Raw genomic sequence first — 57,032 nt, forward strand, 5'->3', positions numbered from 1 at the left:
TTTTTGTTTATTCCGATGAAAAAAATAGGGAATAATTAGCTAAAATGATTTATATTGAACATTTATCTTTTAGTTTTGGTGAAAAAATAGGATTTGTTAATTATTGTCAAAATGTTTTAAATTCTTTTGCTAGACGTGTGCCTAGAACCACTCTTACACATACACTTCATTCACTTTAAAAAAAGAAAAAAAAGAGTTACAATTTTTTTAAAAAAAATTTAAATGGTAAAGTTTCTATTTGTAGTGTTATTTGGAGTGATATTGGCAAATGCATTCATATTTGGGCATTACATGTCATTGCATTGATGATAGTTGGAACATTCAAAAACATATTATTGCATTTAGAGTTTCTAGTAAAAAAAAAACATATCGCTGAAAAAATTTACAAAATTATTAGTTCTATTTTACAAGAATATTATCTAGTGAATAAAATTTTTTCTATTTGTTTTGACATTGCTTCTACTAATACTGCTTTTATTAGATAATTGGAAAATATTTATAAACCAAGTTTTGGTGGTAAATTTTTTAATATAAGTTGTTTATGTCATGTATTAAATTTATGTGTTCAAGATGGATTGAGGTCTCTTGAAATTTATCTTTACCCCTATTAAAAAAGCTATTTTGTATTTGTGGTATGAAAAATGGGCTACATTTTGTAAGAAAAATGGAATGAGACCTAAAAACTTTTCTACAGATATTCCAACATTTGGGAACTCAATTTATGAATTATTTTCTTATAGACAATTGTTACGTGCTTTTATTGCAAATAATGTTGGCTCTATTGTTTTATATCCCCAACAATGGAATATTTGTGAAAAAAATTTAAATTTATTAAAAGTATTTAATGATGTTACATATACATTGTCTTGTATTTATTATGCTACATTTTGATTATTTTTAATGGTGTGCATTAATATTGTAAATGTTATGCAAGAGTATGAAAATGATGAAGAGTTAAAAGAAATAATTAGGTTGATGAAAATAAAATGGTGCAATTATTTTGATGAAATTTCTAAAATTTATCTTGTTGTTATTGTTTTTTTATGTCCTAGATGTAAATTAGATGGTTTGTTTGACTATTTGAATTTGTATGTTAAATGTTTAGGAAAAACTGATTATGATGTTGCCCGTAAATTACATTAGAAAGTTATTTTTTGATATGTATATTGAATTTAGTGTTAATTTTAATAATGTTGCTTAAGAATCTTCTCAATCTTTAAATATGGAGGAATTTTCTAAAATGAGTAAGACGGAACAATTATTATTTCAATGGTAAAAAAAAAAAAAATCTAAGAATTTATCAAGTTCTACATTTGAAATTGATCTATATCAAACAATTTCTTTTGAGTTTAATATATGTTTATCGTTGAAAGATTTTTTGATTTTAGTGGTGGAATGAACATTCAAGTAATTTTCCTATTTTATCACAAATTGTTAAACAAATTTTAGTAACTCTTGTCTTAATGGTGGCAGTTGAACAATCATTTAGTGATAGAGAGGGTATTTTGTATGAGAAGTGATCAAGTATGACTCCCGAATCGATTGGCACGAGCTTGTGTGGATGATTGGATTAAAGCAAAATTTAGATAATAAAAGATCATCGGCAATAATAGTAAAAATTTATATGAGATTACAACTGAAGTTACAATAACACCAGTACTTTCAAAAATAATTCCGATTAAGGTAAGGGTTAATTCAAACGATAAGTGAACTACGTAGACTTTGATTCTGATAAACCCCAAAATGATATGTAGGCAATTTGATTTATATAAATTAAGTCCAAACCTTTTTTTTTTCTTTTTATTAAATCGGTTTGAATCGGAACTAGCATTGTTGGGAACTAGAATCGAACCATTAGGGAACCAAAATAGGAACATGAATAGTCTATAGATAGTTCGATTCTAGAAACTGAAACTGCAGATTCTAGAACCGTGGTCAGGCCTACTCTCAATCTCACTTTGACCTTAAAACATATTATCCATTTTCTTTTCCTACATTAAATCCCCTATTTCTTATTTATCCAAACCTATACGGGTTTTTGGCTCCTTATGGCAACTTCTTGAGGGTTCTTGCTAAAACTATTATGTGTTTTCCTTGATAAAAATAATGGTGTTTTTGTTGGGGATCTCATACGAGTGTGTAAGATTTTTAAAACTTTTTCACATCTCATGTGTGCAACATAAATAAACACAAAACTCGTATGAAGTTTACGTAAAGGTTAATGTAGGAGGAGCATCATAAGCTAACCTTATCCTTCTTAAGTATGCTAGTTGGCCCACACCAAGCTAGTTTTCAAAATCCCTTGAAGCTCCTTTAGTGCTAGTTGAAAACTACAAGGGTATGTTTACTTGCAACTGACCTTGGTTTCAAAAATCAAAATTCAACTCTTGAGTAAATTGAGAGAAAGAAGAAGAAGAACAAGATGGAAGAGTTGTTGATAAAAAGAAAGCAATATGCAAAAATTAGCCAAGACCTTCTTTTTCTTTAATCTCTTTATTTATATGCATTAATGGAAGGAAATTAGTTGATTTTAGGATAAATCCACTCTTAACCCATGCAACTTAAGAGGGTGACAAGTGGATTAGACATTCCACCGACTCTTGAATATTCTATGCACAATCTGCCAAATAGAAATTATCAACAGTATTCATCAAGCTGTCAATAGTTTTTAACTTTTGAAAATTGTCAACAATTCTTGAAAGTAGCTAGTCGACAGTTTGATGTTTGTTGTTGGAAGACCCTTACACAATTGCATACAAATTTGTCATTAAATTTTAATGACAATTAGACCTTCCATTAACTGTTAATGGTATCTAGAACATACACAAGCCCCACAATTCTTATTTTAGTCGATTTGTTTTTGGAATGTGTGATTTTTTAAATTCACTATCCAATAGCAATTAGGAAATATCAAACTCATTTGATATCAATCGAACTCTTCAATCTAGTATGAAAATATCTCTATTTTCAAAGCCCGTTAGTGATTTTGAATGACATCTAGCAACATATGTAGATAATATAAATAGCAATGGAGTTAATTCATAGTGAACGTATTTCGTTGACGATTACCATCCAATTTAATCCTTTCATTCAAGGGCGTATCCATGTGTGAGCTGTCCTGAGTTGCAACCCAAAATTAAAATTAATTTTTATATTAAAAAAAAATTATTTTTTTAATGTAAACAAATTAATTTTTAATAATAAATCAGTCAAAACAAAAATTTAGCCCATCCCAAAATCTTTGATGTACAGTTCTACATCTCAAAAAATAAATTTCAGCCTCTCCTTACATAAATTTCTAGATTTGTCATGCTTCCATTACTATTACATCCCAACTTAGTAAGAATTATGAACTAATCAAACTCACTAATTCAGTACTATGCGATAAATCTCAATTTGTGTGATGAGATAACATATTAAAAACTCATTTTCAATCATTTATGCCTTGACCAAAGACTTCTTTCATCACAAACTTACAAAAGATCGTATATGACATTTGCCTCACATTAGAGATAATATATATTATCTGATATTTTACTCTTGGTAATAAAATAGTTTTGATAATGACTATATGAAAATCAATCTCTATGGATTATATGAATGAGAAAACAAATTTGTAATATATGATTTTTGAAGCAAGGTATGAAATCCTATGGAAGAAATATTGAGTATAGTTGAGTGAGGTTTTGTTTCAAAATATACTTTTGATAATCTCAACTTGCTTTCAAAAGATCAAAATGAGGATATATTAAGTTTTCAATGCTTTCAAAAGGATAGTCGACTATGTGATTTAATGCTGTTGACTATGCCTGAAAATAGTCGACTATGTTATAAGGATAGTCGACTATGCATAAGGATAGTCGACTATGCTGGTTTAATCTGTCGATTATTTTTGTATCTGTCGACTATCAAGTAAGGATAGTCGACTATGGCTTTTCATCTGTCGACTATTTTTGTTCATAAAATTTAAAATTTTCTTCACATTTTTGCAATAGTCAACTGTGCATATATATCTGTCGACTATGGGATTTTTGTGTTATAAGATTGTCGACTATACGTTTTTGCCTGTCGACTATGTTTTGTTTTATTTGTAAAAATAGTCAACTATGCATTTTCTTCTGTCGACTATGTGTTTTGCAGAAAGCTTCCAACGGCTAGTTTTTCAACTCCAACGGTCACAAACGGCTACATTTCTCTTCAATCTCTTGGGAAGCTTATAAATAGAAATCATGGATGATCAAGAGAAGGCTAATGGATGGGAACGAGTTGATCTAAAGAGTTCAAGTCATTTTTACTCGAGCTTATAATATTTGCGCCTTCACTGTTGTATTTTCTCTCCAAGGCTTTGTTGTTCTATCATTGTAAATTTATTATTAAGTCTTGTTTTTATTGTGAGAGAACTTTTAACTAAGAGTGTTAACTCTTAGCTTATCTCGTTCATTTGTATCATTGTTATTTTCCTAGCTTGTGTAGCTAGAGGGCCCATTTGAGTGGGAGGTTGTATTTCCTAGTCTCGGACTAGAGGACCTACTTGGATTGAGTATGGGGTTGATAGTGAATGGTTTGAAAAATCCTTAGTGAAGAGCTAAGGTAGTGGATTAGGCTTGAGTTAAGCCGAACCACTATAAATCTTTGTGTTCTCTCTTGCTTATGTTTTTTGATTTGTTTATCATTGCTAGCTTTTCATTATCCTCACTTGCATTGAATTTTTATTTTCAATCAAAAGGATTTCAAAGTTTTAAATCAAGTTTTTAAAATAACCAATTCACCCCCCTCTTGGTGTGTGCCATAGCACTTCCTGGTCTAACATTATCTAGCAAACACTTGCTTCCATACACCAGTTGAATGAGACCACAATAAATATTCTCACCTCCACATCACCAACAAATCACATACCAATACACAAGATAATTGTGTTGCTTTAAATTAAAGAGGATCGGTTACACAATCGTAATTAATAACAAATTATTAATCCTTTTAGTCATGTGATTTGTTATCAATATCACATTCGGTGTGTTATTTAACCAATAATTAACCACCCACACTTTTACTATAAGCATCTCATATTTTGAGACTTATAACTCACGTTCTTTTATCATTAGTATTTCATATTAATAAAAGTAATAAACACCTGTGCTAATCCGTACTCGCTTGATCAAAATCCCTATTTAAGAAAGATTATAAGAGTAGGAACAATTTAAGATTTCTTATACTAAAGAATCTCATCCACATATACTTAACAACTTAAGAATTAGATTTTTAATAAGAAATCTTTTTAATAATATAATTTTCCCTTGTTTTACTCTTTATATAACAATTTAAGATTTCTTCCTTTTCTTGTTTTACTCTTAGGGCCTATTTGATTGCACTTAAAAATTAATAATATAATTTTTTAATGTAAACAATTTAATCTTTTCTTGTTTTACTCACCGCGCGCACAGTACATTCACTTCTGTCCACCTCGATTTCTCTAGTTCCTCTCCCATTCGAGCCGGCTTCGTCCCCTTCCTCTTCGTCGCCATCTCTGACTTCTTGTGAGTCGCCATTCACTGTCGAAGACGAGCTCCATATTGGGCTTCGTCGCCATCTCCACAGAAGAGAGAGAGAGAGAGGGAGAAAGAGAGAGAGACTCACAGTGACAGTGGCAACATTGCGGCTGACCCAGATGGCGATGATGGGGTTAGAGGAGCCGATGGCGATGATCTGGTTGTTGGCCATGGTCGCGGGAGATTGACGCTGACCCAGAAGATTGACGATGGGGTTGTCAGCCCAATCTTCTACACCTTTAGAAACGCCTAGTAATGGTGGTGGCGGGAGGGAGACATGGAAGAGAGACAAAGAAGGTGAGAAAGTGGGTTTGAGGGTGAGAGAAGGTGAGATCATGGGTTTTGTAATTTTTGGGTTTATTTTTATTTTATTTTATTACTATATTTCATCACAAATTAATAAATAAATAGTGTTTATTATTATTTTTAATTTTTTGTGATAACTAAAATATATAGAAATGAAAAATAAAAATTATCAAATTCTATAAAAATAACATCATTTTCTAGGTAGAAAATTATACCAATCAAACAATTTAAACTCCTAATTTTCAGGAATTCATTTTCCCTATAATTCAATTCTCTGAAATTCATTTTCTTTCCATCCAAATTCCACCATTGCAATTAAATCCACCCTTAGTATAATATAATTTTCCCTTACCTTTATTTTTTCTTAAACGTATGTTAGAATCTTCTTAATAATATCATTAATAATTCTTTTATTTAAATTTATAAACCTTATATGTGGCACATATATATGAAACCATTAAAACATATATCAGTGAAAGTAAGAATTAATCACACAATCCCACGATAGACCTCAGGGGATCGAGCTTTCCCCTCCGGTAGTGGTATTTGATCATTTGTAGATAGATATTATATTTTGCCTTAATAGGGCCATTAGTTCCAACTTGTTTTATTTGTTTGTTTATACATATATATATAATATATATATATATATATCTTTCATCCAAATTGATGAGAAAACAAGGCACTTTATATAGTAATGACCTAAACAAAGCAATTTTGGATTAATATAAATTCATGGGAAGATAGTGGATTTAACTGTAAACAAGTTAATCAATAATTATTCTTAAAAAAATCGTTTTACGTTCTGAACTTTTGGAAGTGGGCTGTCTTCTTCTGCATGCAAAACAAGTTTCCCTCAAAAGTTCGTCTTCTCTGTTGCTATATATATATATATATATATATATATATATGAATGCATGTCAATACACACACACACACACTAAAAGTTATATGTGGTGTTGCACTGATTGATGTGCAAGACTCGGATTTTGATTGGATGGTTGATAATGATGTTAGCTACGTACTCCATGCAACACGTATATATATATACATGCATGCATGCATGCATATATAGGTGCTGGGAATTGGATGGTTGCGTGGCCAAGCACTGATCATAAATAATCCTACATAAATAATTAGTATTTATATATATATATATTTTTTGATTATAGACTAATCTGATAAATTTTCTACTTCTTTATTCATAGACTAATAAGAATTTTTATTTTTATTCTCAGTCTCAAATTTAAATAAAGAAACAAAAAACTCGTTGAAGCAAGTAAAATAAATATGAATTGAAAAGATATAGATATATAAGAAAAAAAATGAGAAAGGGTCATGAATCATGATATATATATATATATATAGTGTGTGTGTGTGTGTGTGTGTGTGTGTATTTATATTGTGTGTGGAGAATTCGTTTGACCAATGTTGAGAAAGGGAAGGAATTAGATTAAATTATGATGGGGAATGGGAACTTAAAGATTAAGGAAAATGAGGAGGCAGTGACATGCACTTTGACACATTTTATTATTATCATTATTATTCTTGTGATGATAATGATAGGAAAAGTTAGGGACAAGTGGAAGAAACAACTCCACTGTCGTCCCCGCCGGAGAACGCTCCCCGTCACCTGGGCCCCTCCCCCGCCATCCATCTCCTTTCCCCCCCCCCCCCCCCACCTGCAGATTTCACCACTAATAAATTAATGTATCTTCCAATTCAATTTATATATATATATATATGAAATTCTTATTAATATCCAATGAATTATTTGGCTGGGTATCGGTAGCTGATTAATTTGCAACTGAAACGCCACATTTTCAGAGTTGTTAGTGGTTTAAACATTTTGGGAGTAACTGAACTGAATATAAATTAATGTTTATTATGTGTTTATCTGAACGAATAATCTTGCCCAATCATCTAAGATACAATATTGAGCCCATTTGACCAGCTAAGAAAGAGAGAGATGGAGTTCCTTGTTGGACTTGATCTTATCTGATGGAATATTCAGAATATATATGAGATGATGTTGGAGAACATTTTGTATTTGATCACCAAGGCAGGGGATGCGTAATGTAATAGTGACTGGAGGATTGACGGGTCGAGCGAGTAAGCTTGGGTGATTCCAATTTCGATTCGATTCGATTCGATGGAGGTCGCAATTGAGGCAAAGCCACTTTTCCAAACGATGGTGATCACCACCACCGTTCTCCTATAATTGATCTTTCCTTTTGTCCCCTCTCTCTCTCTCTCTCTCTCTGTGGATTTAATGTAATGGAACAAGGCATCTTCCTTTCCTTGATTACGACTATTATTTCCTTAGCAGCCAAGCAGCCTCCGCAATTTTAACCCACCCTCTAAGTTCTTGGTAATCAAAAAGTACCTGTTTCTACGTGCTACTCAAAGTAAATTCATACCAAATTTACAAAAGGAAAAACTAGTCTGCCTGCAGTTTCAGAACGAATGGTGTGGCGTACTGTCCCTTTTATGATTAGTAGAGACTAATTGGATACTATACATATTATATACGTACTATCACAACCCAATCCCATATCTGTCGTTTACTCCAAAAATCTTGTATGCGTTTACTTGATCCTATAAACTCACGAAAACTCATCTTTAACCAGTAGTTTTGAGCGATGACTCAAGATGTTATGCACACAGACAACATATATGTTATGGAAGAGTTGCTTGGTGATAGGCTGATCCAAGAAAAGCCATGAGAAGCCAAGGAAGGAGGTTTTCAGCTAGCATCCACACTGGCTATGACCGTAAACTGCAAGGACCAGGTGGGAACCTCGGTCTGGGCCTGGGTCTGTCCGTCGATCTGAGCCCGAGCTTGTTCGAGCTGCTGCTCTGTCCTGTTGCTCAGAATCTGAAGCAATTGTGCAGCTTTCCGCCTACCCCTGTCCGTGCCATTCTCAGACAAGTCGCGCAGTAGATTAACCACGTCTAGGCCTTGAGCCTCTGACAGATGGCGGTGATCAGCACAAAGGTACACCAGCACTGCGGTTGCATTCTCTTTGCTCTTGGGAGATCCACTTCGAATCAGCTCCACGAATAGTGGCACAGCCTCAAAACTTCCTATCGCTGCCTTCCCCTCAGAATGGCTGGCTAGCATCGCCACAATGGCCAACGCCTCATCTACCATTTCACTATGGGGTTCTGTCAGCAGTGACATTAGCAGAGGAACCAATCCAGACCTAATAGCCCTTACTTTGTTGCCCTGGAATATGCACAAGCTGAAAAGAGCTGCTGCAGCGTCCTTCTTCCCCCTTTGGCTGCCTTCTCTCAGAAGTGTCACCAATACTGGGATTGCACCCATGGCACCAATTGTTACCTTGTACTCATCCAATACGGCCAGGCTGAATATGGTGGCTGCTGCATTTTCCCGTGCTTCCATACTCCCATTCTTCAGTACCTGAAGGATTTCAGGAACTGCCTGACAAGATACGATGTTTCGTTTGTTATCCTCTTCACAAATAGACAGGTTCAGGAGAGCAGTAATGGCATGTTCTTGGGTGATGGTGTCTGGAGTTGAGAGGAGTCCAACGAGGAGAGGGATTGCACCAGCCTCAGCGATGAACATGCGATTATTGCCATTATTCCTTGCTAGAAGCCGCAACTCTCCTGCAATGAATCATCACATGAAGCATAAATTTATAAGTTCCAACCAAGAGCCTGTGAAATCTCTTCTTAAGAAAATCCTGCGAATGCACATTTCAAAGATAATGCACAAAAAAGAAAATAATATTTAGCAAGCTAATCTTATTAACAGTAAGTTCAACAGACCAAAAACACTGATAACTACTTGCCATATGGATAAAGAAAGAAGAGCCTCGTTTAGATGGAGTAACTGAGATGAAATGCAATGTAACAAGGTCTTATAGCGAGCTAAATATTTACAGTATGATTTCTAAGCTGTGCAATCATCTCTCTATTTATATCAATACAGTTAAATTGTATAAAACTCTTCTGAAAATACAGAACAAGAAATCCAAAAGGTATAGTTAATTAAAAATTTTGCATAAAGAGATGCATCAAAATTTTGGCTAATTTCAAGATAGCTTTGCTTGCATTTAACAATCAAAAGCAAAACAATTCTGATTCTTCAAAATGATTTCTCTCTCCCAAAATTTCTTTAATCCAAAGCCAGACAGGACGATAGATCCTAAAAAGCCTCATAATGTTTTCAGTGCTAAGAGAAGTTCATAACAATACAAACCTGCAGAAGCTCGCTGTTCTTCAATGTTGCCAGATGTGAGCTTGCTTAGGAGAGAATCAATGTCCACACCTTCAACAGAGCAGGCAGAGGGCCGAGATATGCCAAATCTTTTGGGTGGTTCTAGCCCATTGGTCTCACACCAATGTGTTATTACACTAGATAAGGCATAGTTGGGTGTAAGGGAGGTGCTAAAAAGTTTCTGCTGTGTCTTTGGACAAGTTCCATGTCCAGCCTCAATCCATCTCTTTATTGAAGCTCGTTCATAGGTCTATCAGAGAAAAGATAACTCGTAAGAAACTCTAAAAACGGCAGGCTAAGTTGGCAGACATTTAGCACAACCACATTTAAGTATACATCATCAATTTCCTAGATAGGGGCCTAGTTGATATAGAACTGATGATACCTATTAGCACATGTACCAGTATATAGGAAAACCTTGATGATTTATCCAATGTAAACTTAGTGCAAACAAAAGCAATAAAGAGGTTATAACTTTTTTTACGTAAAGGAACTGTATACCTGTCCTGTGCATATGATTACAGGATCTTTCATTAACTCCAGGGATATTGGGCAACGGAAATCATCTGGCATAACTGGGGCACATGCTTGATCGCCACCAGAACAATTCTCACAGATATGAATGCTGATGTTTGGATTTTTGGCTCTCAAACAAGCTTCTAACTTTTTCATTAGCACTGACAATTTCTCTTGGCTTTGTTCCAGATTGGAACCACTGGATGCAATCATCTCATCCAGGGAAAGCGATTCATCTTTAAAGTGTCCAATATTCATTAACTCTAATTTTTCACATAATACATGTAAGAGACCTGGTTCCGTATTCACATCACTGCTCTGGTTGTATAGGGAGAGCAGATCCTCATACAGCTGCAAGTCAGGTGCTTCAATTCTGTCCTTGGCTTTCCTAAATTGATCATGAATAAGCTCAACCTGGCAACATCAAGGGTCAACTACTAATAAGAAACAAAGCAAGGACCAGAATCACACAGGAGATAGACTTCAACTTGCCTCAATTCAGGAGAGGAAGGGGTTTTAAGGAAAGGGTAAATTGACTGGACACCCCCTGAACTTTGGTTATTTGGCCCGGCACTCCCTGAATTTTAAAATTCACCCAAGCAACTTTGACTCTTTGAGGGGGTGTCAAGGCTAATTGTGTAAGTTGGGACTGCTTGGGCAAATTTTAAAGTTCAGGGGGAGTCCAGGCCAAAGTTAATTGTAAAGGGGTGCACTGTCAATTTACTCTTTAACAAACAGTAAACTCGATGAATTTTTAGTCATAACACAATAAATACAGTTATTCTATAAAGTGAGGCCCAAGTCTAATTAATTAAATAAATAAAATTTGAATAAAGGGACCTAGGGAAGGTGATATTCTGGATGGAAATATGGGTATTCGGAAAGGGGGGGTTACTGTTGTGTGTATGGCATATACTGAAAATTTCCACAGTGATACTCACCTGCTCCTTAAGCTCATCTGGAATATCAACTTTTTCATAGGAAATAGAACTTAGAGCTTCTTCAAACTGACCAGTCAGTTCTAGGAATTTGTTCCTTGTTTTTTCTGATTGCAGAACCTGCAACAACATAAAACAAGTTGGCTCCAGAATTGCCACCACAGGTCCACAACATAAAACTAAAACAGAGAATTGTAATATTAAAAACCAGTGTTTTCAACTCAGCATTCATTCAAATGGGTATATGCATTTTAGTGTGTAGATAGATATGTTGCAGAAGGGCCCCATCATGACCATATGCAAAATCCATACGAGGATGCCTTTTGCTTTGATTCTCAACCTTGGTTGTGGAACTTTTTGGCTGTTTTAAACAACCAGAAGAATTAAAAAAAATGAAATCAATTCAGATGCATATTCTTTGCTTTATTCCATGTTGTTTTTTGCAAAATTAACCTTGATACCATCAGTTGAACAGCATTAAATATTATATATGAAGAGAAAACTGACTGGAAGTTTCATGAATGAAATAACTTCCATAAAATTCATTGAACCATGGGATGCAAATATATACAAAGAGGTTCCTATGGAAACTCCTAAAATTTAATTTAGGACTATATTACACTCTCAATATTTAGGTATAGATTACAACAATCATTCTTTAGATCAAGATCAATTTAAATCAGGATTTCCTTATCTGATTTTAAGGAATATCCTTATCTTTGCAGCTGGATCTCTCTTTCATCTCTATCTTTAATATCTCCTCTTCTTATCCTCTTGGTCATAGCTTAGATTTTTCCTTTATCTTCTCCAACACTCCCCCTCAAACTAGTGAATAGATATTTATCATTCCCAGCTTGCCTCGAATAGATTTAAATCATTTCTTATGCATTAATTAAGGATGATTACCTCTTGAAACTAGGTAGGGATATAGGTTAGACTTATATCTCCTCTTTCTATTTCTTGCTTGACAAAGTACTGGTCAATTTTCACATGTTTCATCCGGTCATGTTGTACCGGATTATTCACAATACTAATGGCCGACTTGCTATCACAATAAAGAACTTTTAGTAAGGATATTGAAAGTTGTAAGTCTTCTATAATTTTCTCCACCCAAATAACCTCACATATCCCTTGTGCAATAACTCTAAACTCTGCTTCTGCACTACTCCTTGTTGTTACGTTAGTAAACTGATTAGTGGGTTGTTTGGCCTAGTTAGATATTGTTGCATTTGTTAGAAAATAAGCTGCATTTGGGCATAGCTAGAGGAATGTTCCAGCATGCACATGACGGGTGTGAAGGGTGTAAAGGCCAAGTGGACTAAGGGCTAACTATTTTTGGCACCCAAATTTGGACATAGATCAGTATATATTACATTGATCTACGCCTAAGTCTACATGATGATTGAATTGGAAATTAGTTTCCTTCTGTTAGAATTATTAGTATAATTGTATATATTGTAATTATTGTATTTGTGTGTTTTATTTGTAATTATTTGTAATTAGATTAAGCCCATAAGTTAAGCCTATAGGTGTTTAAGGCTCATTATGTCTATTATAAATAACAAACTAAGGGAGACTAATCTCTTAGATTTTTCTCTCATAATTATTTTCTCACATGGTATCAAAGCCACCGGTGAAAAAAACCCTAATCGTCGCTGTGTATTTTTTTCCAATGACCTTCAAACCCTAGTTGTCACCATCACTGTCCATGCCAGAACACCACTATTCGGCCAACACTTACTAACACCGCCACCACCCTAGGTTTGCCGCCATCAAATTGGTCAACCGCAGAAGACCGGTCGTCGACAGACCACCCACGCGTTGCCTCCGCCTCCACGCGCCAACGCGTGACAACGCAGCCGTCGGTCTCTTCTCTTCGGCTTCTCCAGATCTGATCTCTGATGACCCCTCAAGTTATTTCCGGTATCAAAGTCCTCCCCATGTCTGATATCAGTGACGCGATTTCTGCCAATGCTACTCCCGCTCTAGCATTGGTTGCCCCTATTGCCTCTCAATCCTTTACTGTCTCCAATCCTGGGACAACCAATATTACCACTATCAAGTTGATAGGGTCTGCCAATTATCTCTCATGGGCAATCTCTGTCAAAATGTGGTTCAAAGGACAAGGTCAAGCAGATCATCTTACCACAAAGGCTGAAAGTGTGCCAAAAGCTAATCGAGCTAGATGGGAACAAGTTGATGCCCAATTAAGTAGCCTCCTATGGCAGTCTATTGATCCGTCCATCATGCAGCTCTTTCCCCCTTTTGAAACTTGTGTTGATGTGTGGAAGGAAGTTGAAGAGTGTTATACAAATGACATCCAACGTTTGTACACTGTGGTCTCTAATATCAAGAATCTCAAGCAGGAGTCATCTACGGAATCTTATATGGGGCAAGTTCGGGCTCTCATGCAAGAATTTGATGCTCTTTTTCCTCTTACTACGACCTGCATCAAACAGATTGCTCAATGAGAGAAGTTTTTTATGATTATCGCTCTCTCCAGCCTGAAACCAGAGTTTGACGCCATCAGACATCAAATCTTGACCAGCTCCACTAGTCCTACCATGAAGAACTCTTTTAAAAGGTTGTTGAATATGATAGGTGTGCATGGTATGTCCTTTTCTTCTCATGTTGTTCCTCCAACCAAATCTTCAGCTCTTGTGTCTTAGGCTTCCACCTTAGGAGGAAGCTCTTGTGTCTTAGGCTTCCACCTTAGGAGGAAATAAGGAACGAAATAATAGTCACCCACGTCCACAGTGTACATTTTGTAAAAAAAATGGGTCATCTTAAGGACAAATGCAGGAAGAGGTATACATAGAGCAACCACCTAGTTTTGTTGCTTATGAGAAGTCCAATGTAGTCTGCAAACTTAAGAAGTCTCTCTATGATCTGAAACAATCTCCACGGGTGGTTTGACAGGTTCAACATTGTGGTTCAACCCTTTGGTCTCACTCGAAGTGAAGCTAATCATTCAATTTTGTATCGCCATTCTTTTTCCTTATGTATCTACCTTATTGTTTATGTAGATGACATTGTTATCACAGGGACTGATCAAGTTGGAATATAGAATCTAAAGGAACATCTACATTAGCACTTTCAAACCAAAGACCTAGGTCGACTTCGGTATTTCTTGGGTTATGAAGTTGCTTAATCAGGAGATGGTATCTCAATTTCTCAGAGGAAGTATGCCCTTGACATCTTAGAAGAAACTAGTATGGTGAACTGCAAACCAGTTGACACCCTAATAGATCCGAATGTTTGACTTTTGCTGGGACAGGGGGAGCTTTATTCAAATCCTGGAAGGTATAGGAGACTAGTAGGCAAGTTGAACTATCTCACTGTCACTCATCCCGACATTGCTTTTGCTGTGAGTGTAGTTAGTCAGTTCCTCAGTTCTCCATGTGATTCTCATTGGGATGTAGTTATCTGGATTCTGAGATATATCAAAAGAGCGCTAGATAAAGGGCTACTCTATGAGGATAAGGGACACATAGATATTTGTTGTTATGCAAATGCAAATTGAGCAGGATCTCCTTTTGATTGTCGGTCAACCTCTGGGTATTGTGTTCTTGTGAGAGGAAATCTAGTTTCTTGGAAAAGTAACAAACAAAATGTAGTAGCTAGATTTAGTGCAGAGGCAGAGTATCAAGCTATGGCTAATACAACTTGTGAGCTCATTTGGCATAAACAACTCCTACAGGAACTCAAGTTTTGTGAAGTATCCCCTATAAAGTTTGTTTGTAATAATCAAGTTGCCTTACACATTGCTTCCAATCTAGTGTTCCATGAGCGGACTAAGCATATTGAAATCGACTGTCACTTTATTAAAGAAAGATGGTTAAAGGTATTATTGCTGCAGAGTTTGTTAACTCCAATAATCAACTTGCAGATATCTTCACCAAGTCTCTAAAGGGTCCTTGAGTGGAATATATTTGTAACAAGCTTGATGCATATAATATCTATGCTCCACCTTAAAGGGGAGTGTTAGAATTATTAGTATAATTGTATATATTGTAATTATTGTATATGCATGTTTTATTTGTAATTAGATTAAGCCCATAGGTTAAGCCTGTAGGTGTTTAAGACCCATTATGTCTATTATAAATAACAAGCTAAGAGACGCTAATCTCTTAAGTTTTCTCTCATAATTATTCTCACACCCTCCAAACTCTCTTCCTTCTCATTTCTTAATTCTCTCTTACCCCTTTCTTGCCCCTAAATTCTCTATTCTTTCTTCTCAGAACACCAAGGATTCTCCCTTGTCAGATTGGAAGTCTGACAATTTGGTATCAGAGCAAAGTCTTGGTCGACCAATTCCGGTGATCTTGAGCAATGGTCGATGGCACACGGATGAGATAAATGGAGATGTAGTTACAACAAGTAACTATGGCGATGACGGGGGTACAAACTCAGGTGGGATCGATGGAAGATATAATCAGAGTTGTCGTTGATAGGAAGTTAGAAGCCGTCTCAGATCAACTCTGAGGGGAGATGTGAGACCAGATCAGGGAGGAGATGCGATAGCATAGCAACATGGTGCAAGACCAGATGCAACAATTTGCGATGATGTTCGCTAACTAGGCACCAACAAGGCTATCCCTTGGTTTTCCACCTCGCGAAATATTGGACCCCATACTACCAAGTATTGGTATGAGTCATGGAGGAGTTGGATCAATAGAATTGGGAACAGATCCAGTAGCTACCGGAGAAAATGTGACGGGTAGGAGGGCTGAGGCTCTGATGAATTCCAGTCATATGAATTTTCCAGTGCCTAAGTTAGAATTACCAGTGTTTGATGAGACGAAGCCCCGATGGTGGATTAGGAGGTGCGAGAAACTGTTCAATATTCACCAAGTGGCTGAGGACCAAAAGGTTACTCTGTTAACAACATATCTAAATGACGTAGGCGATGTCTGGTTCTAAGGATGGGTAGGAGTGAGGGATAATTGTAGTTGGGAGGAGTTTGCTAAGGGAATGTGTGAGAAATTTGGAGAGCAGAGAACGGTAGACATTGTAGAGGAGTTCAATAAGTTGAGACAAATGGGGATTGTACATGAGTACCGGCTTCAATTTGAGGAGTTGAAATCACTCATGCTTAACAGGAATCCCTATATGAATGAGGAGTACTTTGTATTGAGCTTCATCAGCGAATTGAACGATAATCTCAGATCCATGGTAAAAATGATAAGGCCTAGATCGGTGCAAGAAGCAGTAGAGGACGCTTTGCTACAAGAATTAACGGTAGAAGCATTGATGAAGAAACAGAGGGACCAAATGAAAGGGGTTAACCTAGGAATGGCACCATCAGGAGGGAGGATACAAAACAAGGAGAATTTCAGAGGAGGAATTGGGGTGAGGTATATGGCCAATTCAGTCCCTAATTCGAGTTTACCACAGAGGGACAAGCTCATTGAGCAAAGGAGGGCTGCTAGATTATGTTTTAAATGTGGGGATAGATACACCATCGGGCACTAGTGCAAGAAACAGTTGCTTCTACTGGAAGGAGAAGAAGAGGAGATGGTCGTGATGGAAGAAGAGGAAGAAGAAAGGAAGGGGGTTATTTCCTTACATGCAATCAAAGGAATGGCTAGTAGTAAAATTATCGAAGTAGGGGGGAAGGTGCGGACAACATTCTCATGGTCTTGATAGAAAGTGGAAGTACCCACAGTTTCATCGACGAGGGTACAACCAAAAGGATGGAGTGGCCATTGGCCAACACACATCCACTGTCAGTAACAGTAGCCAATGGAAGCAGAATGATCAGCAAATCCGCATGTTTGGGATTTTGCTTGGAAATGCAAGGGGAAGAGTACTAGGCGAATTTGAGGCTACTGAAGTTGAGAGGGTGTCACATTGTGCTTAGGGTTGATTGGATGAGGGGAGTCAATCCAATCAGTTTCGATTTCAACAAAATGGAGGTGACCCTTGAAACAAGCCAGAAATAATCTAAAGGCTTGATTAATTTCTATGAAATCTATGAAAAAATATATACAAGTTATTTCCTAAATGTTCTCCTATAATTTAGGAGAAGATTAGGATTATCAAACTCCTAGAAAATAGATAATCTATCTCTAAAACTTAGGAGATAAATATAAACTCCACAACAAATTTTACAACTTAAAATTACAAACTTTAAATATCAACATTATCAGATTCTTCTTATTATGCGCATCCATTGACTTGATCTTTTCCTTTGAATTTTAAATCTCTTTCGGAACTCCTCATCCAACAACCCTAGATAAGGAAGGAAGGAGAGTGGTACTGCAGGGGAATATGAAATTGGGAACATGTAAGATGATCAAGGGGAAGAAATTATAGCAACTAATCAGAAGGAAGGTGTCCAAAGTAGCTCAACTATTTTCCATTAAAGCAACTAAGTAGATGGACAAAGGGAGTGAAGGAGGTCTTACACCTGGGAATCCACCATCTACTATCACCTGGCAGGTACATGAATTGGCTTGTCTTGATGCATTATTGGTTGAATACCAAGACCTCTTCGTAGAACCTAAGAACCTACCCCCCAAAAGATCCCTAGACCACACAATACCCCTTCAACCTAATGTTGAACCAATAAATATTATATCCTACTGTTACCCTCCTAAGCTCAATCTGAGATTGAAAACCTTGGGGAAATGTTGAACCAAGATATCATTAGACCTAGCCATAATCCATTTGCTTCACCCGTCCTTTTGGTGAAAAAGAAAGATGGTATATGGCGTTTTTGTATCGATTATCGACAACTCAATACCATTACCATCAAGGACAAATTCCCAATACCAATCATTGAGGACCTTTTAGATGAGCTCAAGAATGCATCTATATTCTCTAAAATGGACCTAAGATCGAAATACCATCAAATTAGGATGGATCCAAAAGATATATCCAAAATAGCTTTCAAGACCCACCATGGCCATTTTGAATTCACCATTATGCCATTTGGCCTAACCAACGCCCCAGTCACATTCCAAGCTCTCATGAACCAAATTTTTTAACCCTACCTTAGAAAATTTGTGTTGGTCTTCTTTGACGACATCCTAGTCTATAGCCCTTCCTTTGATTAACACATAAACCATCTTTGGGCTACATTTGAGATCTTGAGATTCAACCAATTGTGCATCAAGCAGTCAAAGTGTGCTTTTGCACAAAAATAGGTGGAATATCTTGGACATGTGATTTTAGGAGCTGGAGTGGGCACTGATCCCAAGAAAATTGAAGTTGTGGTAGCGTGGCCTAAACCCACCTACATCAAGGCGTTAAGAGGGTTCCTAAGGCTCACTAATTATGACCGGAGGTTTGTGAAGAGCTATGGCTTGATCAGCAAGCCCTTAACAGAGTTATTGAAGAAAGAAGGCTTCAAGTGGAACCCCAAGGCTAAGGAGGCCTTTGAGCAGCTAAAGAAAGCACTTAGTGAAGTACCCATACTAGGTCTACCTGACTTCAACAAACCATTCGTGCTAGAGACTGATGCTAGCAACTATGGTATAGGGGCAATTTTTTCACATGAAGGCAAGCCTCTAGCTTTCCTAAGCCAATCCCTAGCCCCAAGGCACCAAGGCCTCAGTATTTATGAGAAAGAATTAATGGCAATCCTCATGGCAGTAGAGCAGTGGCGACACTACTTGGAAGGAGGAAGGTTTATTATCCGGACAGATCATGAAAGATTGAAGTTCTTAATGCAGTAGAGATTACACACCCAACTGCAAAAAAAAGGTATAGCCAAATTCATGGGAATGGACTACGTAAGTCAATTCAGGAGTAGAAAGGAAAATGCAGTAGCTGACGCCTTGTCGCGCTACCAGGAGGAAGGGAAAAGTGCAACCATACCAGCAGTGGTGCCCAATTAGCTCCAGGAAGTTACAAATGGTTACCAACAAGGAGAGTGGATCAAGGAATTTTTGGAATAGCTAAGCATAGATGCTAAGAGCAGGTCGAATTACTCATTCAACAATGAGGTGATAAGGTACAAAGGTCGGCTGGTGATCGAGGATAATGAGGAGTTGAAAGGCAAAATATTACAGACACTACATGAGCCCTATTGAGTCCCCTATAGGAGGCCATTCAGGGATTCAAAATACTTACTGCAAGGTGCAACAGGTATTCTTCTGGCCTAAACTTAAAAAATATGTATGGGATTACGTGTCGGGTTGTGATGTGTGTAGGAGATGCAAACACGAAACAATAGCCCATCTGGGTTTACTTCAACCCTTGGTTGTTCCAGACCAAGCATGGGCCCATCTAACCATGGATTTCATAGAAGGACTTCCAAGGCCAAAAGGAAATGACTGCATAATGATGGTGGTTGACAGGTTCTCCAAGTTCGTCCATTTCATTGGCCTATCTCACCCATTTACAGCACAAGAAGTAGCTAGAGCTTTCATGGATAATGTAGTGAAGCTGCATGGAACCCCTCAGTCTATAGTCTTAGATAGGGACAAGATATTCACCAACATATTTTGGAGAGAATAGATGAAATTCCTAGGCATCAAGCTATTCATGTCTACCGTATATCACACTGAAACTAACGGTCAATCAGAAAGGGTGAATTAATGTTTGGAAGCTTACTTAAGGTGCTTTAGCTTTCTACAACCCCGAGGGTAGCATAAGTGGTTAGCAGTAGCTCAGTGGTGGTATAATTCAAGCTTCCATAGCTCAATCCAAATGACTCCCTTTGAGGCTCTCTATGGCTACAAACCACGATTGTTACTGGCCATTGGGGGGCAATCTATAGTAGCTACAGTGGAGATCTATTTGCCAAAGAGACAAGACGCAATCAGGATGGTAAAATGGGAGTTGGCTAAAGCTCAAAACAAGATGAAACAGATGGCTGATCGAAGAAGAAGTGAGCGAAACTTTTCAATTAGGGAGAATGTCTACTTAAAGCTGAGCCCATAACATCTCAAGTCATTGAGCCACCAACCTTTATCTAAGCTAAGTCTTAAAGACTATGGGCCATTCACCATATTGGAGAAGATAAGTGTTGTGGCATACAAGTTGCAACTGTCGGAAGAAGCACGTATTCATCCCGTGTTCCACGTTTCCCTTCTCAAGAAGGCCATTGGAGCACAAAGATCCTTGCCTACACTTCCCCAGATGAGAGGAGAAAAGACAGAAGAAGCAGTCCTTATGGCTATCTTAGACAAACGGGTGATACGCAAATAAGGCGCTCCACTCACCCAAGTGCTGGTTAAATAGTCCTCACTCCATAAGGACAACAACACATGGGAATATCTGCTAGATCTCCTTCAACAATTTCCCAATTCAGCTAGCTTGCTTTCTTAGGGACAAGAAATGCTCTAAGGTGAGGAGATTGTTACGTTAGTAGGCTGATTAGTAGGTTGTTTGGCCTAGTTAGATATTGTTGCCTTTGTTAGAAAATAAGTTGCGTTCGGGCATAGCTGGAGGAATGTTCCAGCATGCATGTGACAAGTGTGAAGGGTGTAAAGGCCAAGTGGACTAAGGGCTAACCATTTTTGGCACCCAAATTTGGACATAGATCAGTATATATTACATTGATTTACGCCTAAGTCCACATGATGATTGAATTGGAAATTAGTTTCCCTCCAAACTCTCTTCCCTCTCATTTCTGAATTCTCTCTTCCCCCCTAAATTCTCTATTCTTTCTTCTCGGAACGCTAAGGATTCTCCCTTATCAGATCGGAGGTCTGACACTTGCCACCACTAATTGCTTATTGCTTCTCCAAGTTACCAAATTCCTCCATAATTTTGTACAAAAATCAGATATAGACCTGTTGTTTTCAATAGAACCAGCCCAATCAACATCCACAAAACCATTGATTCCTCTATCCTAGCTCTTCTTAAACAAGAGACCTTTCCCGGGTGTTCCTTTTAAGTACCTAAAAATATGATAGGCTGCCTCAAGATGCTTTTTTTTTGGAGAATGCACGAACTAACTTACTATGGTTACAACATATGTAATGTCAGGTTTTGTAAGTGATAAAAGATCAACTTGCCTACCAAATGCTGATATCTTCCTTTGTCGACTTGATACTCCTGTTTGCTATCCTCTTTATTCTTCCAATTAGGTTCTAAGGGAGTATTAGCAAATTTGCATCCAAGCTTACCAGTTTTTTTTAGCAAATCAATAGTATATTTCCTTTGAGATATGCAGATCCCTTCCTTGCTTCTAGCTACTTCCATCCCCAAAAAATATTTTAATTCTCCCAAGTCTTTTACTTCAAATAAAGCCCTTAGCTTTCCTTTTAGATTTTCAATTTACAATGTATTGTCTCCTGTGATGATAATGTCATCCATATAGACAATAAGAACTATCTTCTTACCATCTACTTCAATTTTTGTAAAGAGGGTATGGTCTACCTACCCTTGTTTGTATCCCAACTGAATAATGGTGTCACTAAATCGTTTGAACCAAACCCTTAGAGACTGTTTTAAACCATATAGTGACTTATTTAGCTTGCATACCTTTTCTCATGTGTTTTCTGTCTCAAAACCCAAGGGATCCTTATATAAATTTCCTCTTCTAGCTCCCCATTCAATAATGCATTCTTGATGTCTAGCTGATATAGCTTCCAATCTAACTTAACAGACCCTGAAAGTAACACTCGAATAGAATTAAGTTTGGCAATTAGAGCAAAAGTCTCCTCAAAATTGAGTCATTGGGTTTGAGTAAACCCTTGGGCTACTAATCTTGCCTTATACTTGTGAATGCTTCCATTAGATTGGTACTTGACTGTAAGCACCCACTTGCTGCCAACAACTTTCTTTCCAGCTAGTAAATTGACAATATCCCAAGTGCCATTAGCTTCTAGGGCTTGCATCTCATTCATTACTGTTTCCTTCCACTTTTCATCTTGCAACGTATGATGTATATCCTTAGGAATCACTACCTCATCAATGCTGATTGTGAGGGCCTTGAATTGTGGAGATAGCTTTGAATATCCCACATAATTTGCAATAGGATGCTTTGTACATGATCACATTGTAATACCCCAAGAGCCCAGAGAAGAGTAGTATATATCAAGGATAAGTAAGGAAGGAAACAACACCAGTTGGATATCTTTTGGGCTGAATGTAGGCAAAGAACTCCCGGGTTAAGCATGCTTGAGCTGGGAAAGCTCAAGAATGGGTGACCCCCTGGGAAGTTCGTGTAGGCCCATCATGGTAAGTTGTCCCGATCCTTTCTATCACTCGATGCAAGATGTTGCACACATCCCTTTCCTTAGAGCTATTGGGATATTAAGATCATCAAACCTGTTGGAAGTATCCTTTTTCATGTTGTCACTGCCCTCAATTGTTGGGCCTATCTCTGGATCAGATATTAGGTTTGGTTGAGGGTCACGAGGCCTTCTAGAATATACCAAAAATGGTTCATCTAAGGCTGGATTTTCTTGAATCTGGTCTTCTAGATCTCCCCTTGAATTAGACACTGAAGTTTGAGTAAGAATAGGAGGTTTAGGGGCTGATTCAATGATAGTAGGGGATTCAAGATCTTGGATCATAGGTAAAGGCAAAATAGAGTCCCATTGGTCCTCTACACTAGACCTTTGTGTGGTATGAAAAAATGGTTGATGTTTAAGGAAGGGCACATGGCGTGATACAGTGAAACGTCTTCTAGAAGGATGGTAGCACTTATAGCCTTGTTGAGTGGGAGAATACCTAGTAAATATGCAATTAAGGGCTTTAGGTTCAAGATCGGATTGAGAAGGTTGATATTTATGAACAAACATAGTACACCCAAAGACTTTTGGTGATAGGGAGTTCAGAACCCATTTGCAATGAGGATAGGAGTCAAGAAGGACTCTCAAAGGGGTTCTAAATGAAAGAACTTTGGAGGGAAGCCGGTTAATAAGATAAGAAGAAGTAAGAACAACTTCTCTCCAATAGGCATTAAGGATTGCATTGGTGAACAAAATTGCCCTTGCAGTTTCAAGAAGGTGGCAGTTTTTCCTTTCTGCCACCCCATTTTGTTGAGGATTGTAAGGGCATGAACTTTAATGAATGATCCCATATTTAGTTAGATAATGATTGTCATTGAATTCATTCGAGAAATATTTTCTACCATTATCTAAACGTGAAATATAGATTGAGGATTGAAAAACATTCTTGATCATCTCATGAAACCTTTTAAATATAACATAGGCTTCAGATTTCTCCTTCATTACGAACAACCAACTAACCCTTGTATGGTCATTTATGAATGTGATAAACCACCTAGTGTTAGTCAAATTAGAAGTTCTTGCTAGTCCCCAGATATCACTATGAATCAAATAGAACAATTTTGTCGGTTTATATGCATGAGATGGATAAAAAATTCTGGTTTGTTTAGCAAGAATGCATTGCTCACAATGGAAGGAATGGCTTCTTTTATTAATGAAAAGACTTGGAGATAATTGAAACTAGGGTGTCTTAAATACTGGTGTCATAGCATAAGCTTCGAATCTAAAATAGTAGACAAAGAAGTTAGGTTTTGAGATCTAGACCCAAGGGACTAATCATTCTTTACAATATAGTAGAGGCCTCCTCTCTCCTCAGCACTGCCAATTATCCTCCCCGAAAATAGATCCTAAGATTCACAATAGGAAGAAAAAAATATCACCAAACACTTCTCTTCTTTGGTTAACTTACTTACTAACAGCAAGTTGCACTTTAAATTAGGCACAAATAGCACTAATTTCAGTTTTAGGCTTGCCACATTAGTTGTACCTTTCCCTTGTGCCATGGCTATGGAACCATCAGCCATTGAGATTGGTAAACCATGATCACAAGGTTCATAGGCCGATAGTACTTTCAAAGATCCAGTCATGTGATCCGAGACACTTGTGTCGATTATCCAGCAATCTATAGGGAATTTAAAAGAAATTAGAGAGTGTATAGGTATACCTCACTTAGCAAGAGACACTACTGGATTAGGAGATTCACTTGTCTCTGATTTAGCCAACTTGGCTTGGCTCAATAGTTGTTGTAGCATCTCCCAACTGATCTGTAGATAGAACCAAATTGGTTGTTTTTTCGGCCTCCACTTCTCCTCCATAGGCTGCTTGGTTTCCCTTCCTCTGATTTCTAGGCTTCCAGTTTGCTGGTTTTCATGGATTTTCCAGCAAATGTCCTTTGTGTGATACGGCTTATTGCAGTAATCACACCAAGGTTTGTCCTTTGGTAGCTCTCCTTTGGATGAATTATGTTTTTGCCCTTGAGGATACCAATGCTGATGACTGTAAGTTTGCATCAAAATTGATCATCCCTACAGGATTAAGCATCACCTTTTTTCTGCTTTCTTCTCTTCTCACTTCTGCAAAGACTTCCCTTATTGATGGGAAGGGTTTGGTTCCAAGTAACCTCCCTCTTATTTCATCAAGATCAGAATTTAGACCATGTAAAAAATCAAACACTCTCTTTTTCTATCATCTTTTGCCACAATTCAGTTAGGGCATTGTAATATTCAGTAACTGAACTATTACCTTGCCTTGTGGTCTGGATAGTAGAACAAATCTGGAAGCTTTGGGCAGTGTTTTCCATGTCCGAGTAGATTTCTTGCACAACTTCCCATATCTCCTAGGCTGTCTTCTAGAACAAGTAGGTCCTTCCAATCTTTGGCTCCATAGAATTGACTAACCATGCCATTACAATTGAGTTTTCAGCCTACCACACACCATAATTTGTTGAATCAGCACTTGGCTTAGAAATCGTCCCATTTAGATATCCAATCTTGCCCTTTCCTCGAATCACCAGCAAAACTGACTAGAACCACTCTCTGAAATTGGTTCCATTCAGCTTATGCTGGGTGATCTGGAGAGAATAATTATCAAGAGTGATTGGAGGTGTCAGGCTCAGATCTGACAAAAGAATTCCTCCCGAATTGAGGAGGAAACGCAAGTGGGAAAACGATTGAGAAGGGAGAAATAGGGAGAGCGAGTTCTAGAATCAGAGAGAGAGAAACGAGAACAAACTAGAGAAAGGGAGGGAAAGGAAATTGGGGAATAATCCTCACACATGATTTCCCCATCCTCGACCAGCTCTTATTTAAGCAAGATACAAGTGGGCGCGGCAGTAACTAACTGCCCAGCGCGCGCCTACTTGAGGAATTTGAATTATTCCTTTCCCTACAGTTACAATACTGCCCCAAGCTATTCTAATGACTCATATACCCTCGGCCTATGACAGGAGGTTGTGGGACTTGAGTATCCCTTGTTGCGGTTGGTAGATTGGTGGAAGTTTCACTCACTGACAGTTTGCAGCCAGTGTTTTCAACTCAGCATTCATCCAAATGGATATATGCATTTTAGTGTGTAGATAGATATGTTGCAAAAGGGCCCCAACATGACCATATGCAAAATCCATACGAGGATGCCTTTTGCTTTGATTCTTAACCTTGGTTGTGGAACTTTTTGGCTGTTTTAAACAACCAGAAGAATTAAAAAAAATGAAATCAATTCAGATGCATATTCTTTGCTTTATTCCATGTTCTTTTTTGAAAAATTAACCTTGATACCATCAGTTGAACAGCATTAAATATTATATGTGAAGAGAAAACTGACTGGAAGTTTCATGAATGAAATAACTTCCATAAAATTCGTTGAACCGTGGGACGCAAATATATACAAAGAGGTTCCTAAGGAAACTCCTAAAATTTAGGACTAGATTACACTCCTAATATTTAGGTATAGATTACAACAATCATTCTTTAGATTAATATCAATTTAAATCAGGATTTCCTTATCTGATTTTAAGGAATATCCTTATCTTTGCAGCTGGATCTCTCCTTCATCTCTATCTTTAATATCTCCTCTTCTTATCCTCTCAGTCATAGCTTAGATTTTTCCTTTATCCAACAATATGTGATACCATGTCTGCAACTGAAGGGGAGATCACTAGTTTGAAAGATGTAGTAAAAAGTTAGATGCCAACATCTGCCTAGAAAACTAGGCATCTTACAAAGTCACAAACATTGTAGTTGGTCAAGGCAGCAGTTGTGAGATAAATAATTTCTTTCAGCATTCATGCAATAAAAAATGATAACTTTTAGCTTGTTGATCAACATCAACGAGGGTTGGAGGGCCAGGGAACATGAGAGGAAACTTCAATATATAATACCATATAAAATGAAGGGAGGGTGCCCAAACAGTCCTTGTGCTCCCCGTAGTGTAAAAAGAAACTTCAATTAAATTCACTACATAAATCAATAATCTGACCTTTTTTAAACAGGTAAAAGATTTGTGTTTAATATTTTCGTTAGGTAGTAACCTGTCACCACCACCATTTTCTTTGGGATAATTATCAACCCACTTGCTATTGTGTAAATTAATTTAATGGCCAAACTTTCATTATCAAAATACACTCTTATTCAGCTAGGAATGTGAAAAGCCCAAGAAGCATAATAAAAATGGTGAAAGTTGGTTTTCTACCCTTTTTTAAGACATCCAAACAGCTGCTTCCCCTTTCTACACTAAAAAGAATTACTCTAAAATATGAGAAAAGTAGATTGAACAACTCAATCATAGACTTGCATATAGGAGAAGAACATACAACTAAATATTTTATTGATGATCAAAAGAGTTGGCCTTTAAAGGATGTGTGATTATTTTTTGTGGTACATAAAACATATTTTCTTTAAACTGAAAATGTCACATGCAATGTAACAAAAAATATGCACAAATTTAGGTTATTTTTATTTCATTTCTCTTTAATTGCATGAAGAAACTTGCCATAGCCATGATTGGGGAGCAAAAATTCAAGTAGTCAACACCATCTAGTGGGATTAAGGCTTGTGAGGACGACATCAATGATGGAACTGGATGAATAAACTCATTGTTCTATTCAAATTTATGTAGTTTGTTTAATTTTATGAATTTTGATATTTCTAAATCTTGTTGAACTTGTTTAGCACATAAATGTTTTTGTTGTGGTTTGTCCCCTCTTAATCAAATTCTTGGTTCTGCTATCATTGAAAATTATATACGAAGATGAGGATGTTAAGATGGATGTGCGGCCATACAAGAAAAAATAAAATTAGAAATGAAGTTATTCGTAATAAGGTAGGAGTAGTGCCAATAGAGGAGAAGATGAGAGAGACTAGACTAAGATGGTTTGGTCATGTGAAAAGGAGACCAAGAGACGCTCCTATGAGGAGAATTGATGAAATGGAACAATTAGTCAAAAAAAGAGGTAAAGGCAGACCTAGAAAGACTTTGGGAGAGACATTGAAGTTTGATATGAAGTGTATGGACCTCAATGAAGATATAACAAAAGACAGAAATACATGAAAGTCTAGAATTCATGTAGCCGACCCCACATAGTGGGATAAAGGCTGGATATGTTGTTGTTGTTGTTGTTGTAGTGAATTAGATTTCTCCTTTGTTTGGTCTATTCCAATGGCCCCAACCTTGTTCTCGCTAAAAGCTTATCAGTGCAATTATAAACCCATTGCCTCATAAACATATGTTATTGATTTGTACTCAAAATACTAACTGAATGAGAAGTGGGCTACACAAGGAAGCTCGCTTTAAGGACAGAGTCAACATGACACATTAGATTCATACTAGATTTTTTAGGTTAAGAAAACAGCTTGATGCAAGAAATTACTGCTAACACGTCAGCAAGCATTTGTTTCCAAATAGATTACTATAAAGGGAATAGCAAGCCACCATATGCTTTAATGTAGACTGGCCACAAGAGAAGGAATACTGCTATTATAGAAAGAATGAACGAAGTACAACTACAGGAAAAAGATCAAGGAAACAACTGAGTATATAATAAAGTGATTGCAGCCAGCAAGCAGCTCCAGTTTTTAAGCCTATTTGGAATGAATAAGTTCCACAATTTCTAGTTCCAAAATTTCGTGTTTGGAATGAAAAAAAGAAAAAAAAAAAAAAAAAGTTCATTTCAACTCAATGGAATTGAACATGACTAAATCAAATTCTATCAAAGATTCAAAGTAGGTGGAATTTTCAAATGAATTTCTCAAAATTCAAACAAGCAATTTTTCTAGACAAAACTACCCCCTCAGCAACCATTGCTTTTCCAAAGGAAACTTCAACAGTGGATTTATTCCAAACATAAATTTGTGAATTCAATATAATTCTATATTTTTAAGTTGTCATACCAAACATGAATTCCACATTTCAAATATAGTAAAGTTCAAATTCCATGTTTTTCAGTGAAGCACGATCGAGTAGTAAACACACGATCCCATCAACCAATAGTAACAATATAATTTAGATAAACACAAACATATAAAGAAAAACCATAAAACATTTTCAAACTAGGATTAGTTAGTTAAGTGGAATTTTATTCACAATATGACAAAAACAATTGACATTTTAGATTTGAGAAATTGCGCAGAAACGCATTCTTGATGGAAATTTAGTTATACTCAGCAATGATAATAGAACAACGAAAGAAAAATCACAAATAAAAAAGATAACTCACAAGCAATACACTGCTGCCGCGGTTACACATCTTCAGCAATTCCACGGCCGATTCGAGAGCACCTTTCAACAAGATCAAGCCGTTCAGTGTCTCCTCGGAGATCTGATCTCGGATCTCCAAGAACTCCTCGAGCAACGGCATGAGAAGCTTCACCCTCCGCGACAGATCGCGGCATTGCTTCCTCACCACGCACCTGAAGCCGGAGATCGAGGAGATCTCGCTCACGGAATCGACCAGCTTCTTCAGCACCACTCCACTGTCCTTCTCTTCCATAGCAAAAGAATCGATTTCGTTTCAATAACACTATCATATACTCCTAGAAACGAGGTCGAAATCGATAGAGAAAGGGATTCCGATATATTAGGGAAGCCGGCGAATTGAAGAACAGGTATAAATAAATTTAGAGAGAATTTGTGGACGGTGAAGACGAAGCACCAGAGGGAGTGAGGCGACGGTTGTCGGCGGATTTCGCCGCCGTGGAGGCGGTGATGAGCGGAGAGAGGCAGTGAAGTGAGCGGTGTTGGCGAAGAAGAAGTGGCTAAGTTTGCTCCAGGCCGGGCCCATCTTGTTCTTCACGCTCACAAGTCGCTGACACTAATTAATTAACGGTAAATGCTTTGCCCACACAAACTCTTTTATGTTCAAGGTGTCACATGATAATTGTAATAATTGTATTAAAGGAGCGGTGCGACGGCTAGAAGTTTTTTTCCTTTTTTCAACATAGAAATCAGAGGAAGTGTCGATACATTTGGCAAAGACCGTCACCTTCTCCCCTAATTTATGGGCTCGGCCCAAACCAGGCAATCAGGTCGGTTCAAGGTAATATTTACATTTTAAAGTTAGTAAATCTTATAATATTTTTTTCAGTTATAAAAATAAAATACAAACAAAAAATAAAAATTAAAAATAAACTCAATAAGAATGAAAAAATTTGAAAGATAAACAATAAATAAAAACTCGACAATAACCTATTTCATAACAAGAAGCATAGAAAATATTAGCATGATATTCAAAAAAATAATCATTAAAGTTATCTCTAACCCATCACACTCTCAATTATATTATAAACAATGCACTTTGTATTTTTAACTTGTCTTGAAATTGTATGTGCCTCAACTACGCTCCATATTCTCCTCTCTATTTTACTCATTGTTTTATTTATTTATTTTAATAAATTTTAATTCTATTTATTTTATCTTATCTATAATTTTCACACATACACAAAATTAATAATCAAATACATAAATTAATAACTAAATACACAAAATAATCAAATACACGCATAAACAAAATAATTAAATACGCACATACACAAATTAATAATTAAATATATAAATCAATAACTAAATACACACTTTCAATCATCCAAAACATTGATAAATAAATAAAAATATCAAAATCTCACAAACTCACCTTCGTAAATTTGGTCTCCAAAGATTCCAATCCAAAATTCAAAGGAAACCACAAAACAATCACCAGTCACGAAGAAACCCACGTCGTTGTCGTTGTTGCTCATCCTCGTCGCCACCGTTGCAGTCACCCCTGTTGTTGCTCATCATCGCCACAAAAGCTTACGCGTGCAAGAAGGAGAAAACTAAAAAAAAGAAAAAAATATGAAGAAAAGCTATCACAAAAGCTTGCGTGTTTTCTGCGTTTTGGTTATTTTGGTTGAAAATAGTCAAAACAACATTTGGGTTTTCTTTACAATTTTTTTTTTTTATGTTTCGAAAATATATTTTTAAAAATAACAAAGTAAACGTATTTTGAGTGTTTTAAAAAACTAAAAATTGAAAATGGGTTGAAAACAACGAATAGAACGCAATTTTAATTTTTTATCTTTTTTAAAAAAAATAGGTTAAGATAAATTTAGGTGCAGTGGTAAATTAATTTTATGTTAGATGTTAAAAAAGTGTGTGAGTCCAAATCTTCTTATTTTACTAATTTTTATTTTTAAGTAGAATATAGAAATAATATTTTAAAAAAATATTTTATTAATAAGACTTCGTATCACTAAGATGCAATGTTTTATTTGTTATATATTAGAATAAATAATTCATTATATTTTGTGTGTACAATACACTTGTTATATTATACATCATATTCTTTACATTGTATATAATGTATCTTGAACCACAACTCACATATAAAAGACTAAGCTCAAGAACCAAAAAAACTAAAGGATAAAAGAGGAAACTACAAAGGGTCGGGAGACCTTCTTGGCTAGGTTTTTCGATGACCCTCTGATAACTCTCATCCTGACATAAATGGTGGACTTTTCAAGAGAGTCACAAATCTCTCGGAGACCCCTTCAAATGTAGTATTGGTTGAAACATGCCAACTAACTTCTGAAGTTTTCGCCTTGAATGATGAAACAAATGTTGACAATTTCAATATCGAAATATGTAGAGACTCTGTCGTGTGTCTACTATCCCGTCTATAAATAAAGGGTGATTTCTTTTCTTCAGGTATGCTTAAAATACTATAAAAATACTATGCATTTTCTATTGATTACTTACATAATTGACTTAAGTATTGGAGGACTTGCGTGAGAGAAACCTCACGCCCTCTAATAATTTTCTATCTTGTAATATCCTGAAGACATGAAGAGGATTCTCTAGTTACAAATTTCATTGTTATATCAAAGCAAACAACAATTTGCATCATATGTGAGAATCCCGATCGAAAAGCCTAAAGCAAAACAACCATGGCTCACATTGGATCACATGTAGTAAACTAGCAAAATCAAGAAGCGCCTAAGGTCCAGTCTCCCAAGACACCCAAAGACTTGAGACTTTTCCTAACGTCCCTCAAACCTCCAAGTTAGCTCTTCTTTCCATTCCACTCGTAGAGTATGAAGCACTTTAGAAGCAGCACGAGAAAAGTGTACCAACTCTCTAAAAAATGGCGAGATTATTGCAAAGCATCATATCACATGCTTTACTACCATGGACATTATAAAACTTAGGATCACAAGAAGACAAGGGTTACCACCCTCGATGACCCTTCTAGGGATATAAGAAGGTCTTCTTCTCCCAAGAAACCCTCGAGTCAAAGGATATCATGTTGAGCCAATTTGTTCATATTAATTAAGTTTTAATAATTAACAAAAAGAGAATTTTCAATATACAAAATATAGTATTTTTAGTGATTAACAAAAAGAGTATTTTTATTAAATATATTAATTATAGTATCAAATTATGTTTAATTAACTTATAAAATATTTTTCATAACATGTGTATTACCAAAAATATTATTTTCTATTAAAAATATATTTTTAATTTAATTTATTAAACATTTTTTTCATAAGTGTGTGTATTTTCAAAAATGTTATTTTTCATTAAAATTATTTTTCAAAGTATTTCTAAATTGTATAAAAAATAATTTTGCAAAATTTGGATTAAAAAATTAATTTTTCATTATTGCTACAGTGACGCTACAATGCCCCTCCAACGGTCAGAATTTTGACCATTACTACAATACACATTACCGTTGCTACAGTGCTGCTACAGTATTTTTCAGAATACTTATAAATAGCTCTAAATTCATTTTGGGGAGCATTCTTCACTCATATTACCTATCTAAAGCACTCAAAATCTTCCAAAAGCTCTCAAACCAATTTCCAAGCATTTCAAATCTTTTAAAGATTCATTGCATGTCCACCAAAAAGCCACAAGGCAAGAGCAGAAAAAAAGATCACAAAGCCGAATCCAATCTTTTCCATTCAAACTAAGGTCACCGTTAATTTATTTATTTAAATATTATTGTCTTATATATTTTGTGCTTAACTGCTTATTTGTGTCCAAGTGTGGATAATTATTTGTGAACAATTAAATTATCATTGTGGATTGTATAGGTTTCCTAAAACGATTAAAATCTAAGTGAATATAGTTTCCAAGATAAGCTAGGGAGAAAACCTTGATGTTGGTGGTTTTCCTCGAACTCATTGTAATCTAGGAGTGTATCTAATTTTCAATGTGAGCTAGTGTGAAACCTTGGTGAGATTAGTGGAACTCAAGGGTGGTTGAGATCTTGGGAGAGTGGAGTAGGTGTGTGTGAAAACACCGAACCACTATAAATTGTTTTGTGCCTCATTTATTTATTCTTGTTATATCTTGTGACTTGCAATTTATTAATCTCAAATTCACATATACATAATTATAAAATCTTAATTTGTTTAAAATTAAATAATAAAAATTTAATTAAAAGAAAATAATTAATGAATAATATTTATTAAAAGTGAGAAAAATTTTAAACACTCAATTCACCCCCCTCTTAAGTGGCCATACCTTAAGGGACCAACATATCAGAGACTTTCCCAATGTAGCCTAGTCCCGAGAAACTAATCAACCATTCCAGAAGACTTGTGTCAAGAGGGAGCCATCCCAAAGAGAGAAATACCCAGAAATGGTGAAGACTACAACCATTGGAGAAGGTCAGGCCATCCCTCCAAAAGATCAAACAAGCAAGAAGAAGTTAGTAACATATTTGCATTTAATGCTTAGGAAATAACAAACTTAAAAAGGATGATCAAAGAAATTCTAGAACAAAAGTGGCTGGTACCAACTCAAGAAGAGCAATAGGGAGGAAAATTCCCATTACCCCAGTAATTATGGAGAAATCTCTCCCAAGAAAGTTCAAAATACCCTAATTGGCCACCTATTTAAGGAAAAAAGATCCTTACGATCATATACAAAATTATGAATCCCTCATACTACTTCACGACTAGGAAGACAACATCATGTGCCGAGTTTTTCCCTTAACTCTAACTAATCGTGAGCATGCTTAGTTCATTGATTTGGATGAAAGTTTTATTTCTTATTTTGATCATTTAAGAAAGAAATTTATCAAGACTTTTATCATTAAAAGTTAAAGGAAAAAAGATGCTACCTACTTCTTTAGTATTTGGTAAAGTAGTAAAGAAACCCTTTGACAATATGTCAATAGATTTTGAAATGCTATGTTATAGATACAAGACCTGCAAGTGTGGGGTAGCTATTGCCACAATACTCCAAAGGACAAACTCGGTACCATTGCAGGAATCCCTAGCTCTATATCAACCTACATCTTTGGTGGACTTGTTTGCTCAAGCCAATAAATACATTTTGTGGGTTGAAATAATGCAAATGGTCGAAGGAAACAAAGAAAGAGAAAAGAAAAAGACTTTAATGAAGGGATAAGCCAAAGGGAGGAGAAAGGTAAAAAGTCTCATAACGCTCTCAGACTCCAATTCAAGAACTATACCCTGGTCACAAAATCCTGCTTTGCTATTTTGATAGCTATTGAAAGATTGAGCCTTATTAAATTCTCCAAGAAAACTGACAAACCTCTGGGGAGAAAAAGAAAAGCCTTTTGTTAATTTTGCAGCACTCACAGACACTTTACTGACAAATGCCATGATTTGATAAATCAAATAGAGGCTTTGAGCATAAAGGCAAAATTGGACAAATTTGTTGACACTGGAGCCTAAAAAGAATACCCTGAAGGGCAAAGGTTAGGAAACACAACTTACCACTCAAATGTCTAGCAAGGAAGCAAAATAGGCAAGAGATTGTATACAAATTGTTTAAAGTCATATTGTATTTTACGTTGCCTAAAATAAATTTTTTTTACCTTATTGTAGTTTCTCTTTTGTGAATTTTGTTTTTTAGGACTAGAAATGCTTGAAAAAGACAAAAATCTTGGTCAACAAGGAAAATTGGCATCAAAAATGAAAAACATGCAAAAACAACCTAGGGTTCACCAAGAAGAATAAAGGATGATAGACAAACCTAATATCAAAAGTGCAAATGCGTGTGAGACCAAATTAAAACTGAAAATGCATAAGCATGAAAATGATCTAGGGTCTATCATCCACAAAGACTTAAAAACCAAAATGCAAAAGCATGAGAATAATCTAAAAATCGAAATGCAAAATCATGAAAACTTTCCAAAAATTGAAACCCAAAACGTGAGAACGATCTAAAAACCAAAATGCTGAAGTATGAGAATGTGTCTAAAAATTGAAACACAAAAGTGTAAGAATGTGTCTAAAGGTAAACGTAGCACAAATCCCTCAACAAGTGAAGTCCTCCCTAAAGAATGGGGAGCAAACCCTAATTCAAGAGGGAAAAGTGAAAAGAAATAGTAAAATGAAGAAGAGAATAATGTCATCCAAAACAAACTATATGTGGAAACACCTCTAAAGGACTACCCAGTAAGGCTAGAGGAATCTCCACAAGAGCTCCAAAATAGGACAAAAAAAGATTGGTATCAAGAAAATGAAATAGACCCCTGAGAGAGTCTCTTAAAAAGGGAAAGCCGATAGCAAAAGCTACTCTTCTCACCAAGAAATCTAGAGAAAAAAGTGGGGAGCAATTGATATGTCTTGGACCACGGCCTACCTACAAACATATAAAGCCTAAGAACAAAGAAACCCAAGAGATAAAAAAGGAAACTACAAAAGGCCGAGAGACCCTCTTACTAGGTTTCCCAAAGAGCCTCTGGTAAGTCTCATCTTGGCATACAGGTAGACTCTCCAAAAGAGTGATAAGTCTTCAGGAGATTGGTCTAAATGTAGTCTTAGTTGAAACATGTCAATTAACCTCTAAAGTCTTCACCTTGAATGACGAAACAAACATTAGCAATTTCAATCCCAAAAGATGTGGAGACTTTACCATCTGTCTACTATCCCCTCTGTAAATAGAAGGTGATTTCTTTTATCCAAGTATGCCAAAAATACTATAAACATATTATACATCTTCTATTGATTGTCTGTGTAATTGACTTAATTAAGTATCAGAGGGCTCACGCAAGAGACACCCCATGCCCTTTAACTATTTTCGGTCTTACAGTCTCTCAAAGACTTGAAGATGATTCTCCAACCAGTGGCGAATCCATTGTACCTAGAAATTTTTTTTTCAAAATTTATTATATTTATTTTGAGTTTACATCCCCCCCCCCCCCCAACTAATCTTTTGGTTCAAAAAAATTTAAAGGCTTAGGTTATTATGGTAATTTTACTTATAATTCCAATTAATCCTAAGTATCATATCTCCCTCTTCTCATGTTCTCTAACCCTTACTACAAGAAATTTGGTCATTAATGGCGAAACAAAATCGTTACGTATGATTAGAATTTCGTCACAAAACTGTATTGGTGACAATTTTTTCGCATCACAACCATCGTCACGTTAGGTCCGTAGGGAAAAGTAATTAGTGACTTTTTTTATATTTCGTCACAAATGCATAAAGGAAAGGTGATGAAATTTTTGTTGTCACCAAAGGCATCTCCTTTAGTGACGCGTAATTTTTGCCACGAAAACCAATAAAATTGCATCATCTTAGAGTTCAAATCGTCACAAAACAACTGTGCTAGGTTTCTTATTGCGACAATTCCTATTGTCACTAAAAAACTATGACAACAGTGACGGTAATATTGTCACTATAGTTTTTTTATTTTTCGTCACTATTAGATAAAATCGTCACTAAATAGTTTGATTAAGTTTGATTTGGTGATGCAAACTAAAACGTCACAAAATATCTTGTAATTGGTGACACAAAAAATCGTTGCAAAAGGCAACTACTTTTCGTCACAAATATTGATTTCGTCACTAATAAGTTGAGTCGATATATTAATTGGTGATGCATAAATATCGTCACCTATCAAATATATTTTTTTACAAATTTTTTTGTCACAAAAAATAGAAAATGTTCGTCACATATAGACCTTTTCGTCACTATAGGCATGACTTTTGTAACGTTAAAAAAATTGTCAAATAATAGGATAACCAATTGGTGACAATTTAAAAGCGTCCTAAATTCATACATTATATATTATCTTTATTTAGTGACAAAAAAATAAAATGTCACTCAAATATGTATGTGTAGATAGGTGGCAAAAGTTTAGTTGTCATAAATTCATAAATTAAACTTGTTAATTTGGTGACAAAAACAAGTCGTCACCCAAAATTGCACAATCTAATAAGTGACAAAATTATTTTTGTAGCAAATTGAATAAACCTGTAAATGTTTTATTTGACAAATATTATACTCACTATCAATTGATCCAAAATTTGAAATTAAAAATATTAAAATCATATTACACATGCAAAATGGATTGATATATGATGATCAAATCTCTGTCACAAAAAATAAATCCCAATATGACACATCCAAAAATATAGAAGTAATTAACACCTAATTAGTATCTCAGTAAAAGTTATGAATTAACGAAGTAGATTTCACAAAACTTGTTTAAATGTGACAATACAAGTACCACCACAATATACTTTAACCTCTTCTCTCCAATCCTTCAATTGATTCTGCGTGTGATTCATTTGAACCTGAAATCAATCACATTTGTAATTGTGTTAGAAGGATAGAAACATGCAATGTAAGATGGAAATTTGATCAAGTTGGACATTGGCTGCACTCCCACCCTGCAATTAAAACACAAAACAAAACACAATAAAAATTTTATATTTTTTTCTTTATTTAGGTGAGAGGTTTATACTCGTCAGTGTACGAGTGCAGTTGTAGTCCAAACTTAAATTTATATTTTCTGAATGAGTCCAGGTCGTCCACTAAGAGATTTATTTATGGCAAAATAAAAAGAATGTCACACAAGCACACACGCATTTGGACAAATTGGCAACAAGGTTTTTTATGGTTTTTTAAACAACAGATACTAGGAAATAAATTAAGGCAGTAATTGAAATAAATACTTTAAGTGAGAATATAAAATTGGATAGTACTTGAGTTAAGACAATTTCAGTACCAACTCGTTGATTCCCAAATTTTAGCATAAAAGATTAGCAACATTAATTTAATTTCAGATATGAGGGTTTGTTATTAAATGCAATTAGAGATGATGATAGTTCTAGGTTAAGCAATCCCCATACATGATATGCGGGATTCTAATTTAAGCAACCACCATAAATTCAATTGCAATTAATACACAAAACAACTAAATTAATCATCCGGGTTTGGGTATGATAGCGTTTCCAGTTCTAGTAACTCTCATACATGGCATGAAAGCTCTAAGTTAGACTTACGCTCTAATCCAAACCTAGTGATTTTTCAATAATTAATACACACTCATACTGAAATTTAAATTAATGTTACTTATTTAAAGCGCAGCTTTCTTTGGGAATCATTGGCGTTGGACACTGTCCTTACCTTAACCCAAGATTAGATTTAGCTACTCATCTTTATTTGAAAGTTAATTGACAGGAATTTAAATGACGTAATTTAAATAACAGAATTTAAATGACGGGAATTAAAATAGTAAAAACTAACTGGCCATTTAGGCGGTGGATAATTAAAAAACAAGAGTTAAAATTACAGAAATTTAAAGGCATAAACTAACCGGCCATTTAGGCGGTGAATAATTAAAAGACAAGAATTAAAATTGCAGAAATTTAAAGGCATAAATTAACCGGCCATTTAGGCGGTGAATAATAAAATAATAATAAATGACATAAGAATTGAAAAGAAGAAATGAAGGAAGTAAGATCATAAGAGAGAATACTAAAGAAAAGGAGAAAGAACAAGAACAATTCTCAAAGAGAGAATTCTAAGGAAATAACTAAACTTTGATTCAAGAATAATAATCACACTTACAAATGCAATCAAGTGAGTTATTTATAGGCCACAAGATGCAATACAAACCACACAATTTCAATTATTCAATTAGACATAATTATATCTAATGGGCACTCACACACTTAAAGTTAAATGGATTTTAGCTATAATACACACCTAATATTAAATGAATTTTAGCTAAAATACATACCTAATAAAGCACTCATAAAGTTAAATGGATTTTAGCTATAATATCCACCTAATAGTTAAATGGATTTTAGCTAAAAAACACACATAATAAAGCTCTCACATAAAAAATAAAAATAGATTTCTATAAATTGATTTTTTAATCTTCATTAGGATTAAAAATAATCATTGGGCTTTCTCCAAATAATATCTTCCATGGGTTGCTCAAATTGGGCATTAATTCTTCATAGGCTTGAATTCTTCATGGATTTTAATTTTTCATGGGCTTGATTTCTTCATGGGTTTGATTTCTTCATAGACTTGAATTCTTCATGGACTTGAATTCTTCATGGGCTTTAAGTCTTCATAAGCTTGAATTCTTCATGCCTAAAAAATAATTTAATGTTATTAATAAATTATATATTATATATATGTATTACACATGGCACATATATATATTATATTATATTACATGCATGCATATAATGATGTATATGTATTATATATAATTTTATATATTATTATTATTATTATTTACTTTAGAACTTCATTTCATTCATCTTTCAATTTAAAGTTGCATATAACCATAAAATATATATTAATATCTAATTTAAGCCATTTTTAAGATCAAAAGAAGGGTATAATTATAACAAAATTTTTACAAAATTAACCACTAATCAGACATATGTAAAGTTTATTTAACAATGAAATAAATACAAAAGTAGTTATTTTATTCTTACCTTGATTCGGGGTTAAAGGAGATAGAATCGAAAGAGGCAGTTGGGTCCCTGAACTCACCAAAAATTGTAGTAATTGGCTGTAATTACTCGTCATAGTATCCAATTTCCCTTCTAATTGAGTTGTTATTGTTTCAAACTTTGTTTGACAAGTTTGTAGCTCATCCAACTCTTATCCATGTTCCAATATGAATACCTAACAATCATTAAAAAAACAATTAAAAGAAGAAACAATTAAAAAAAAAATACCCTTATAAACAATTTACTCTTCAATTCTTTTAATAATCGGTCATCTCTGTAAATTCCATGAAAATTAAGCGAACCAAAGACCTAAAATATTCGTATACAAACTTTTAACAACTAAATTTGATTTTTAGAAAATACTAATTATTCCTTTATAAAAAATTAACAACATTTCTTCATAAATTATTTAATCATTTTTTTAAAAAATATATATGAATACTTAAATAAATTTTATGTTTTGATAATGAATTACATGTTTTTCATGAGTATTAATTAATATATTTCAATTTTAATTATATAAGTGCATAGTCTATATATTTGTATATAATATATAGGACTTAATTAGAACCTGAAATTTCTAAACTTTAAATTAAGGGTGTTAACTATTGTCACAAATTAAGCCAAAACTATTATATATGTGTGTTTTGAGCCATGCTATTAAATCTAGAAAGTGACTTTATTATAGCCAAATAAGCAAGTAAAACAATCTTAAACATGAACAGTAGGTAATGACAGGGGAGCTGGGAAGTGGGAACTTGAAGAGTTAAATTAGCTGGATTTGATGATTTCAACAAAAATAAGAAGCAGCAATTGAAACTTGGTCTCCTCCTCTTAATTTCCCTACCCTCATTGTCTCTGTATTAATTCCACTACACTAATCAGAATAAAAAACAAAATGAACCAGTACAACAACCAATTACTTATAATAATCATCTACACGGTTGAGGATGGTCAGACGTCAATAGCAATGCAATCAGGTCACAGTCAGGTGAGAAACAGGCGCCATTAATGCCAATTTCAATGATGTCATCACCGCCGCCCAATGAGAACACTTCCCCCTTCTCGAACACAACCAAATCACAAAAGTCCCCTATCTCTTTATATATATTTATATATATATATATCTGTGTGTGTGTGTGTGGTGAAACCTTAATCACAAAACCAGCAATATAACAACACAAAACCAGCAATATAATAGAGGAAGGAAACAACAATATGACAGGAGAAGCTTCAAACAATAATAACACAATACGCACATATACAATAGAGGGAGATGTAAACATAACAGGAGAAGCAACCAGCAAACATTAATTAATAGCAAACAATAGAGGGAGATGCTTGAACTTGATGAAGCAATAGAGGAAGGATTAGATGCAATGTTGGTGCAACAACAGTGGCGACGATTCAGATTCCCTTCTCTCGTTCCAGTTAAAGAGCTGCAGTTTAAGAGTTATGACTTTAGGGATGCAGTTTAAGAGTTTAAGAGAGTTGCGGGATTTGGAGACATGGGGGGAATTAATTTTTCATTCTCGCCACTTTATAATTCTTATATGGTGAGTTTTTTATATTATTATTTTTGAAAAAATATTTTCTAATTTTTTGGAGAAAATACTTTATATTTTCTTATTCTTATATACTTTATATTTTTTGATTTTTATATACTTTAGTTTCTTTAGCTCGCTGCAATTGCATTGATCTTCATAAGCTATAAAATTGATTTGATTTGGTTTTGATATTTGATTTGGTTAGGTTTTCGATTCAAACTTTAAGATACGAAATTGATTGATTTTTTTTTCTTTTTTCTAAACAATAATGTTGTTAGAATGTGAAAAATATATGTTTGGAAAATATTTTCTATATGTCAAATAATAAAAAAAAAAAATTTTCACTTGTAAGCCAAATACCAAAAAATAAGATGAAAAAAATGTTTTGATGTAAAATATTTTTATCTGAAATTATTTTTCACCAAAAAATATTTTACATTTAAACAAACATAGCAATATCAAAACAATAATAATAATAATAATAATAATAATAATAATAATAATAAATGTTATTGCAATGAGGTTTCGTGGAAGCAAGGCGAAAAGAATGCTATAAGTTTTATTTACTGTCAAAATTCAATGAAAGAGATAAAGAGATTGAGAGAAGGGAGATGGGTATGTTGATCTTTGTTCAGGGTCATACTCTATAAAATAGACTATATATATAATTTCATCATTACTAAAGATGATAAGATTTTTTATCATCTTTGCTAAATAAGATTTTTTTTTTTTAAATATAGATGATAAGATTGTTCTTGGAAATGTATTTGGTTTGTTAATTTATGTTTTTGTTTTAAATTCCAAAATCATCAGCTTGTGTAGATATTTTATTTTTTTTTCTCAATAGTAAATATCTGTTTTCATTCACATAACTGTTATAAATTTTAAGCCAATAAAAGATAAAAAATAATAAGATAAATTATTAAATATTATCAAAATGTGATCATATTATTACTTTTACATCATAATTAAAAATTATTAATTTTACATATAAATTTTAAATTTTATAGTAATTATAAAGTATTGAGAGAGAAAATAGAGTCCCGTCAAAATTAAACTTAAAACAATATGATATGGCAATATGTTCATTTTTATAACTTATGATAAAAACTCATTCTGAAATAACAATAATTTTTAAAACTCATTCCATTTTTTGGAGATTATTATTATTTTTATAATTATTATTGTTATTACAGTATACTATTCAAAGCCAAATGTGCTGGTTAGTAAAACTTTATATATATATAATTCAAATGCTAAATAAAAATAAATTAATCTTTTTTTTAAATAAGATACATTTATTACATATTATTTTTAACATTGGAATAATTTTATTAGTTAAGTAAATAATTTAAATCATAATATATTTATCATTAACCAAAAAAATTATTTTAATTTTGAAAATAAAATACAATAAATGAATATAATTTAACAAAACAAATACATTTATCGATACTTAAACATTGCCCTAGTCATTCAACTTAAAGTTTCTTTTCTAAAATATAATTATATTGTTTATTCGTCTCACTTGTTTCTACAAAAAACAAGAACTTCAACATGAATACTAATAAATTTAAAAGATATTAAGATTGTATAAAATAATAAATGATATAAATGCTATTTAGAATAAATTTTAATAATATTTCGTTAAAAATTTAGTATTAATAGTCAAAAAATTATTAATAATTATTTATTAACAAGTAATTAATTACTCATTATTTGACTAATAACCATACATAACGCATTTTTTCGTCACCCAATATGATATGTAATAGTAACAATTAATGTTTTGTTAACTTGTGCACAACACAAAAATTATCAATAACTATTGATGACGAAACTCAACATCACCCAATGATACTCACAAATGTGACTATTTGTAATGTGTCGCAAATAGGTATCCTTCCATATATTTGACGCAAATAAATCGTCACGCAATGTCTTCACTTTATATATCAACCTAAAAAATTACTAACAATGGGTGACGAAACTTACCGTCACCTAATACTATTCACCAATATGACGATATGTAATGTGTCACAAATAGATATTTTTGAATATGTGACGCAATAAATCATCACCAAATGTAATACTAATTAGTTACATTTTTAAAATCGTCACCATATACATCAAATTAAAATATTACTAACAAGGGGTGATGAAACGTAATGTCACCTAATACTATTCACACATGTGACAATATGCATTATGTCACAAATAGGTATTCTTGCATACATGACGGAAAGAAAATTGTCACTGACTGCAATACTCATTATTGACATTTCAAAAGTCGTCACCTTATGCATCAAATCACAATATACTAACAATGGGTGTCAAAACTGTACGTCACCTAATATTATTCACAAATGTGACAATATCTAATGCATCACAAATAGGTTATTCTTATATACGTGACGTGACGCATATCATATCGTCCCCAAATCTAATACTCATTAGTGACATTCTTAAATTCGTCATTTTATGCAACAAACTAAAATATTACTATCAATGAGTGACCAAAGTTAACGTCACCTAATACTATTTACAGTTGTGACGATATCTAATGCGTCACAGATGATCATCTATTCATTTATGACACAAATATATCATCACCCAATATAATATTAATATGATGACGTTTTATTTTTCGTCACCTATAAATACAAAAACGTCACAAAATCATTTTTCGCAATCAGGTGTTGGCGCTAAAAGTTGGTGCCAATTTATGCATGACGTTTTTTTGTGATGAAATCTCAAAATCATCACAAAAAAATAACAGTTCACGAATTTTGGTGACGAAATGTTTATATCGTCACAAAAAGTACTCTTTTTGTGACGAAAATTCACAGCATCACTAAGAAATTGTCACTAATAGCAAAATCTGTTATAGTTATACTTAGTTTCAATGAAGATTTTTTCTTAACACTCATACTAATAGGCATCATTACATAGCTGAACTTTTTTATTGAGTGATAGACAAACAACTTCATGAACTTACAGTTGTTTCACATAAACAAATATTGAGTTACTTCTTTGTGTGGCATGTTTGAATCCAAATAATTCTTTTCATGCTCTTGACAAGGATAAGTTGGTTTCGTCTTGCTTTGTTTTATTCATTAGAATTTTTTGAAGTTGAACTTATGGCATTTAATAATCAATTGGAGATTTATATAATTGATATGCGGTTTGATATAGTGAATTTTTGGAAGTTAATTAGATTGGTGGCCTTGTAAATAAATTAATCCAAACAAAAAAGAATATTGTACATCCATTGGTGTATATGCTTGTGAAGTTAGTTTTAATTCTTCATGTTTCCACTGCAACTATTGAAAGAGCCTTCTTAGCCATGAATTTCATTAAGAATCGTTTGTATAGTCGAATGGGTGATCAATGGATGAATGATTGTTTGGTTACTTATATTGAGAAAAAAAAAAACATTTGATACAATTGATAATGAGAAAATCATATAGCGATTTCAGAATATGAAGACTCAGCAAGAGCAAGTATGATTTTGTGAAGATCTAAATATATGTACAATATTTTTGCTTTTGAAACTAAAGAAATTTTTTGGAAAACATTTGTTGGAGTTTATATAGAAATAATATAATAATGTTTGATATGATATTTTGACGTTATATTGTTATATTATAATTTTTTTTATCAATGTGAATAATTGTATAACTTTAAGTTTTATATTTTTTGTCATCGTTATTTGCCCTCACTACTTAAATAACCTGGCTCCGCCCTTGTCTTCGGCTATAAATTTCATTGTTGTATCAAAGCAATAATAGTATATGATATGATATTCAAAAGTACAATAAAATTTAGCTATACTCTTTTCAAATATTGAATTAAGTGTAATTTAAAAATAAATATTAAAAATTTATTGAGTAGTATTTTAATGGTATAAATTAGTTTTTATATTTTAAAAGAAATTTAAAATGAAAATGAGTTTTGTAATAGGTTTTAAGTTCAAGTCAATCAAAATTTAAAAAATAAAGTATGATTCATTGAGTATCAAAGTTCACGTTTGGCAAACGAAAAGAATTAGATCTCAGAATTAAAATACTTTTACATTTTAGTTAAAAAAATATATTTGAATAGAAAGACAAGGTTATATGTAAATGGAATAAAATATAAATTATTCAATATTATATGTATGTCGAGGACAATTTTTTTATGGATACATTTTAAAAATACTAATTGAATTATTAAAATACAACAAACCAATTGAATTATTAAAGTGCAATAAAATAAAATTAAATAAATATAACAACAAGTTCATCAAGAAAAAAAATCTCCATTAATACTCATCCAAGTTAAAAAAAATTAGTCACATCAAATAAAATATATATATATATTCAAACATGTTTGTATTATTGATTTCTTAAAAAATATTTTTTTTAAGTGTTCAAACTGTTATAAATTTAGATCGAAAACAAACCACAATCAGACCATTAACCACACAAAATAAAATATAATTTAACGTGGAAAACACAAATTGAGAAAAAAGCTACAGGTAGAAAGAACAAAATATCACTAAGTAAATATTGTTACAACAAAAATGATATTGTTACACGAATTTCATGACATTGGGCACTTATTTATAGACCTATAATCATCTATAAGTATATAAATAAAATTATATTCTAATCAAAAGATGATTCAAGAGGATATTTCTGCAGATAAGATAAATTCCAATCAAAATTGAATTTGACAATATACAAATCACAATCAAATTTGAAATCATAATCCCAATCAAATTAGGAAACCCAATTACAGATGAATTAGGATTTTGAGCCATAATTATCACAAATCTCCACATTAACTCAAAATGTGCATATAGAATTATCTAAAATTCTTTTTTCCAACAAAATAATGGAGAATTAATCTCCCTGACGAATATTGACCAAATCCACGCAATGTTCAAACTTTGCAACAAGCAGGAACTTGATCAACATATTTGTAAGATTATCATAAGTGTTGATTTTCCTCACGGTAATTTCACAACGAGCAATAATCTGCCAAATAAAATGATATCGCACATCAATGTGCTTCGTTCTCTTACGAACAATCTAATCTTTAATGAGAAAAATAACACTTTGACTATTACAATAAACCATATTGTCTTGAAGATTCTCACTAATTTCACCAATCAACAATTTCAGTCAAATGACTTTTTTATACTTCATTTGGTTGTGGTTTGACCGTTTATAAGCTATCCATTTAGCTTATAAGCTATCAAATTTATTTTGTTATGTGTTTGGATGGTTTAAAGAGCTTAAAATCTCTTATACCAGTTTTTCAAAAAGTTATCCAGCTCCAGTTTTTTCAAAATGCTGCCTTATCTTATTTGAGTTGACTGAGTAAAAGACGATTTTACCCTCATAACTTCAAGCTATTTCCAACCATACCTCTATCTTTATCATCTGCATCAACTTATCTCCTGCCGCCAAACCCATCTCTGGTCGTCGCCATCACCCTAGCCTTTCACCGCCGTCGTCGCCCCAGCGGTCGTTACCATCGCCTATCATCGCCCCAACAGTCGTCGCCATCTCCATCGTCCTAGTTTTTGTAGTTTATATATATATTGTGTATATATTAATTTGTAATATATTTGAAGGCAAAAAATAAAAAATGTATATATATTATATTAATATATTTTTTAATAATTATGTATAATTTATCAATATCTAATGATAAAATTTTATATTATTCAACAATTAATAACATGTGTATTTTTAATTTTATTTTAACAAATTATAATAGTTTATCAACTCTTTCGAACCAAACACATAACTATTATCTGATAGTTTAAAAGCACATTTATCCAAACACGTTATTAGTTTAGACACTACCCCACTTAAAAACTTTATATCACTTAAAACTAAACAACTTAAAAGCTGCAACCCAAAACACATAGCCAAACTAAGCCTTAATAGGCTCAATAATAGCCATATATTCAGCTTTAGTAGTAGATAAGGTAATGGTGGACTGTAAAATAGCCGTCCAATTGATAGCACAACTACTTATGGTGAAAACATACCCAATAAGTAATCATCTCTTGTTAAGATCACCTATAAAATCAGAATCAACAAAACATATAACTCCATCTCTAGTGTTTCCAAACTATAAACAATTATCAGCGGTACCACGCAGATATCGGAGAATCCATTCGACTGCCTTCTAATGTTCTTTACTAGGGTTAGTTATGTATCTTTTAACCACGCTCACTACATGAGTCAAATCAATGTGTGTACAAACCATAACATACATAAGACAACCTACTGCGCTAGAGTATGGAATTTTTGACATCTTGTTTGTTTTAGCATTTGATCGAGGAGCCAAGCTAGATAAAGGCTTAAAATGTGCAGTCAATGGAGTACTTATAAATTTAGCCTTTTGTATAATGAATTTAGCGAAAACTTTCTCAATTTATCATTTTTTTACTTATATATATACAATTTACATGCCTCCCTATTACTTGAAATTTGCATTCCAAGTATCTTCTTTGTTGCTCTCAAATCTTTCATCTCAAATTCTTTGTTGAGTTGAGCTTTTAATATCTTTATCTCATATTTATCTTTTAATGCTACTAGTATATCATTAAGATATAGAAGCAAATATATAAAGGACCCGTTCTTGTTCCTTTTAAAATAAACATAATTGTCATAATTACAACTATTAAAATGATGCTTAATCATAAAAAAATAAACTTTTTATACTATTATAGATTGTTTTAGGCCATATAGAGACTTCTTCAACAAGCACACATAACCTTCTTTGCATGAAATTTTAAAATCTTCTGGTTGCTGTGTATAGATATCCTTATCAAGTTCTCCATGTAAGAACGTTGTCTTAACATCCAACTATTTAACTTCAAGATCTTGAATAGTCATAATACCAAGTAGTGCTTGGATGGAACTGTGTTTCACAACTAGGAAAAATACGTCTGTGAAGTCCACTCTTGGAATCTGACTGTATCCCTTCATTATGAGTCTGGCTTTGTACCTCGTGTATATTTTTTCTTCTTAAATATCCATTTGCATTTGACTATTTTTTTATTCTCTGGTAGTTTCGTCAATTTTCAAGTACCATTTTTTAGTAAGGATTTCATCTCTTCTTCCGTCGTTGTGATCCATCTCCCAGATTCAACACAACTAGCTTTTTCAGAATAAGTTGAAGTGTAACGTCCTGTTCGAGCGATAGGAAGATCCGAAACAACTTATCCTAATGGGCCTACATGAACTTCCCAGGGGGGTCACCCATCCCTGGATTACCCCAGGTCAAGCACGCTTAACTTGAGAGTTTTTTGCCAACATTCAGCCCAAAAGGTATCCAGTTGGTGTTGTTTCCTTTCTTACACTATCCTCGATATATACTAACTTCTCTGGGCTCTCGGGGTATTACATTTTCCCCCCCTTAAGCACATGACGTCCCCGTCATGCGACCTTACAACCGGTCCCAGATCTCTCCCCCCTTGCATGGCCGATGTGGGATTCGCCTAAGGTGCTTACACGTACCCCCCATAGGGGCCTCGCCCCCCCTCGGGACTCAGCTTCCTCGCTGAGGTTTGCCCCACCACCGCGCTCAGAGGCTCGGGGGTCGGCTCTGATACCACCTGTAACGTCCCGTTTGAGCGATAGGAAGATTCGGAACAACTTATCCTAATGGGCCTACACGAACTTCCCAGGGGGGTCACCCATCCCTGAATTACCCCAGGTCAAGCACGCTTAACTTGGGAGTTCTTTGCCAACATTCAGCCCAAAAGGTATCCAGCTGGTGTTGTTTCCTTTCTTACACTATCCTCGATATATACTAACTTCTCTAGACTCTCGGGGTATTACATGAAGGCTCTTCACTACAGTTAATATCTTTAGGCACACTCAAAACATAAGCAACATGATCTGCTTTAGCATACTTTTGAGGATAACTTAATATTTATCCTGAGTCTATCCTTAGCAATACAATAATTTAATGGACCGGCACTTTTTTTCAAACTTGACTTGGAGGTTGACTTAATCTAGGACGGTGACGGCTCATGTAACGCCCCGTTTTCCCAGAACGAGCATTACCTCGAGAATTCGAGAGTATATATATATATATTTTTTTTTTCAACATCATACACACAACATAAGTCTCTCGATATACATACCCTCATCATAATCATTTCCCGCCAATCCCAATTATACCTTCTCAGCATATAAAAATTTAAAAATTAATAGACTAAGACAGGTATTATCAATCACATTAGCGGAAGCAAGATCGAAACCACGATGATACATAACCGACAAATTTCTTTTACAATTAAATAACCAGATCGATGTTTCACTTGAGAATATCAAAATATTACATAACCTTTGAACGTCGTATTCATAGACAAAAACCTACGAAAACTAAACATAGCAGCTACATCTCATGACATTCTTTCCCTTGGCGCCACTACATTTACCTGGAACGTTTGAATATTCCAGTGATATAGTCCAAATTAGATGCTGAATCATTTAAGTGAGAGTTCAAAAATATTTTCATGTAGATATGCAAAACCATATATAAAACTAACAAATCCCGACATGCCCCAGCCTAAGAGAATTCCACATAGCACTTAGCCATAACCAGGGAAAATGCAATCTCTCTAAAGGCGACACGACCACACCGACCTATTGGCAAACTGATTAGTGGTTAATTTTATAAAAAATTTGTTATAATTATACCCTTCTTTTGATCTTAAAAATAGTTTAAATTAGATATTAATATATATTTTATAGTTATATGCAAGTTTAAATTGAAAAATGAATGAAATGAAATTTTAAAGTAAAATTTAATAATAATAATAATAATATATATAATTATATATAATACATATACATCACTATATGCATGCATGTAATATATATATATAATATAATCTAACATATATATGTGCCATGTGTAATACATATATATAATATATAATTTATTAATAACATTAAATTATTTTTATTTTTTTTTTTAGGCATGAAGAATTCAAGCCCATGAAAACTTAAAGTCCATGAAGAATTCAAGTCCATGAAGAAATCAAACCCATGAAGAAATCAAGCCCATGAAAAATTAAAGTCCATGAAGAATTCAAGCCCATGAAGAATTAAGCCCCAATTTGAGCAACTCGTGGAAGATATTATTTGGAGAAGGCCCAAGGATTATTTTTAATCCTAATGAAGATTAAAAACCAATTTATAGAAATCTATTTTTATTTTTTATGTGAGAGCTTTATTAGGTGTGTTTTTTAGCTAAAATCCATTTAACTATTAGGTGGATATTATAGCTAAAATCCATTTAACTTTATGAATGCTTTATTAGGTATGTATTTTAGCTAAAATCTATTTAATATTAGGTGTGTATTATAGCTAAAATCTATTTAACTTTAAGTGTGTGAGTGCCCATTAGATATAATTATGTTTAGTTGAATAATTGAAATTGTGTGGTTTGTATTGCATCTTGTGGCCTATAAATAGATCACTTGATTGCATTTGTAAGTGTGATTATTATTCTTGAATAAAAGTTTAGTTGTTTCCTTATAATTCTCTCTTTGAGAATTGTTCTTGTTCTTTCTCATTTTCTTTAGTACTTTCTCTTATAATCTTACTTTTTTTTTTTCTTCTTTTAAATTCTTATGTCATTTATTGTCTTTTAATTATTCACCGCCTAAATGACCGGTTAATTTATGCCTTCAAATTCCTGCAATTTTAATTCTTGTCTTTTAATTATTCACCGCCTAAATGGCCGGTTAGTTTTTACTATTTTAATTCCTACCATTTAAATTTTGTTATTTAAATTACGTCATTTAAATTCCTGTCAATTAACTTTCAAATAAAAATGAGTAGCTAAATCTAATCTTAGGTTAAGGCAATGACAGTGTCCAACGCCAATGATTCCCAAAGAAAGCTGCGCTTTAAATAAGTAACATTAATTTAAATTTCAGTATGAGTGTGTATTAATTATTAAAAACTCACTAGGTTTGGATTGGAGCGTAAGCCTAACTTAGAGCTTTCATGGCATGTATGAGAGTTACTAAAACTGGAAACGCTATCATACCTAAACCCAGATGATTAATTTAGTTGTTTTGTGTATTAATTGCAATTGGATTTATGGTGGTTGCTTAAATTAGAATCTCGCATATCATGTATGGGGATTGCTTAACCTAGAACTATCATCATCTCTAATTGCATTTAATAACAAACCCTCATATCTGAAATTAAATTAATGTTGCTAATCTTTTATTCTAAAATTTGGGAATCAACGGGTTGGTACTGAAATTGTCTTAACTCAAGCACTATCCAAATTCATATTTTTACGTTTAATGTTTATTTCAATTTGTGCCTTACTTTATTTTCTAGTATTTGTTGTCTAAAAAAAAAAACTCATAAAAAAACCTTGTTGCCAATTTGTCCAAATGCGTGTGCGTGTGTGTGACATTCTTTTTCTTTTGCCATAAATAAATCTCTCAGTGGACGACCTGGATTCATCCAGAAAATATAAATTCAAATTTGGACTATAACTGCACTCGTACACTGGCGAGTATAAATCTCTCACTAAAATAAAAAAAAAATATAAAAGTTTTATTATGATTTATTTTTATTGTGTTTTAATTGCAGGGTGAGAGTGTAGTCAAATTTTGGCGCCGTTGTCGGGGAGATTAAGGCAAAAACAAAAAGAAAAAAATAAATAAATAAAAAAAATAAAAGAAAAAGCATCTCTTGATAAAATCGGTAACTCTATTTCTCTTTTACTTTATTTTTGTTTGTGCATTGTATATGAGACTGAGATCAGGTAGAATTTTGAAACAGTATTTTCATATCATTCTGAGTCTTTACCTGCAATTGGATTGTCAACTTTACACTCATGTCTCAAAATTACTACAATCTGTCTGCACAAGATACTTATCATGATGAAAATTATCATTTTGAATCTGATTTGTCTAGACCTCTTAAGGATTATCTATACCCTCTTAGGCAAATCACTTTTGATTTGCAACCAGACACTACCCATTTGTTACCCACTTACCATGAAATTGAGGTTTGGTGTGCTGTGTGTGAGACTTCAGCTCATTTAACGGATGACTGCCCTATAATACCTGCTTTTAAGGAGGTATTGTATGGTCAATCCAGTTACACACACACACACAACTATGAGGGAATGTATTACCAGAACCATGAGGAAAACTACCATTCGGACTTTGATGCATATCACCTTAATTCACACTTTCATCCAAATTTCTCATGGGAAAATGATTTTGTAGCCCAACCACATGAGCACTTCCTTTCCCAGCCTCAATCATTTCAAACGAATGAAGGGTCTGCATTCGATGCATATCAACCCCCTCATGGGAGTTCATTAGAAGATACCTTCAATCTATTTATGCAAGGCCAAATGGAAATTTTTACACAAATGTCCAAATGTCAAGAACATACCATTAGAGTTACATAGGACATTAGGAACCAATTGACACAGCTAACACAGACTTTGAGCATGTCAGAGCCTGTCCATCCCAACTCACTCCAAATCCCATTAATAAAACCCATCATCAAAAGTGAAAGTCAGGAGCAGGACATAGGAGTGACTGTCTTAAGGAATGGAGAAATAATTGAGAAACTTGATGCCTCTAGGACAGTACACCCTTTAGTGCAAGAAGAGAGAGTGGTTGATCACAGTGAGGTAGATGTCAATGAAGCCTTGGAGGAAGAAAAAGACCAAAATGATGTAAGAAAAGAAGAAACCTGGGAGGAAGAAGAGGATAAAATTCGAGAGCCAAAATGTGAAAAAATCATAAGTTTATCCACATTTACCCCTCAATTTCTATCTTTTAGGTTAGTCGATATTATTGAGGATCAAATTAAACCAAACACGTGTGAGATATTTGTGTAAATTAATGTGCCATACGCGGATATAATAAAACCAACACCTCTGGACGATATATTTTCAAAATATATATGTGCATTCATGAGAAAAATCAATTTATATAATTTTGAAAATAACTTTAAAAGTGGTGTAGTGAATGGGAGATATTATACGATTAGGTGGGCAATCACTCATTTGATCCTTAATTGGAAGAAAAGAAAAAAAATTCTAAAAAAAATAAAAATAAAAATATAATAAAATAATTTTATATATACATATAAGTTGTTCCTTTTCTGCATTACTTAACTAGTGTTTCTCTATGTGCAGTCTAAATAAAATTTCTCCATACGAGTTTATGTATTGAAGACCGCCAGGTATGCCTATCTTCTATCCTTTTATTGCCAATTGAGAACAATGCGCAATTTAAGTTGGGGGGTAAGGTGTCTAAAAAATTTTACCTAAAAAAATTTTATCTAAAAAAAAAAACAAAAATTAAAACAAAATTAATTAAAAAAAATTGAATTGAGAGAGACAGAATTGACGCTGGTGGTAGCCATCTTTTCTTGGGCAGTGCAATCACACTGCCCTATAAAGAAAGAAGGCACACTGCCAAATGTTGAAAACAGAGGCGCCGAGCGTTGAAAAAAAAAAGACACACTGCCAAATGTTGAAAAATAAGACGCTAAATGACATCAAGTCTGACAGTGCAATTATGGCATGCCTCGATTCGAGTGTAGAATAGTGATGCCCATTGCTCTATAAGAGACTCCATATCTGTATGAGGCAAGTCACCCCTCTTGAGCTCAATCTTCTCTCCTTTGTGTTATTCTCCGATCAGGTATTCTCATCTCTTTTGTAAAGTTTATAGTTCTTTACTTTCTTCTTAGTATAATTTTTTTTTTAAAAAAAAAAATGGATCTTTATCTCTCAAAAATTCACAAATACTATCCATCTCTCCCGCAGAATGATTTGAAAAAAATTTATGCTGCTAGGTGTGAAAGACTTAGGCTGTTGATGCGTAATAACGTCCTTGAAGATATTCGTTGGCTGATCGAAGCAAAAGTTCGATTAGTTGGTGAAACTTCACCTAGTTTTAAGCATTTTCCAGGCTTAGGGAAGAGTAGTTTTGCGAAGAAAAGAAGAGCGAAAAGAGTGAATGGTTGTTATAAATGTGCTCGATGGACCTGTAACACACGATGCAAATCTGTGGGGTTTACGTCCATAAATCGAGAAGATAAAATTAGTTTCATAAAGGATGGACTGAGTAAGGAGTCTTTGGATGATATCCGATTGACTCTTGAGACGCATCCATGTGGAATAGTGCAAAGAGAACTTCTTGCTTTATAGACCCAGTTCAGAAGTGACCACCAACGCTATAGTCTTGGGAATCTGACTAAAAACGACCCTGTTTGCCAATCTATAAGAAAATTGGATGGGAAGCTTATCCCCGCTTCATAGAAAGTGTTTAAGCCATTTCTGGACGTAAAACCAGAGGAAGATGTGAGCCACAATCACAACTACTTATACATACGCATGATTTTTGTTTGTATTTATTTCTTATTGAATTATTGTATAGCTACTTTTGATCGCCAAACTTCTTTTCAGGACATACAAAAGGAACAAACATGGAAGCCCAGTTAGTTCGTCGAATCAATACCATATGCGTACTTTGTGGCTCTCAACTTGGGAGCGATATTTGTTACGCACTTGCAGCGAGCGAACTTGGTAAAAAATTAGGAGAGAAAAAAATTAATTTGGTATATGGAGGGGGAAGTCGTGGATTGAATGGTTATGTTTCACAAGCTGTACATCTTGAAAATTCATCTGTGGTAGGTGTAATGCCAATCCCTTTAGCTGAACCACATATTTTCGGGATTACACGCGGTCAACTTATAGAAACGACTTCTATGTCTGAGCGCATGGCTTGTAAGATTTATCAGTCAGATGCCTTCATTGCTTTACCAGGAGGTTTTGGAACACTTGAAGAAATCTTTTGTATAATCTCCTGGGCCAAGAGTAATCTCCATACCAAACCCATTGGACTTTTAAATGTTAACCATTTTTTCGATGGGTTACTCTCTTTTCTTGATCAGGCTGTGGACCAACAGTTCATTTCTCGTTCAGCAAGAAAGATTCTCATTTCTGCATCCACCATTGATAAGCTGCTAGAGAAATTACATGCTTATGTTCCACAGTACGATCCTCATGAGTCTCGGATAGACTGGTCTAAGGCAATTAGTAACAAGCGCCAAAGGAGTCCGATTAATTTAGATTTATCACTGTGAGAAATGCTCTTTATTAAGATGGCTGAGTAAGGAGTACTTTTTGTACTCTTGAGACGTATCTAGTTATTGTACAACTTGCAGGATTTTTCTTGTTTGTGTTCTTTAAAAAAAAAAAAAAAAAAAAACAAAACTGTGGAATGTTGTTAGCAAAGTCTTTGATAAGATGGCTGAGTAAGGAGTACTTTTTGTACTCTTGAGACGCATTTTGCTTATCTTATGACTTGCATGAAATTTTTATATAAATATATATATATGGTGTGCTCATTTGTTGTTTAAGTTTTAGCAGTTCACAGCAAAATGGACTTGTGGAGTTACAGGTATTCTTAACAACCCTAATTTATTACTGCAATTCAAGTTGGGGGGTGTAAGGTTTAGTTATGAATTATTTGGTTCATATTTAACTGTGAGTTTGCTATTGCTAGTTTGTAGTCTTGTGTGAATTGATTATCTTTATCTGCTCTTATTAAAAAAAAAAAAATTTGTGTTTTAAATAATGCTATTCCTAAAGTTTTGAAGTTATGCACTGATAGCCGGTTAAGTTTGCAATACGAAACATGGATGCATTGATTTCTTATTTGAAAACGTATATGCATTAGAATAAGTAATTTGCATTCATCGGGGATTCAAAATTTAAAAATTGGTTATCGGTCATAAAGTCAAAGGTAACAGTAATTAGCTGATTAGTACATTGTATGATCCCTCAACAGAAGTGGAGACTATTACCCAAGTAAGTGTTTGAGCCTAATAACCGTTAATTCTGAGTGAAATAACACTTACTCTAAATATGCTCTCTTGTTTATCTTATCTTTTCAATGGCTTCAAAATATCAATTCGCTTTGAATGTCTAGTATGATAGCGGATGAATTTGACTGGTTTCAAACTATGAATTAGATGACTGAGAAGCATGATAGGGGGATCAATTTCTTTCATTTTGAGCCTATTTCTTTCTTTAAATCAACCTCTTGTTAGCCCATTTGAGCCATTTGTAGTACAACTTCTTTCGTTACCCTTGTTTAACCCATAACCATATGAATTTTATCCAACCTGATGTGATTTTGGGAATTAGTCTGTTTATCTATTTTCATATTTAAAGAGAAAAAGAAAAAAAAAAGAGAAAAAAAAAGTGAAAAAAATGGGGCAAATTCTCTTAGCTATTCAGCACAACTGTTTTAAAATAAATGCTAAAAAAAAAAAAAATCCCGATACACCCTTTGCACACTCTACCTTTTCTTTAACAACCCGTATTAACCTTATAGCCCCATTACAACCCAGTCTGGTCCTTTTTTATGCTATAAATCATGTGATCTCAGAATTCGAGTTTGGAGTAGGGAATCATGTTTAAATTCAGAAGTTACTCGTCTAGAGCATTATTCCAATCATGAAGCTATGTCAATTTCCCTGTTCTTTCATGAAAATACGTTCCTTGTATTTGGGATGACACCGAGTTTTGAACTTGTTCTGCATTTACTCTTATAACGGTGCACCCCCTTGTGTGTACACCTGAGGAATCCTTTTTATTGGAGAGAAAATCCATAGTGAGATTTGAAGTCAAAACTTTGAGGGAGTAAGTCTGTGTGTTGGTTATCCTAATTTCCATTCCTGAGATTGTATGACCTTTAACCAAAAATCGGATTTAAAATGCTAAATTACTTATTCGATTTTATGCATTTTGGTTTCGAATTTGAAATTTTTACATTCATACAGTTATTGTGAATAAAGTTTGGTAGGTGTATAATCTGATTGCTAAGGGACTAGCAATGTTTAAGTTGGGGGTATGATTAGTGGTTAATTTTATAAAAATTTTGTTATAATTATACCCTTCTTTTGATCTTAAAAATAGTTTAAATTAGATATTAATATATAT

At 34.1% G+C, this 57,032-nt stretch overlaps 1 protein-coding gene across 1 annotated transcript; it reads right to left on the minus strand.

Annotated features, from left to right (window-relative positions):
* Positions 1-8,324: 8,324 nt before the first annotated feature.
* On the minus strand, positions 8,325-29,530 carry LOC127788594 (U-box domain-containing protein 13-like). Its single transcript, XM_052317060.1, has 5 exons — positions 28,956-29,530; positions 11,556-11,672; positions 10,600-11,028; positions 10,081-10,348; positions 8,325-9,485 (listed from the first exon to the last, which is right to left on the minus strand). Exons 1-5 carry the CDS (start codon positions 29,226-29,228, stop codon positions 8,599-8,601), a joined length of 1,974 nt encoding a protein of 657 aa, XP_052173020.1. The 5' UTR covers positions 29,229-29,530; the 3' UTR covers positions 8,325-8,598.
* Between the last annotated feature and the right edge of the window lie 27,502 nt (positions 29,531-57,032).

This window comes from Diospyros lotus, chromosome 13 (assembly GCF_014633365.1).
Source record: "Diospyros lotus cultivar Yz01 chromosome 13, ASM1463336v1, whole genome shotgun sequence".
NCBI classification, from domain to species: Eukaryota; Viridiplantae; Streptophyta; class Magnoliopsida; order Ericales; family Ebenaceae; genus Diospyros; species Diospyros lotus.

What these genes read in the sequence shown, in the direction of transcription:
- LOC127788594 (XM_052317060.1), bottom strand. Translation starts at nt 29,228, where the DNA reads ATGGAAGAGAAGGACAGTGGAGTGGTGCTGAAGAAGCTGGTCGATTCC. An exon ending in GCGGCAGCAGTGTATTGCTT is followed by an intron (nt 11,673 to 28,955) that starts GTGAGTTATCTT and finishes ATGTTGTTGCAG; the next exon opens with GTTCTGCAATCAGAAAAAAC. An exon ending in CAGATGAGCTTAAGGAGCAG is followed by an intron (nt 11,029 to 11,555) that starts GTGAGTATCACT and finishes TGATGTTGCCAG; the next exon opens with GTTGAGCTTATTCATGATCA.